The following is a 72089-nucleotide window of genomic DNA, read 5'->3' on the forward strand; positions in this document are numbered from 1 at the left end:
GCTTTTGTGGGGGATGTCCGTTGTAATGGAGACTTTTGGGGCTGCCTTGCGTGCTCTTCATGTTCCCTTTGTAACTTCTTAAGTTTCAATGTTACATCCTGTGGCTCCTGCTATTTGCGTCTTGTTCTTGTCATCTGCGCCTGACGTCTTCTCCCTGTTGTAGCTTCTTCCCAACATGTTGTTGAAGGCATCTTTAAGTTTCTTCAGGCTACTTGTACCACTTGTAGTGTGTGGGGAGGTCTCCAACTCGTCGCCAAAATTAATTTAGTAATGATGACACGCTGTAACTTGTAATCCAAGTAAGTTTATTCACAGTTAGTATCAGTAAGTCCTTAACAACAGGTAGGTCATCATTAAAAGGTATATAAGTCCTGTAAGGCAGCCTGTGGGTGGTAATCAACAGCCCAACCAGGAGCAGCCTGCTAGCTGCTCAGGTCCTCTCATCAAGTGTCACTCCTCATCCAGTCACCCAGGCATTCTACTCAAGGTCCACTCACCAACATTCCATACAGAACACACACACACAGGCTGAGCAGCTAGAGCAGTGAAACATAGGGAATAAAATATCATGTAAGAATACTACACCTTGCCATGGCCCACCGCGCATAAAAGGCCACCTTTATAAGCTTCAAGTCTCTCTTGGTTGTCCAGTCCAGGTTGGTAAAGAGATCACCTCTCCCCATGCTTGTTAAGCTCTCTTCGATGTGCTTGAGCCACAGCACATGTGAGGCATAATCGAGAGCCAAGCAGTCTTTTAAAATGATTTTATTTAACGTTGTCCCCTTACCAGCCCAAATTTTTAGCCAAAGAGATACAGGGATATACACTATCAGGCCACTTATATATGTCATACCAAGCTCCTCATGTATAGGGAAAGAGGGGGTACCCTCTCAACCAGTAACCCAGTTTCCAACATCAGCACTTTGTCACACCTCTCCCTCCCATCCCACCTCTGCTGCCGACCTCTTTCCTTCATCATGTTTATTTGCTCTTTAGGTACTAACACAGATATGGAATCATGTTCCGTTTTTAAGTGATTTGCAAAACCTTGCCATACCCTGCAGAATGCGTATAGTTGCAGAGACAGCCATGCCCTATTTCTGCGTTTACATTTACTTATCTTCTAAAGTATTCATCCATACTTTTGTGAAAAGACTACTGTTTGGAGGCCTCATTTTTATGGTTTAACTCTTGTTTTATTGAAATTTGCAAATAGAACAGTTAGCGCCACCTACATGCAGTGGCCAGTGAGGAGAATCATTATAGGGAGGTTTAGAAAAGAATAGGGTAAAATTTGGTAGTGAGTCGAGAGAAAGGAAGATAAGAGAAAGAGTCTCGGAAAGCTGGTGGTGGCCAAATGTTTGGGGAGCAAAACATGTCACTTCTGCATTCAAGTCTACTTCTGAGAGGGATGTCTATCTGTTGTGGGGGGAGGTCTCAGTGGGGCTGAGTACCCGTAGATATCTCAGGCATGTGAGTTCAGTGAATTCAGTTGACAAGAACTCTATAGTGGAGCCCCATGTTTTGTTCAAGCAGTGTAGCTTATGTGAAATGCTTGCTGTTAGTTTCTCCATGCAGATCACCTCCCACGGTTATGTAACCAGTCCAACCTAGTTGGGACTCCGTCTGTTCCCCATTTAGAGAGCAACACCTGCTTGCCAGCACCCAGTGCCAATGTAATGGACCTTCCCTGGCATGACCCAAGAGGGTAGGTTAAGGCATTGGGGAGTCCCAGGAGTATGTAGCTAGGGAATCTAGGTATATCATTGTTAAAGGTGGCATTTATGTCGGGTAGTATTGAGTCCCAGAAGGGTTGTATCTTCGGGCAGTGCCATAACACGTGTGAAAGAGTGCCCACCCGGCCACATTGTTGCCAGCAATGAAAGTCCCCCACCGACTTCCAGAGTACCACGCTGTCAAGAGTGTAGTACCAGTAGTGTGTTATCTTGAGAAACATTTCTATCCCAGCGGTGCTGCAAGAGGAGGCCCTGGCTCTGTGTATTATTCCATGTCATTCTTTGGGGGAGAATTCACACTCGCACTCTGTCTCCCATCTATGCTGCACAGGGGACTTAACTCTCTGTGTGGGTGTAAGAAAAAAGAGTATGTCAGAAAGCAAGTGCTTGTCTGCTTGTCAGGTTATGTACCATTTTTCAAATTTTGTTACTGGGCAGCTTGCATGTGGGTGGATATGTGGCTGAATGACCCACTGCCCCAAGGCCAGGGATTGCCGGTATGCTGCTCTAGGCAAACCATAGTTAGAAGGAAGTTGGGAAAGTCCATTATCCCCTCTACGTCGAAGAGGTTGCCCACCCTTTTATAATTGGCTTCCTGCCATTTGATGTAACTGTGTCCTGCCTGCATGAGAGGAAATTCTGTGTGGCCTATAAAGGGGGGAAGGGGGACATAGGAGTGGACAGAACGCTCGGCTCTTTTACCCTATCCCAGACATTCATTGTAGCTGGCAGAGCCGGAGAAATGTAGACCCCAGCCTGGTGATGTCGTTTCTGGAGCCAGAGTAGTTTCCACATAATTATGCCAGCAATTGCCCGATTGATGAAGCAACAGTGTTTCTCTGATGTAAGCCTATACCATTCGACCATGTAGAACAGCTGGGCTGCTTGGTAATAACGCTCTAGGTGTGGGACCCCTAGCACTCCATCTTCCAGTTTCAAGTATGTTTGGAGGTTCACCTTCCGGGCCCTCTTTCCACCCCAGATAAAGTCCACCAACAAGTGTTGTAGTATACCCAGTACCTGGGGGGAGGTTGCAGCGCAAGGTCTGCATCACATACAAGATGTAGAGGAGTAATGTCATTTTGATTGCAGCCAGCCTACCTAGGCAGGATAGCGTGAGCCTCCTCTAAGTCTGGAGTTCCCATCGTGTATTGATCAGGACGGCAGCGTAGTTCTCATGAACCATGCATTCACCCATAGGGAATATTTGTAAACCCAGGTAAGGAAAAGCCAGCTGAGGCCCATCCAAAGAGAATCTCTGCCATTAAGCGCACTTGTTTGGTTTTCGGGATAGTACGGCTGAGAGCTTGAAAATTGATTTTTAAGTCAGATACTAGGACAAATTCTTCAATATCTTGTATGAGGGGTTAGGGAGATTAATGGCTGAGTTAGGAAGAGCATGACATCATCGGCGTAGAGGGAGATCTTGTGTTCCCTGTCGCCCATATAAATCCCAGGATTGCGCCATGTTGGATGATAGGTTCCGCAAAGGGCTCCATATATAGAGCTAATAACAAGGGCAACAGAGGTCACTCTTGTCGAGTACCTCTCAGGATTTTAAAGGTGCAAGAATTAATGTCATTTACTCTGATCCTCGCCTCCGGTTCATTGTAGGTGCATCACACCCAATTCAAAAAGCTCGAACCCAGGCCGAACCTGGCCAACACCAGTCACAAGTAGGGCCAGTGGACCCTATCAAAAGCCTTCACAGCATACACTGATAAAAGTAAAGCTGGCATCAGGGAGCGCTGGGTCATATCAAGAAGGTGGCACATTCATATGGCCCCATCACTGTAGCTACGTTCCAGTATAAAGCCAGACTGGTACGGCTCCATTAGCTCTTACATGTAGGGTGCGAAGTGAGCAGCTAGAATGCTAGTTAATATTTTCAGGTCGACATTTAGCAAGGAGATGGGGCAGTATGAGGCGCATCGTAACAGGTCCTTACCCTGTGTAGGTATGACCACAACTGTAGCCATGCACATGGAGAGCGCAATGGATGCTGAGTCACTGTACAAATTGAAGAGACCCATATGCAGTGGAACCAGAGTAGATGCGAACATTTTATAAAAGTCAAAGGAAAAGCCATCTTCCCCAGGCTCTGTATCCGATATGAGTTCCCGAATTGCCTGAATCACTTCATCTGGATGGATGTCTGCATTCCTTTTATCAGCTTCTAGACCCGGTAGTGAGGTTACTGTTGCTTGGGCCACATAGGCTGCTGCTGATTCCTCATCCAGTGGGTCAGCAGTGTAGAGGGCGATATACATTTTTTTACATTTGTGAGATTTGGGGTCATCTGTTTGTATTTGCTCTCCTTGAGAGTCTTCAATCTCTGCGATACGGGGTTTAGCTATATGGGTTCGGATTTGGTGTGCCAAGAGTTTCCCGACCTTGTTCCCCCCTCATATTAACGCTGTTTGATGCATAGAAGCGAGTATTCAGTCCAGCTGAACTCTAATGCTTTCAGTTATTTTCGTGCCGTTGTAAGTTGACAATGTGTTTGGACCGAGGCTCTTCGCTGGTGTACCCCCTCCATTTCCATGATCTGGCCCTCCAGTTGCTCCCATCTGTCTCTTATCTCTTACATACTTTATTTTGACTTTAAAGTCATAAAAGTTCACTTACAGTACAGAAATTGGATTCAATTGTATTGTACTGTAATTGCATTTATATAGTGCTTACTACCCCTGACGAGGCGTCAAAGCACTTTTTCGGCGAGTAGCACGCTACTCCAGGACCCACTGAGGATTATTGTTGAATTAGTATAGTGAAACATGCAAGTGAATTTTAAGTGGTGGATAGGTTAGTCAGTTATTTGGATTCGGAAGGATAGCAGAAGGATAGAAGAGGTAATTAAAAAAAGGTTTGGCTGTATATAGCACTTGTTACCCCTGATAGGGTGTTGAAGCACGCTACTACGGAAACCCATAAATGATTAGTGCCGAATTAATATGGTGAAATATGAAAGTAATTTGAGTGGCGGATATTAGTCAGTTATTTGGAGTGAGAAGGGTAGCGGAGGGATAAAAGGGAAGAAAGGTTTGCATTCATGTAGCACCTGTTACCCCTGATTTTGAAGCGCTTTATTGGCGAGTAGCACGCTACTCTGGAACCCATAAGGATTACTGTTGAATTAGTATGGCAAAACATGAAAGTAATTTGAGTGGTGGATATGTTAGTCAGTTATTTGGATTGAGAAGTGTTGGAGAGGGGTAGAAAAGGGAAAAAGGTTTGCGTTTATATAGCGTTGGTAACCCTGATGGGGTGTTGAAACGCTTCATTGGAGAGTAGCACACTACTCTGGAACCCATAAAGGATTAGTGGTGAATTAGTATAGTGGAATATGGAAACTGAGAAGTGAACATGTTAGTCTGTTATTTTGATTGAAAAGGATAGTTGAGGGACAGAAGAATGAGAATATTATTTTTATTTGTTTGAGGTCATTGCAGTAGGAGGAGGCTTTTGGATGAGTAAAAAGGGTTTTTGAGGGGAAGAGTCAAATGGGAGAGTTTATAAAGGTTTGTTTTGGGGGATCGGTATAGTAAAATAAGTGTTAGATGATGCAAGGAGGGGTAGAGTAGGAGACAGTCTAGAAAGGGTTATTTTGGGATCATAGTAGTGGTAAGAGGTTTGGGATAAATGAGAGAATGGATGTAGAGGATATATTGATTGATGTATAGGGTGAGAGATAGGGTAGTGCATTGGAAAGAGTGGTAGAAAGAAGTTTGAGATGAGTCAGAAGGTTGGACCAGTGGATATATTGAGAGAAGTATAGGCTTAGAAATAGGGTAGTGCATTTGAAATGCTAAATTAGAAGAAAGTGATACATATATAGATCCATGAGTACGTTGTAAGTATATAGATGCATAAAGGAGGTAAGTATATATAGATTAAAGATATTGATAGAGGTACAGGATGAGAAATAGGGTAGTGCATTGGATATGCTTTTTCAGGAGAAAGGTAACAAACACAGATCCAAGTACATGGAAGGTACATGGATGCACAATGGAAGTAAGTACATGTAGACCAAAGAGGATTTTAAAAAAAAATGTATTTATTCATTTATTTATTTACAGCTACATAATTATTCTACATGTTTATACAAAGCAATACACAAAGATAGGTACATATCTATAGTTAAAATAAATGCTTATATACAGAGGAATATGCTGTAAATGTATGTTTGCGTATGGTGCTTATGTGGGGGAAGAGCCAATTCTATCTTGAGTAGTTTTCTGAAGATAAGGTGGTTGTCGGTGGATCTTATGTTGAAGGGTAAAGAGTTTCATAGTTTGGCTGCTTGAACAGAGAAGGATGTGCCACCCATGTTTTTTTTCTTGTATCTTGGGATTTTGAGGTGAGATGCCCCTTTAGAGCGTAGGTTCCTTTGTTGAATGTGTTTGGTGATTTTATTCCTGATGCAGAGTGGTCCCATCCCATGTATTGCTTTGTGGGTGATACAAAGTAGCTTGAACGTGGATCTTCTGGCAACCGGTAACCAATGCAGGGCTTTCAAGACAAGTGAGATGTGGTCTCGCGGTTTGATATGCAAGAGTAGTCTGGCAGCCTAGTTCTGAATCCGTTGTAGTCTTTTCATGGTCTCTAAAGGTGATCCGTGGTAGAGGCTATTGGTGTAATCGAGTTTGGACAGAACAAGGGAGATGGTAGCTTGGACCTTGTGTGGAAATCCCAAATGAGGGAAAATTTGCCGCAGCATTTTTATAGTGACAAAGCTTGATTTTACTAGTTTGTCCACCTGGGCGTTTATCGACAGCTTGGAGTCCTTGATTATTCCGAGGTTTCTTACTTCTTTCGATAATTTAGGTGGTGATCCCAGTCATCAGGCCAGGCGGCAAGCAGATCGTAATGTTTCCAATCGCCACAGGTGAGTATTTCCGTTTTTGAAGCATTCAATTTGAGATGGCTCCAAGTCATCCACTGATCCACGGCTCTGAGACAACTGAAAATTGGGTATTTTTCAATGTCTTTGGGGCATTCCAGTTGAAGGAGTATTTGCGTGTCATCTTATAGCACGTGAGGTGAAATGGATTGATCAGTACTGGTAATGACTTCATGTAGATGTTGAAAAGCATTGTCGAGATGATAGAACCTTGAGGGACCCCTGCTTATGTGGAGTATGGTTTGGACGAGAAAGGTTGGGTATGGATGACATTAGTTCTGTTTCGAAGGTAGGATGTGATCCAGTCTAGAGCAGATCCCTCAATGCCGGCTGCATAGAGTCTTTGTTATAGAGTGTCATGGTCAACCGTGTCAAAGGCAGCCGAGAGGTCCAAGAAGAGTAGCGCAGCAACCCTGCTGCGGTCAACTGTATTCTTCAGGTCATCCCAGATGGCAAGGAGGGCAGATTCAGTGCCTCTTCCCGGACGGAATCCTTTTTTAGAAGTCTGAGAGTATGTCATTCTCTTCATTGAATTGTGACATCTGGGCGATCGCTGCTCTTTCTATCAGTTTGCCCAGGAAAGGTCCATTTATAATGGGTCTGTAGTTGTCAGGGTTCAGCGGGTCCAAGTTTGTTTTCTTCAGTAAAGGGAGGATGTGGGATTTTTTAGTTCTTCTGGAAATAGTCCGGTAGTTAAGGAATCGTTGATGATTCTTCTTACTGGAGTGGCAGCAGAGGTTGTTGAAAGAATTATCTTAAAATTTTGTGGTGGACAGGGGTCAGAATGGCTACCGGCAGGCCTGCTTGAGTTGACCAGGTCCATAAATTCATCATGTGAGATATGTTAGAAGGAACGGAGAGGCTGGGTTAGAGCATTCTTGGATTGTTGTTTTGTACAGGGGTTAGTGCTGGTGCTTTGTTTCTGTTTTAAGTATGAGTCCAATGTGTCTACTTTGTCTGTGTAATGATTTGCCAGTTTGTCTGTAAAATCTTAAGTAACAGAATGAGTTCCTTCTAGGCAATTTGGTTTGCGAAATTCATTGAGTATTTTATAGAATTCTTTATTTGCACATTTAGCAGTTTGAATTCTGTCTGAATAGTACCTTTTCTTAGCTTTTTTGATAGCTGACTTGTATAATCTGTTAATTTTTTTAAGGTGAAGTTTGTCTTGTTTGGCGTTTGTTTTAAGCCAGGTAAATTGTAGCTTTCTAATTTCTTGTTTCATGTCCTTTATTTCTAAGTTTCTCCAAGGTGCTTTTTGTCTTTTGTGCTGTTGTGTGGTTTTGAGTGGTATCAGGATGTCAAAAGCTTCCTGTAGCCACTCATATAGATTTTGAACCGAAGTTATTGTTTCCAGATTTGTACTTGATGTTAGTTGTGTTTCTAAGTGTTCCAAATTGAGTTGGTTCCATGGCCGATAGGTGGATGGACGTAAGCTAGTTTTAGGTGAGTCCCTTAGAGTTGTTTTATGTTGGAAAGCAAGCGAGTGATGGTCTGACCATGTGACTGGAGTTATAGTTTGAAAGGTAACTAGTTCAGTATTAGCAACAATGACATCTAGGATATGTCCAGCGATGTGTGTGGGTTTGTGGACAATCTGATGCAGGTTCAGTGCCTCTAGGCCAGTGATTATTGTTTTTGGATGGGTCATATTGGGTTTGTCAAACCAAATGTTGAGGTCACCCAGAACGCATAAGTTGGAGTGTATTCTTATCAAGTAAGAAACTGTATCTAGAAGTGCATCTGAAAATGTCGCCTTGCTAGGTGGAGGTCTGTAAAGGAGCAGCAAGTTACAGGATAAAGACGGTGCAGTAGTGCATCTTGTTAGAAGAGCCTCACAATTCTTTATGGAGATGTCATCAACTTTAGTGATATGTAATGTTTGCCTGAACACAACAGCTAGACCACCTCCTTTTTTGCCTTTACAATTTGGGGTGATCGTTTGATAGCTTAGAGAAATGGCTTCATGCAGGACTGGAGCCATATCATCTCCCAACCATGATTCAGTTATGGATAGTATGTCTGGTTTTGCATCTGTGAGAAGGTCGTAGATGTGATGTTTGTTTTTAGAGGGGGATCTTAGTCCAAACCTATTTAAGACATTAAACATACGGGAAAAAATGTTGATACATCGGCCTTATAACACATAATAATATGGATAGCAGCAATACTAGATTGTTGTCATTACTTGAGGTACATACATGTCATAAAAGTGGGTAATTTTAATTGGATTTGATCAATAACATAATTTAGGCAGGCAATAATTATCCACATCAATTCCTTTGTACCAATGCCGATCAATAGTGAACTATATAAAAACAGGCCTGAAAAATGCAATAAAAGCAATGAGACCATATCCAAATTCCATCACATATGAAAATGTATGAAAATCATCAAATAAAATACAACAATAAAAAACCCATTATAATAGCAACTCACATTTGTCCCTCCTGTCCCTGTTCATCCTGGTCCCTATTGCGATAAATTGACACCTGATCACTGCTTTCAGAGTGTCCTACAGCAGGGAGGCAGGGGTGAGTCCATCATCGTTGGAGTCTAAAAGGTTTGTATGGCCTTTTGTACCTCTTTAATATTCGAGCCATATGTGAGCAGTTTGTGGTTTAGTCTCCACATCCTCTGACGGTTGGGCTTTCCAGTCAACTACAGGGTGAGAGTGATAGGGGAATGGTTCGAGAGTGCCGCCGTCCCAATTTCGGTGGCTAGTGTCACTAATGTGACACACAAGGACATCAGGAAGAGATATAGATGGGCATAGGTCTGATACGCTGCTGAGAAGAGAGTGTATTCCTGAGCAATGGGGTTGCGTTGTCATCAGAAGTCTACCAATCCTACCTCAGTCAGCCACTGTTTTGAGGAGTCCATGAGTGCCCCAGAGTGTCCCATTCTCTGTATGGATCCATCTAATTGAGAATCGTTCACTATGTTGAGGTTCCCCCCCACTATAAGGTTCTTATCTGGGGACTCCAGAATGGTGTTCAGGGGCTCCCTGAGAAATTACTCCTAGTGGTCGTTTGGTCCATATAGGGATGCAAGTGTATAAGTGTGCCCTCCTACCACCACTCGTAGCACCAGAATTCTCCAAGGTATCCCTGCCTGGGTGCTTAGTATCTTTCTGGGGAAGTGTTAGCGAATAAGATAGCCACCCCACCCTCTTCCCTGGCATGGAGGAGAAAAGTTGGTGATCAAACCATCTTAACCGGAGGCGTTTCCAGTCAGTACGCATTATGTGAGTTTCCAGTAGGAAGCATATGTCACAGAGGGAGAGTCCGTAAGGCAGGTGACGGTGCACTTCCATTGTCGAGGACTGATGGTGTAGGAGAGAGATCTGTCCGTGGTGGCCGATCTCATGAGCCATCCTGGTGTCTGCATATGGCTGGCAAGCAGAAACGGCACGGCCTTTCTAACTTGGCTTTACAGTCATTCCTTCGAGGGTTCTCCACTGTCGTTGCATCTAATGAGGGCCTCTCATTCCTTTTGTCTTTCCATTTTAGAGGGCTGTGAGCTTGTGTCCTTTCCAGTGCAGCATCTCCTTCTCGGCTTTGGTTGCCGCAACGTCAGTCTTCACCGGTTGGCCGGTCCAGATTTCCTCTGGCATCCAGTTCAAGTCCCAGCACAGCCTGTGCTTCCTTCATGGATCGCACTGCATGTGTCTCTTCATTCCAGATGAAGATAAACCGGAAGGGATAGCCCCATCAGTAGCGGACGCCTCGCTCTCGGAGATAGGCGGTGACTGGTTTCATAGTTCTGCACCTCTGGAGTGTGAGGTGGAGAGGTCTTGATATATGCCCCCTTGCAGGCATTCAAATTAGATAAATGCCATGTCCTGGGTAGCAGCCATGATGATTTCTTTTTGCCTGTAGGACTGAAGGTAAGTGAGTATATCTTGTGGCTGTCCTGAGCCTGCTGCAGGAAGTCCTGCGCAATGGTGGGTGATTTCCCCGTCACCCAGTGTTCGGGCGACATGTCGGCAGAGTCCTCCAGCTGACCGGCACCCACCCGAAGTGAAACTCCCTTGATGCAGAGCATTAGGATCTGTTTTCAAGGTTTTCTTGGCGCATTTTGATCCCACAGGTACAGCAGTTCCAGTGAATGGTCATTGAGCTCCTCCTACACATTGGACTCTGGCCCTCTCTAGGAAGTCCACGCGTTCACCCAGTTCATTGATATTGACTCTGACCTGCTTCATGTTGGCAGTGACCTCCTCTTGCAGGCCCTCAAAGTCTTCCCATAGTGTGCCAAATAGGTGCTCTAGAAATTGGCGAGTGACCAACTCCTCCATCTCCTGTCTGGGTGGGTCCATATCTCTATCCTGCATGTTTGTAAGTGGTAAATCAGGGGTATTCCCATCTGCTTTTTTGGCCCCCGGCTTCTGCGGGAAGTCTTTAATGTGCGCCTCCTTTTTTGCGAGATGGGATGCCATTTCAGGGAAGGATAAGGCTGCCGGGTCCCTGGAGGTGATCTCAAGGCCTCTAGCCGGCTGAGTGATATGTACAGATCGGTGTGCATTTCCCACTTACAATAGGCCGCTTGGTCTTTGCCCACTTGGACCCACAGAGTCTGTGTGGTGTGCCCAGGAGTAGAGTTCTTTCTTATTTTGTGTCCTGGTGTGGACTCTGGTCCCTTGCTTGCTCCTCGGTTTATCAGGCCTCCAATCCCTGGACATGAGATTGCAGGAGTTGATGAAGGCTGTATGCACAGTATTGGCTCTCCTGTCAGCCTTCTTGCAGTGTCAAGTGCCTTCTCATTTCCCTCCCCAGGGACCTGTACACCTCCTCTCTACGGGCCCAAAGGAAGTGTGTGAGGGATCTCAAAGGGTCTGGCTCCAAGTCCAGGCCTAGACCCTTGGCAAAGGACCCTGTCTCTGGCCGACAGTCGAGGCCTAGCTTCCAACCACGCTTCCGCTGCCGGTCCGGGTTCACCTTGGCTCAGGCCGCTTTGCTATTACCATGGGTCGCTGCAGTGGCATCACCGTGTACCGCAGCTCTCCAGGTCTGTCCGCTGTACCCTCTCTGGGAACTCAGGTAGGGTAGCTCTCTGTTCACATCCATGATCAGGAGGCGGCTGCTGACGAGGCCCTCTCAGGTCGCATGAGATATCCTCCGTCGGGAGGGAGCATTCAGGGCACCGTGCGCTCCCCAGAATCTATGCCACAACCTCACCTCCTCCCCCATAAGCCCCAAACAGCCTAGGATGGTCACAGGAATGGCTTGTTCTAGGCCTCAGTCGGTTGTTCTTCGCAGGAAGGGTGCTACTCTGCTGCCATCTTGACCACGTCCACGAAGACTTATTTGAAAAAATTATGTGTTCAGCATCTCTGATAACACTTCAATAGTGGGGGTAGGAAATAAATATTAGCTTCTCAATGGCCTGCATCATTAAATGAATGAGTTAGGCATGAAATTACAGCATATCAGATTGATATTTGGTTCTGCATCTTTCTTGTGTCATAATTCACGAAAGTGTTAAATTGTTGAGAGAAAATGAAGCTGCCTTTGTAAAACAACACATACCCACTGCACTTTTCATGGTATCTTTACATTGTTGCAGTCTTCAAACTTTGGAGGATAATTAATAACGGTTGTACTGAGGCTCATGTGGTGCTGTACAATTTTGTAACTCAATCAATACTTTCTATCACTGTACACCATTGGAGCACCTCTGCAAAACCTTAGTAAATAACATCCTTCAATTTGAGGGAATTTAATAAGAAGACAAATATCTTGCTAAATCTTTAGAGTAATGGAGAATGATTTTTAAATGCATTGCTTCAGGAAGAGATTTTCTTCTCATAGGATGCAGCCCTTTCTGGTATTGCTATAGTAGGTTATGGGAGCAATGGACTTATAATTGCTGTAAATCCCAGACAATCTGAGGCCAGATTACTATGAGAAATTTACATTATCAAAGACTATGCAGTTTGGAGTAGTTTCTCCAATAAAGGTTGTGGTTGTTGTTGCAGAGATGAGTTACCTCTCTACTTAATAATCAACAACACATGCAAATGTTGGGGGAAAGTGAATCATTAGTTGTTTTTTTTGGTAATCCACCACTAGCAATAATGGCACTATTCTTGTTATGTCCAGTAATTTTGGTAATTTAAACCTGAGCTCAACCCCTGTTAGCCGACATAGAGCAGCCAGGCTTAACTTAGGCAAACGTGTAAAGCATTTAGAAGTACCAAAACAGTTAAAAAGTCCAAAACAACACAATAGAAACCCTTCTCCAATTTATAAAAATAAACAATAATTCAAAGAACAAATGTACAGCAAAATGAGGCCAAAATAATAAAATAAAATCCAACAAAGGGAGCTGGAAATATAACTTTTAAGAGTTTTAAATAAAAATGGCATCAAAAATCACAAAGCACCAACCACGAGTAACTGTTCATGCTAGACCGCGACAAAGGTAAGATTTAAGGCCGACAGTGACGAAGCATGGGTCGCAAACAAGGACCTGGTTGTTCCCGGGCAAAGAGATGCATTCTAACTTAGAAAAAATGGTTGCTGATGAGTCATTGACAGGGCAAGTTGCAAACTGGATGCAAGTCATGACTCAATGATAGTGGGTTGCTGAAGAGCAGGGTCCTGGTGCGGTCATTTGCAAAGGCAGGAAAGCTCAGAGTGGGCAAAGTCCGGCATCAGAAAAGTCTTGCAGTTGATCGGCTTTGACATGGCATAATGCTTGGTGAAGCCCTCTGCATTCAGATTTAGAAACATTTCTGGAGGGTATATCTCCGTAATAATAATAATAATAATTCCTATTTGTAAAGCATGAACATATTACCCCCTTAAGGGTTTCAGAGCGCTGGGGGCCGTCAGGGAGATTAAGTGAGTTATTGCCCAGAGTCAGATGATGCTGAGCTGAGCTGCCCCTGGTGTCAGGATTAAACCGTGGCCCTGCTCCAGAGTCAGCTGCTCTGGCCGCTGTACCACATCTATTTCTAGTGGGGCAGTCTGGTGAGTCTGGTGAGTTGAATCCAACAAGTGATTTGACATGCCAGCTAGTACAGTTTAGAGAGGACGACTACACTCTAACATCAGCCAAGGTTTCCAAGACCTCAGAAATAGCACTTGGGTTTCAGGACTCACTCCAGCAGAAGCCAAAAGCACAGTCCAGGAGAGGGCGATTTGGAACTGGCCACTGGAATACTTCAGGTAAGTGGGCTTCTTGCAGCTATTGCATCCCTGAAGCTTAACAGGAGTACAGCTAACTGGTCCTTGGATTCCACCTCTTTTTCCTGGGTACAAGGGAGAAGCAGGTCTGGATGTTAGGTTTCTCGTGACAGGTCAAAACAGCAGGTGCCATCCTTCTCCTGTCATCCACAGGTCCAGAGGTGTTCTGAATATGGTACTGAGAGGAACATTTATTCCCAGGGCCAGCCTGTGGGTGGGGGCAAATCTGTGCCACTCTGTAAACAATGCTGTGAAGGTTTCCCGGGGTGACCACTCACACTTTTGCAGTAAATCCTCCGTGTTTTACCATAAATTATCCCAGAGAGCCATTTTTTACCAAAAACCAAGTTTTCAGACTATTTTCTCCCTTGTCCAGAGCTCCTCTGCCCACCCTAGAGGTGTGGCTAGGGAAATAGGCATACCCTTCCCTGTGATTACCTAAAACCGTTTTTGGGGGGCGGCTCCTCTTCCACTGTCAGTGGTACCTGGCTGTCTAGTAGTACAATAGAAGGAGTGGCCCAGATGTGAGTTACATCTGCTTGTGATGGGATGGGCATCCTTTGAATTTAATTAAGTTCCTGGGTCACAGTCCAGATGGCCATCAGTTCAGTAGAAGGTCAATCTCTCTCCTTTTGTCTAAGCTCTGGCAGCCACTTCACACTTAACCAAGGAACCATTCACCTCTTGGGTGGCAGTGAACGATGGCAGAAAGGCACATTCAAGTGGAAAAATTACAACTTTCTAAAAGTGTTATTTTCAAAATAGTAGTATGAAATCTGATTTAATCATAAGTTGGATTTTAAGTTACTATTAAAATGATCCCTTGAATAATTTTTTATAGCTACTCCCAAAATGAAATTTGGCATTATATGGTCACATAATGTTCTCCAGTCTATCCAGCATTGCCCCAGTAAAAAAAAGACTTATGGTTTTATTTCACTGCCAGGACATGTGAAACATATAAAATAGTTGTCTATGATTTAAATACTGTGACTTATAACATTTTAGACCTGGCAAATGGTTTATTTTGCAAGGTTGCCTTGATAGCTTTAAAACTGCACACTCATTGGGCAGGGAAGGCCTGGAGATATGCATTGTATTGTCACTTTAGTGGTGGCACCATATGTGCTGCATGCAGTTCCCTAGTTACATTTGTCGTAAAGGTCCTGTGTGCACTTTTGAACCATATACTAGGGACTTAAAGGGAAGGTAAATATGCCAATCAGGTGTATAGGCAAATTTGACCTGTTTGAGTTGTCCAAGTACATGCATTGGGGCCTTTTTAGCAGTGCCCAAGTGTGCAGAGTCAAAAAATAATCAGTTAAAAGAAACAGGGGTTACCATACAAAGAGGCATTTTCTTACAAGGGATTCTCATATTCAGTGCGCTCATAGACAGTCAGGCTCCAACCACAGTAGAAGGGACAACCAGTTTTGAGGCTTTCAGATAAGGGAGAGGGCAACAATCTGAAATCAGGTCTCCCTTTTGGCAACTGAGTTGAGTGTTAAAACAGGGGATCTTGGTTAATTGTATAATAAGGCAAAGAGGGAGTGCTGCAAAAGGAGATGGGGGACTCTATGGAAAGAGTAAGGATTGGATGGTAGATTTTCTCCAATTCATGGCTTGTGCAGAGAGCAAATCTGGTAACTCAACGATCACTTGTTCAGAACATTCCTGGACCTAGGAAGAATCCATCCAATGAAGACGGCCCTGTTGTAAGAAGAATCCTGAGTCTTGCATTAAGCAGCACACATAGAAGTGACAAAATGGCATTTGAAGATTGTTTATTTGCAGGAAGGGGAACCTTCCTGCATATAAACAATCTTCCCCTGCACGCAGACACTCTTGCAAGGGTGCCTGCATTGGTGCTACACTGCTAAGTGTAGCTCCAGCGCAGGGGGAAATGCAAGGCTGCACCATATCTTTGTAAATATGATGCTTCCCTGCGTTTCTGAAGTGTCGGAGTCAGACGTTAAGCCATGATGACTAACGCATCACTCCGCCATTTCCTTGAACATATGCCCCTGAGTGACCATTGACACAAAGTAGAAATATATATGTTTTCGACCCTCCAATATATGCCTGAAGCATGTAGACAATTCTCATTATAGGCATATTGTGCTACTTACTTGCATGTATCACACACTGTACTGAAGCCATTGCAAAGGTTGGCAAGCATTGCAGTATTTTATTTAGTAGCCCACTCCTGTTTGTTAAGCCACTTTTTATTCTGTGGTGTTATGATTTCCAATACACTATCACATGCAAAATGGTAACTGTCTGCAGCCAATTGTCATCTGGGAGTGTCTGGTTTCTGCTAAGATAAAATAGTATGCCTTGGACGGAAGTAACATTTTTATTATGTTCACAATACAATAATTGAATCCTCTCATGATTATAGGAATTTGCAATTCGACAAATAAATCAAAGTGCAGGCTCTAAACAGTTGCTCATAACATTTTTATTTGTTTTTAATACTTGACTGATGCAGGCAATGCTCTCGACGCTGCGCTGAACCGATGCCACCACATAAATAAAAGGGATATTGAATTAAGAATGACCATGCGGATGTGCAGGGCAACAGCGGAGAAAGATGGATACTTTCACCAGGGATAGCTTGTATTCATATTTCAATCCAAAGCCTCAAAATATTGAAGATGGAAATATAAATGATAGCGATGCAGAAAGGCAGCAAAATTAAACAGCCGTTTCAATGAGTATTCATCATTTCTATTAAATACTGATGAATTCCACACTGCATGAAATTATTTATAAAGCCAATGTACTGCACTATCTGCAAAGATTAGGAAATAAGGGTTGGGGATGAGGCTTCAATTTAACTTGCTGGTTCATTGTCCCATGAGACTAACTCAGTGCTGCTTTTGTGATTTCAAAGGTGAGATATACTGTTTAAAATTTCCACGAGAACAATTACAAATCCCAACCATTATAGGGCCTATTTTATGTGAAGTCTGGTGCAGCACTATTGTAATTTCGCAGCACTTTAATTTAGGGTATGCGGTTTTTACAGGAGAAAGGTACTCTTTTCTAAAGCATTAATGTTTGATAGACTCAGAGGCCCAAACGTACAAAGGTTTGCGCCGGGTTTGCGTCACATTTTTGGTATTTATAAGGCAACACCAATGTCAATTTGCGTTACTTTGTTAAAAAAAAAAAGTCGCTCAATACAGTTCATTCTTCTGCCTTGCATTACTTTGCATCAGGGAGGTGTTTTATGGCTGGTGCATGAGAGTGCCCATGCATTGACCCAGGGATATTGACGGAAATCCATATTTACAAAGGGTTGTAGAACTAAGAGGCATATTTACGAGCCCCATGGCATAGCTCTTGCTCTACGCAACATGGTGCAATATAGACGCTTCACAAAAAAGAGGTGTATGAAGCCATGCACAGCAGTTTGCGTGGCCCTGAGTGACTTCATAAATCTTGAGTAAATCAACACAGCACAGATTGCTGTGTTGCCTTACTCTAAGCCAAGGAGGCATTCATTGGCGCTGCATGGGTGTTCCCACGCAACTCCCATGGTTTTTGATGCAATCCCAGATTTACCAGAGCTGGTGAACCTGGGAATGCACCAAAAACATACCTCTCCCCAGGTGGGGCGTAACAAGAAGAAATATCTTCTCTTTGTTACTTCCTCTTTCTACGTGTGCTGCATTCTGCAATTAGAAACTTTTCACAGAAAGAGGAATTTGCCTATCAGGATTGTTTTTGTGCAGGAAGATTTCCTCATGTTGCGTGGGTGCCTGCAGTGCTTCTAGAAAGCCAAAGCAGTGCCAGCACAGGGAGAAGGACATGAATGCGTTGCATTCTTTTAAATATGGCACATTCCTGCCCATTTCCTGTCACACAGTAAAGAGCAGGAAGGTGACATTTGCTGCGCTGCAATGCACGACTTGGCCATAAACATGGCCCTAAGTTTACATACAAAACACACTGTGGATAACATTAAAATTGCCCGGCGCTTCACGTATCTCAGATACTGGTCCCCACCAGTATTTTTTATATTAGTTATCAAAAACCATCACTGAGATAAGACATCAATAAAAATCAAATCTTCTTAGTTCATTTCTTTTTGTTGTTGTTTATTTTTCTTAAGCAGTCAAAACATAGCCGCAGTCTGTACAAAGCCAACACATGTTTTGCGCTCCACTGCGCTTCTTCAGGGCTGTTTACAAACATAGAACATTACAATTAGAATCTAAACAAAATACAACTTGAAATTCAGCATAGTAAATCTATTTAACAACACACTAATGTGAAATACATACATATCTATACAAATACAAATTATATTTGCCTCCATGTTTTCTATACCTTCTCCTTTAGGGGCTTCAGAAACCATACAACACCTGGTATTCCCAGGCAGTCTCCCATCCCAGTACTAACCAGGCCCAATCCTGCCTAGCCTCAGAAATCAATTGAATACATTTCTTCCTTCTTCACAAGCAGTTAGCCCAACACCTTTTTTCTTTTATCGTACCTATACATCTATTTATCTTTTATAGTCTCTTGATTTTTCTAGTCTTTTTTCATCTTCTAAAGTTAGCACTTGTACTTCCACAAAAAGAATTCTAAATTGGTGAAAAAATATTTCCATTATTTAAACTCTAGTAAGGACTTCCAACTAGTTTTCTTTAGATATTTATTTATTTTATTATTTAATTCCATATTTCTCACCTTATAACAATTTTAATCTCCAAGTTCTAAGTTCATTATTGTCAGTATTTCTTAATTTATTAAGTTCCACTTGATAAGGTCTGAGAAGAGTAAATAGAACACTTATACATTTCCTTTCTTAAGCCTCAACCTTACATTTCTATTAGTACTCTTTTGGCAGTTAATTCACTAGCCACTCTACCATCTCCTTGATACACTCTATATTAGAGGCAGAGATTATGTCCTTACACTTATACATTCCTTAAAACCAGCAGTTCATTCCCCAAGAAAGTTACAGTTAATCAAGTTAGAGAATATATCATTAGGATCCTCTATCCTTAAATAGTATCAGTCTCCCCATAGTGGATACATTATATCCCCACCCTGCAATCTTACCTCCATTCAGGCTGGAAGCCTTCCCGTCCTTCTCCTTCTGAATCCTAGCGCGTACTGAGCACTTTGCTTTCCTGTCCTTAAATACCCTCTAGATTGTTTATTTATCTGCACCTCTTAGAGCGCAAAAAAAAAAAATTATAATAATTTTAAACCCTTGCATGTCTGGGATTTGAACTCCCGGCGCATGGATAAATATGTACTTTCCTTAAGCTATTGAGCTACGACCTTCTCACGTTTCTGCGAGTATGCAGGATGTCTATGTTCTATAATTTTGAAATTCCTACAAGTTAATTACTCATTCTTGTGCCTAATCTTCAAACAGAAAAAGGTGAAAAGAATTGCTTTTTAAATATACAAATTACGACACCTGGCATTGCCGGGATTTGAACTCCCGGCACTTGGCTAGATAAACACTTTCCTTAAGATATTAAGCTACTTCCTTCTCACAAGGCTAGTAGTATATTTTATGAGAACTTAGCGATTACTAAAATATTGCCCAATCATAAGACTTAACGTTTATCTTTAGATGTTTTAGAGCAAACCTTTGTTTTTTTGTTATATAAACATTTAGGTTATTTTTTCAATTGTTTAGTTATGTAACTTTATTCAAATTTTTACTAACGAAAATATTATTATGAAATAATTTGTTACAATATCTAGAATCAAACCCCCATAGTATACATACATTTCACTTCCTTAGTGGCTAGTGCTAATTCTCTCAACATAATTATGTCTTGACTTAAACAGTATAGGTGCTCTTTTACTTTCAATCTTCTTAGAGGGGAGAGCATTCTATCTCCTAAGTTTGTATCAATGTTCTGGTGCAATCAGGAGAAATATCTTTATTTCTCTTTGTAATTGACTATTTGCAAGTGTGAGGCATTCTGCAGAACACATACAAAGAGAAAAAGGCCTCAAAGGATATTTTTTCTGCAGGAAGCTGCATTTCCTGCACAAAAAACTATCCGTACCACAATGCAGACATCCTTGCACTCTAGCACAAGGGTACCTGCATTGTTTCTATCAGTCTATAAAATTGCTAGTGCAGCGAGAGACTATAACTGCTCCACTTCTTTGGAAATATGGCACAGCTCTGCTCTCTCCCTGTCACACAACGTAGCACAGCAACTTCACTTGCTGTGCTGCTTGCGCAATTTTTTTATCCGGGTCCAGAGTTTACCTCTCTGTATGTTAACTAATTATAGCTAAGTAACCCTATGACCTGCTGGCACACATTCCGAATTAAATCAGGTAACTTCCGCCAATTGGGAAAATTGTTTCATTATAACAGAGTGCATTTTATTGCAGAAGTGCAACCACGCCTCTTTAGTTAAAGTTGCCACCTCAATACACAAGAAAATCCAACATGGTTCCCTAACAAGCTTTGGTCCCCCACACTTGAGGCAAATAGTGTTATTTCCAACCTCAATGCTTCAGCATGTCCACTTTAGAGCATGTTCAAATGTTGTAAGGGGCATCCCAGAACCTTCGACAATTAACATTATTTTTTCAACAGGCGATTTTCTCCGCAAATAACTCTGATACCGATGAACAAAAAGTGCACAAAATGGTAATGATTTTAATGGCACAATGGTCTTCCAGTCATTTCTTCCCGTTTTCGGAGTTTCATTAATTTTCATCTGGACATTTTGGAGAAATAAGCCACAATTGAGCACTGTACTGCATGCCTTATATATCACGTAATTGTTCGCGATCACCAAATATTAATTGCAATGTACACATAGGAGCTGAAGTTTGCAGAAGCTAAGTAGATGCACGTGCAATTTTAAATAAAAAAATGAGGGGGGTAATTGACATAAAAATGCACATCAAAATAGAAAGACACAGATTTACCTCTACCACAGTGGTCATGCACATCTCAAGTTCTAATTGGTGGTCGACCTACACATAGTTTGATGATAGCCAACACTTATAAAGACATATTCATATTATCTCCTCTTTTTCCTGTCTTCGTCCCATTCCTTACCAATGGAGTGACTGTGCCCATTTGCTCCCATATATCAGTCCCGTAAAGCTCTCTTATCTTTCTATTATAAGATCTACAAAGATTTATTAAGAACCCTCCCTTTCCTCCATAGTTTCAGTTTTCTTAACAACCCCAAAGTAGGGGCTGAGTAAAGGAAGGGAGGTTGGGAAGGATCCAAGGAATGGGACAAGTAAGGAATAATCGGAGTAATGAAGATTACTGGTAAGTAATCCAAGCATTACCTCCTCTTCTTCCTGACCTTATCCTATTCCTTACAAATGGAGAAATGTCAAAGCCAATTAACTTTTAAAGCAGCCTTGGAAAAAAATACACAAAAAGCAGGAAAATAGAAGGAAAGAATTCATTGTCATGCAACCCAAACAATTTATAGAATACAAAAACAATACAGAGTGTAACTACCATCCATTAACATGCAGAAAAAAGGGCATCAATCATTCAAATGATTCTTCAGAACATGAGAGCCAAAAGGTAGTTCAGACCCCCAGGCAGCAGTTAGCCTATAATGAGTGATAAAGGTGGAAGAGGAAGACCAAGTTGCAGCTTTACATATATCCTTAATCGAGACACCAGACTACTCCGCCTATGAAGCTGCCATCTCCCTGGAAGAGTGAGACTTGAAATCACCCAGCATGTCCTTACTCACTGCCATATATGCTGAGGAAATAACAGACTCACCTTGCCACTGTCTAAGAAGACTGTTTCTCCCCCCTTTTCACAGGCCAAAGACTGTCCGACTGTCGGAACTCAGCTGAACGGTCAATGTAAATCCTAAGGGCTGTCACTGTACCAAGGAGATAAACAAATCAGGAGCACAAGCCTCTTGCAGAAATACAGGCAGAAAGATCTAGTGGTCCAGAGGAAAAACAGAATTGATCTTGGGGTGTAACTTAGGGTTGAGAGATAACACCACCCTATTGTCTAAAATTCTTAAGTACGGAGAATGGTATACCAGATGGCTTTGTTCTCTAAACCCCCTCTCAGAGGTGATGCCCATCAAAGCAAATACTTTAAATGTGAGAAATGTTAGGGATACATCCTCTGAACTCTCATAAGTCTCTCTGTGAAGGTGAGCAAGACCTAAAGATAGATCCCATGAAGGAAAGGACCCTCAGATCTCTAAATCTGAAACCCCTTAAACAATCTGGAAGCCAAAAGTTCTGTGGACGACAAATTTTCCCATGGATACCTAAAAGTCTTAATGGAAAGCCAGTGAACTATAAGGGTATAAGTGTAAAGAACACTCTTAAATCCCCCCTGGATAAACTGAAGAATATCAGCAGTTGGTGCAGAAACAGGAGACAAAGACCTCTCCCTGCACCAACAATCAAACGTTCTTCCATCAATAAGGCATATGAACACCATTGGAGACCTCCTAGATGACTGAAGAGAATGAGATATTAACAGAGATAGTCCATTTTTCATGTGATCCTCCCTCTCAACCTCCAAACCGACAGTTTTACCTTGGCCAGGGTCTGTGCAGGAAGTACTTGCTGGATCAGGGAAGAAAGAGTAAAAAAAAATAGTCACTCTCCCTCAAGAGCTAGAAACTGAACAAGAGAAAACCAGAGTTCCCTGACCCAAACAGTAAGAACAAGAATTACCTCTTCTGGTTTTTTTCCTCAGAAGTTTCAGCAGAAACCCAGGAATTGGGGCTATAGGAGAGAAAGTGTATAGAAGGTCTGAAGCCTCGTGAAGGAAAGTGGAGCTTTGGCAGTCATGGGAGAGGCAAATCGGTCCACCAATGCAACCGTTCATCTGCTGCAGATCTGGCGAAACAACTGGGGATCTATGATGAATTCCTGAGATGAAAGAAACACTTCACTTAAGAGGTTTGCCTCATAGTTGAGCAGCCCCTGAATGTGAACCACTCTGAGATTGAGAAGATTGGTCTCCACCCACGAACAGATTAAGAGAGCCAACCTGTTGAGGGTAGAGTAACCCATGCTGAACTGATGGTTTACGTGTGGCAGTACTACAGGGTTGTCGACGCAATCCAAGAAAGCCTGGTTCATCTAGAGGGGAACAAAATTAAGAAAAGCATTCCAAACCGCCCTTAACTCTTTCCAGTTGGAGCAATGTCTGCTTTCTTTCAAAGTTGAAATACCCTGAGCTGCCTGGCCCTCCAGGACTGACACCCAACCCAGAGTGTCTGCATCAGTTTTGAGGACCAAGGGAGCAGGAAGGAAAAGGGGAGTAACTCTGGCTGGAGTTGGCAGAGTCAACCACCAGTGGAGATGCTGTCACACTGAGGTGGACACCTGAATCATTTTGTTGTAATCGTGGAAATGGTGTACCACACAGCCCAGTGAAACTGACACCATGGAATGATGACCAAGGTTGCTGCCTTGACAAAAATGAGATAGAACTAGATATCATGTGCCACCAAGCATGATCCTGAAACAAAGAAAGGACAAGTAACCTGTTCACCATATGACTGAAGCTGTAACCAGTCCCTCACTGATGCTTCCAGTTTGTAGAGCAGGGTTCAAATGAGATTTTTCAATCAGGAGAGTCTGGTCCCTGGAAGAAATGCCATCCCCAAGCGAGTTTTGAAGACAGCTTCAATATAGTTCATCTTCTGAGATGGGACAAGAAGTGACTTCAGGTGAATGAGAAAGGAGCTAGATAAGTTCCAGAGACTCCATAGTCCTAGCCATGTCCGTCAGGGCCTTCTGCTGAGAGGAAGCTTGGATTAACACGTCAGCCAAATAAGGGAGAGCAAGAACACCCTAAGAGTGCAAGAGACCAATCATTGGAACAAGTATCTTTGTAAAAATCAGAGGAGTGTACTTGAGGCCAAAAGGAAACACTCAGATGAGCCAGTGATGCATGCCAATGGAAAATCTGAGGAACCACTGCGAGACTGGAGCCACTGGCATATGAAGATATGCATCTTGGAGATCGATTTTTGCAAACAATTCCCAGAAGACAGTGGTGGAATCACTTGCGGCAAAATATTAAATTTGAAGTGAATGGTCTGAATGTACCTAAGGAAACAGAGGTCTAAAATCATAGGAAAATCTCCTGTGATTTACCTGACAAGGAAGACTCAAGAATAAGAACCAAAGCCTCTCTCCTGAGAGGGGACCTGGGCAATTACTTATTTTTCTAGAAATGATTCAATAGTCCCCTCCAAGGCCCTTCTCATGATCATCTCCCTGGGCTACTGGGTTTGTAAAAAATGAGGTTCCTGGATCTCTAGAGAGACCTCCAGAGCATAGCCCTTTGAAACCACTTCAAGCACCCAATTGTCACAAATGCAGGCCCTACATACCTCCAGAAACAGAAAGAGATGACATCCCCAGGACAGAGGGAGAGCCTGTCTTAGTCATGAGGGATGCTTAAAACCCCACTTATTACTCAGCTGATGGGATGATCCAAAACACGGAGAGGTTTGCATTGAAAATGAGACTAACTCTGTGGAAATCTGTTCACTGTTTCCTGTACTGAAAATATCTCATACTTCCAGACTCCAAAGCCTTCTCTTTATGATAGAAAGGTTGTACATGTTTTGGTTTTTAAATGATCTCTTGAGAACCTCCTCCAATTCATCACCAAACAGTCTGCTACCAGAGAAAAGCATCCTCAACAAATTGTTCTTCTGAGCCGCCTCTGCTCTCCAGTTTCATAAATGCAAATGTCTTCTAGCAGCTACAGAGCTTGCCAAAGCCATCGCAGATGCCTTTAGATTATCAAAAGTGATACCTGAAAGAAATTTTACCTGGACTCCCATACGACCCAATAACTGTGAAAAATCCAAATCCTTGCCTTCCTGGATTGCCAAATCCAGAGGCTGAAAGTCCTTAACTAATGACTGGTAAGTATATACTGTGTAGATTTCTGACCTTAAAGAAAGGCTGGGATTAGCACTGAGTTTTTCTTAGGGCCTCTTTCACCTGTGAGTCCACTGGGTCAGTTTAGGTCACATCTTTCATAAACAGGGAATGCTTCCCAATGAGATTCAAAAGAAGAGGTGTAACTGTGAGAACCTGACACAACTCTGTCTTCTACAGTGCCAAAGGATACAGTATCTTCTTGAATCTAGGCACCGATCTCCCTCTGGATCTATCTGTTCACACTTTGAGGTTCAGAATGGCAAGAATCACTGGTATCTTAGGGACTGAAGGCCTAGGAGTTGTCTGAACAAGTTACCACTAGTACTGGGCTGATCGTGGTCCTCTGGAAGCTGAAGGTTAGATGAAAGATAAGAAATAACAGGCTCGAAGGCTTCCCTCATAATGAATGTTGCCCTGGAAGAAGTGTCTGAGGGCAAAACTACCTCCTCTGCAGCATAATCCGGTGGGGCCCAAGAAGAAACAGACAAAGGAGAGGAAACTGAACACAAAGAGTCAGGTGAAGAACCAGGACAAATAGGAGCAGAACTCCTTCCCCTATGTTTGTTGTAGACCTCTAACAATTGTTAAACCATCTCCTAAAGGTGCACCTCAGACATAGAAGGAGAATGGTGCCTATGCATCCGAAATAATATGCAACTTATTCCACAGGAAGCCATTCGCCATAAAACGCAGCTCCCAGGAAACAACAAGAGCTCAAGTCCCCTGGGAGCTCCATGACTGCCCCATGGAATTGCAAGAAAGTCTTAGCCGAGACACTGCTCTCGTCAAACACAGCCCCAGCAGAACAACAAAAGAAACAAGTGTCCCCTGGGATCTCCCTCAGTGTCTGTGTTGACATCGAGAGCCACTGATTTGAATGTCTGTCTAAACGTGGCCCTGGGATACCACCAACTAGCATCTGTCGGGCATAAAAGTAAGAAACAGAGGTACCTCAGCAACCACAGCCATTAACAAAAAAAACACACAGAGCAGGCAGCGGAGAATGCCAACAGCAGTCCCCAAAAGAAAATGTAAACTTGCTATGACACTGCAACCGCACATATTGTAGTGCAACAGGCCCTTGCAATTTAAATAGGAAGACAGAACCATATGTTTCATGAGGGCTCCACAGCAATATTCTGAACAACCCTGTCAGAGACAGGTACACAAAAAAGAAAACAGGAAGTGTGGAGGAAGGGGAGGGTATTTGTACATCTTTGTAGCTCTTTTTATAGAAAGAGAAGACAGTTTTAATGGGATGATACAAGGGAGTGAATAGGCAAACTCACTCCATTGGCATGGAATGAGACAAGCAAGGAAGAATTGGAGTAATGATGATCACCTGTAATTAATCTGATCATTGAATGTTATTGTGTTCCTTGCTGATGTACTGTGAGCTGCATACTCGCCATTCTTGTCCCAAAAAGTATGATCAGGTAAGAGATTTACACTTTATAATAGCCAGTAAAATCTATATTGCAAGATACAAAGAAAAATATACATAAAACAATAATCTAAACTGCAATAATTTCTAAATCATACTCTAAAACCTGTTTAAAAATCAAGTGAACAACATGATCACTACAAAAACCGGCTAAGTACATTGTAAAAAAACACTTCTTTAGTTAGCACATTGAGATAGCTTTATAATAGTATAGAGCACTTGACTGATACAGAACCCTAAAAATCGGATAAATTACTGCTACTCAAACTAGCCTTTAAAGAAACTCCTTACTAGAGATTTAAAAATGTGATTATATATACAGCTTTTGGGCTAAAAGCACCTTACAGACATAAACTTAGATATTGATGCACACATCTCACTCCATATTGCTTAAAACATTTTTTACGTTTTTGCATACCTTCCAGAACGGGACATAAGCAAATCATGTGAATCACTTTTTCAGTGTTGTGAATACAATATCCGAAAGTAGATACCCTTATGGGTCTGTCACATTCTGTGTTCAAAATTAACCTAGCTTTATCTGCTTGTTGAACTTATTTTTACATATGAAAGAGCAAATACGTCACCAGCAGCTGATACCTTTTTTAATACACCTACCAGATAGCTCCAGGTCATAAGAAAGGCGTTCAACAATTATTTTTTCATTCGAATGCAAAATGGACCTCATTTAGAGCTGAATGGTGCGATACACAGTCAAAACCTGCCAGTTATCACATCTACCATATTACAAGTGCCATAGGTTAAATTGACTTGTATTACGGCAATTTTGACAACCGCCACATTTGGGATGGAATAGCCTAATGGCATTGTGCTACTTATTTCTTTATTTGCCGTTTTATATTGCATAGACATGGACCTATGAGTGTCACAGCACCATACATAAGATCAGATCCACATACCTAAGCACTTTGGTTTCATTACTTTATATTTTGCTGAGGACAGCTGACAGATGTCTAGTTATGTTCAAGCATGATGCAGTTCTTGGAAGCATTTTGTGGAGTGGTTAGCAGAGGATGGAGGTGTTCAGGGATAGAATATCACTCTTCTCATTATCACAAGTATTGCCCCCTCCTCCTGTATGATCGGTTGTAATGAATAAAGTCAACATTTAAAATGGTGACTACAGAGTTGAAATTGTTGAGGTATTAATGTTGTTTCCTTCATTATTATCGTCGACAATTCTAGATATGTTGCATTATAAAAGCCTTTTTTATTAGATGCATTCTTTAATTGATCGAACTGTATCATAATAACCTTTTTGTATCCCTTAATCATTCCAACCCCTGAAACCTTAAAACCCTGATTTTCCCATTAGTGTTACCCTTCCCCGAATCATATCAGATCCTCACTGCTCCTTAACGCTACCCTTCCCTGAACTCCAAACACCACTAACTACCCCTTGAAGATACCAATCAGTGGACCTGAGCAACCTCCTACTACCCTTTAATGCTGCCCTTCCCTGATTCCTAACAACTACTTACTAGCCCCCCGTCCCTTCCAGAGCTCACTTTAAATGTTCCTCTCTCATTTTGGCAGGAGGCTGCTCCCTTGCCTCTGTTCCAAGCACACTTAAGTTTGCCTTATAAAGGACAACTGTTTGGGATGTTTTTTCTTTTTTTGTAGCCACAACTTCTTTTTTTAAAGAGGGAACGTTTTTCCCACAATATTTGATTGCAAACTGTATGGCTGCTGATATTCAATGAAAACTATATGACTTGCAAGCTGCAAGTAGTGGTTAACATCAAACACAGTGATTAGCATTTGCTAGACTCAAAATAATGAGACATTTTGAATTTAACATCTTTCTTTACAATGGTCAATCAATCAATCAAGTAGTACTTGCATAGCACGTCTTATCATCTGAGAAGGTATCCAGGCACATGCTGCAGGTCTCAGTCGAAGAGCCAGGTCTTGAGCTCCTTCCTGAAATGGGTCAGCGAGGGTGGGGAGGTGGAGGGTGTTCCAGGCTTTGGCAGCGAGATGGCAGAAGGAGCGTCGTCCGGCGCGGCAGCAGCATATGGGAGGGTCCTGTGCGAGGGCAAGAAGAGTAGAGTGGAGGTTCCTTGGGGGTCGGTGCATGTGCAAGCAGTGGTTCATGTAGGTGGGACCTTGGTCGTGGATGTCTTTGTACATGTGGGTCAGAAGCTTGAAATGTCAGCTCTTCTGGACGGGGAGCCAGGGAGGTCTGAGTCAAGTGGTGGTGCCTGAATCACCAGTTCTATGAAAAAAACATTAAATAACTGAGCGCAGAGGATAGTGCAGCTAATGCACACCCTTTATGTGTAGGGGGAGATACTGTTTCTTTCATGAGTCATGAATAATAAATATAGTCCTGAAATATCATTGGAAGACTGGCTATACAAGACAAAAAGATTTCTCTGAAATCAAGCCGATCCGAGGTGTGTGTTGAATGAACCTTAAGTTATAGGCCTGAGTCACAAAATGTATGGAAAAAAATAAACTTTGCTACTTTTGGGATAGTCCCAAAACTTGATACTATTTCTAACTGTCCTGGAATTCCCAAAGAATGTTAGGAGCTCTCGTGGAAAGTATGGCCGTCACACATGTTTGAAATTCAGGCATACAGATTTTTGCAGTGGAAATTTGAAAGAAAGATAAATAACCATCTGCGTATTCATCTTTTTGTTTCTCCAGAGGGGATGTATGTTTCCTTTGAGGGCAACCCCCTTCCAAGGTACCCTATTAATTGTAGCTTTTTTCTTCCCTATATGCACTATGGAAATGCATGTGTGCTACTCTAGGCAGGAATGTACCTATGTAAGTTGCCTGGGTTAAAAATAAACTACAAGAGGAACAGGATTATTACAAATTGTTTATGTTTCGTGATTTGTGCTCCCATTGCAGGAAGATCACTTCTCTTAAATCCGAAAATATGCTATTTATGAAGTTGCAAATGCAGAAATACCACCATGCTATGGACTGGCCATGATTACAAATCCTATTTGCAAGATTAAAATTCTACCAATCATGAATCACTGAATCAGTATAGGCATTTTGCATTTCACATGCTTTTACTTTTCGCAACAAAGTGGAATTTATTGGTACAAGTAGCTTGGTGAAGCAGGCCAAATGTTTACTGGAGTTTCACTCCATGCAAAAAAAAACCTTGGACAATGTGAAGGGCAAAACAATGACACAAATCGTGTCCCAAATCTTGTTCTGGAGAACAGGTGCTGCTCTATCACTTTTCATGAATTACCCACTGTTAAACACCACGTGAAGTCAAACCTGCGGGCTTATTAGAATTGCTTTGAAATTGATAATACTGTTTATCAGCAGATGTGCCTCGGTGTGTTTGTAGTAGATACTCATATGTATTCTATTGCCATAGGGTATAGCATTCTTTTAATTTATAGTAAGACACATTTTCATATTTCATATGCTAATTATCAGCTATAATTTGTAGCCTGTTCACTTATCCTTTGACTTTGACAAACATCCTTTGTACGGAGATGGTTTCACTTTACAGTTAATAAGAGGGAAGAGAACTTACTGTGATGGAATTAGGTCCTGAAAATGTAATTTAACAATCTGCGAGAGAGTTTCATGTGCTCGCAAAAAAAGACTTCAATGTACTGATTTGTTTAAAAAAAAAAATATATATATACAATTAACATGTTGGTGCTTAGACCTGTTTCCAAGAACTGCTACTGACTTTATTGAGAATAGCAATTATTTCGAATACAAGGCTCAGAAATCTGTATATGATTTATTATGCTGCTTTGAGGTGATTTGATAAAAGAAAAGCCCAAATGTAAGCCAGTTTGATAGTGCATGCCTGAGTTATTTTTGTAGTAATTTAAAAAATGTAGGTAGGTCATGTAGAGACCTACACAAATTAGGAAAGTACAAAAAAGGTCTGCATTCTTTTCAATCGTAGAGGTTCCCCCATATGAAGGTGGTGGAATCTCTACAGCAGAGGCTCAGCTGGCACAGCTGGCAGAATTAGCTCACTGGCAGACCAGCTAGTGCAGAATTGCCACGACTGTGGTGTTGAAAGGCCCGTCCTACGTAGGAAAGGACTTTGGCATTGATTTTTCTTGTTTGCATCTACCATTCAAGGAGCAGCAGTCCAAAAGTAGAAAAAAAGTAATACTGCTCACTATCACGCATATTCAGTTCCTTAAAATAAAAATAAAGAAATACCAGTTGGACCACTAGGGCACAGCTGTATGATCGGTACTGCACATTTGTCAAAAATTCTTCTGTCATGTTGATGGAGAAGCATTTAGTGCTATAATAAATTGGGCTATTTAGTTGAAGAGGGTGGAAGCCCAACTCAAGCAACAACCACAATCCTTGTCAGAGTGAACCAAACAAGTAACTAAATTAACCTGTGCCTAACCATCTGGTAGCTTGGCACAAAGCTGTCAGTCTTAACTTAGAGGCAACATGCAAATTATTTTTCTAGCATACAATCAGTGATAACGTGAAAACACAACTGAAGAAAATTCCCAAACCAATTTAGAGAAACAGACTACATTTTAAATAAATAAAATGATACCAGAATGCCAAAAATCCAATCAGTAGAACCGAAAGTCACAAGTTCAGGCTAACCGCAATGGAGCATGGGTCAGATACAGGGACCAGGTTAGTCCTGCTAAAAAAGTTACCTTCTGAAAGACCAATGCGAAGAATTATTTTTGAGGTGGAGGTGGCCGCGAGGAGAATGGAGGGTTTTGCAGATGGTCGAGACTTTAGCGTGAACAGCAGGCCTGGCGTCTTGGACTATTGTTATTGAAGTGAGAAGATCTGGTTGAGTGTCACAGATGGTTGTTGCTGGAGCATCATGTTGGTGGTCACCATGGGCTGTTGTTGCTGTAGAGTTAAGTGAATGTCAGGGCAGTACTCTGGTAGCAGCAGGGACAGTCCTCAAGGAAACACAGCAGGCTTCAAGCAGTAGGTCAGTCCTATTTGGAACAAGGCATTCCTCCTTTTATATCGTCCACAGATCCAGGAGTTTACTGAAGAGTGGTTCATTTATACCTGGTTCCAGCCTTTGAAGTGGGGGGATTCCCTATACTACCTCCACATCTGGTTCTGGTAATTTCTTTCCTTATCATGTCAGGGCTCCAAGAAGTTTGTGGTGACAAAGGGCTGGTGTCAAGAGTTTGTGTGTGCTGTAGGTAAGCCCTTTAAAGTGTAAGTAAAGCAGGAAACAGTTCTGCCCCCACACCATCCTGCCTACACCCAGTCCCCTTTGTCTCACTGTCTGGCAGGAATGCACAAAGCCCAATAACAGAGCCATTAAAAGTCATACGACCAAGGAAACTGGCAGCAGGCACCAAATGGTTAGGAGAAGAAAATGGCAACTGCCTCAAAGTGGCATTTTCAGAATTGTGACTTTTATCTGATTTTACCATTAAAGACGGTTTTAAATTACAATTCATTTGAGTGTGAACAACAGCTTTCTATCTGCTCCCAAGCAAAAATTGTTACGTATTAAATGTAATAATGTGATCACATGCTTGTTAATGGGAGAGATTGTCCTCACTACAGAGAAAAACGATTTTAGGAGTTTTTCCCTGATAGGACATGTAAAACATAAATCCACATGTCCTTCTTTTTATGAGCCTTTAAGGCCTTCTTTAGGGGTGACCTATATATGTATATAATTAAAAGGATGGTTTAGGTCTTGCCAGGTCACAATGGCAGATTACAACTGCACTACAGGCTGCTATACAAAGCCTGACACATCTTTTAAAAGGCTAGTGTAGTGTGAGGCACACTGTGTGCTGCATGCACACTAATAGCATTCTACAGGCCCTGGGTGCCTGTTGTACCATTTACTAAGAACCTATATGTAATGTAAATGTACCAATCAAGTATATGCCAGTTGTATCATGTTTTAGGGAGAACGCACAAGCACCTTTAACACTGGTTAAAGGAGGAAAAGTGCACATAGTACTAATGCCAACACAAATGGGTTAAGCCCAAAAGGCAAAAATCTCAGTGAGACCCCCAAAAAGGGCCAAGTCCAACATGACTACCGTCCAGACAGCAGCTAGGGTAGACTAATCAAAATCTTGATGGGCTTACCCGCTTAGGTTATAGAATTTGGACAATAGCCCTTTTCTGCAGAGCCACTTGTCAGTTCAATGCCCTTTGAAGCCTAACTGCATCCCCCTTGCATCATAATCTGGGATCACTACACTAACCCATTTCAAACCCTTCTCCTCTCTGTGGACTCCATCTATAAAGCTTTTGACCTGTAACTTGCTCAAGGATGCATCTCAGTAAGCAGACAGTACCACCGTAGCCAACATTGTGATGTGGCTCATTCCACCACCCTTAGGTCAGACTTCTGTCCCCAGCCCAAGGAAAACTCTATTCATAAAGGCAACAACCAGCAGAGGCCACTGACAGCTGTCTGTTTCAAGAGCCTGGACCCAGGCCATCCACCGCCAGGTGTAGACTCCTGGGGCAGGTTGCAGTTCCAGTCTTGTGGTTGGCAAGGTGTTCTCTACTTGCTCTTGAAGTTTCTCAGTCTTCTGAGGTTTCTCTACGGGAGGGGGGCAAAAGACCCAGGTTGTAGCACCCTAGTTCAACCCTCTTTCCCACCAGTCTAGGGGTGGTAGCCTGAGACTAACTACTCAGTCCAGGTTTTCTACCATAAGGCTGAACACCTGCCTGGCAAGCCAAGTCTTGCAGGGGTGAACCACCTCCACCTGCAAGAGTTACACACTCTGTGTGTGATGTGCAGGGGTCTGCCTGGTGCAGGTCTTCAGACCTCTGTCTCCGTGACAGTGCAGGGAGATCCTCCAGATCTGAAGTGGCCTCATCAGCTTCAATCTTAGGGTGCTGTGTTCTCAGAGCAGGCAACCCTTGATCCACTGGTCCTTCCGCTGTGGGCTGTCTCCACCTTCTGCCCCTCCGTATGGACCCCCGGACTTGTCTTTTGAGGGTAGTACCCCTAGAAACCAGAGCTTTCAGGGCATCCTAGGTAGCCCCAGCACCCATTTCCCAGAATGCAATCAATGATCATCTGGGAATTGACTATCAACTTTCTCTGGGTCACTTTCGCACCCATCTCAGGGACACCAGAGCCATAAGGCAGAAGAAGTCCTGCCTATGGGCCTGAGTCAACCTTCACACATGTCCGGTGTACTACTCTGGGAAAACCAGTTTTTCTATCCCCATGATCTGACTTGATATCCCTTAGGGCAGTGACAGGTATCCCATTAACTGTTACCAAATAGAAGTGACAACTCACACCCTCAGGCATCACATGTTTACCCTTAGAATCCACTCAGCTAAGGGAATACTAGGGTCTGCTCCATCCTTTGCTCACAGGGACTATCCACACCTAATGTCACACTGGCCATCGCTGTGCAGTTCCCACCAGTGGATGTTGTCTCGTTACAGTCTAGGTCCCCTTGTTTGTGCTGCACCTGGAAGCAATCAATGCACAGGGTTGAAAATGGGGTGCCGTGGGCCATTGCACACTAGCTACTCCCCTATTCTTAGAAGGGGCATGGGAACTATTTAGGAAACTGTCTGTGTCATTGTTGACCTCCCTCTCCCTCTGCTGGTAGGAACCTGCACCACCCTCCTTGATGTCACTCACATGTACCTTCTTATGGACTCTGTTGCTGAGCCAGAGGTCTGCTTCTTTGGCAATCTCCCTGGGGTCAGCGAGCTTGCTAATAATTAGGTGTTGGCCAACTCAGGAAAGCAGTTACCAAGCGTGTGCTCTCTCAAAATCAGATTGTTCATAACTACTCCCCTTGCTGCCGCACAACTACCCAGTCAGTGCCTTACTTTAGAAAGCCATATAATCTTTCAAGACTGGTCAGACAGTTTGTGACTGTCCATAAATCGTAAACATTATCTCTCTGGGGTGAGGCTAAACTTGGTGATAAAGGCTGCATTTACAAGGGTGAAGGACATCTGGTCAACCACCTCTAAAGCCAACATGGTATCCCTCCCAATAGCCTACATGTGCCTCCTCAAACTAGCCCCAAAGAATCCTCTTGGGCACTACACATTCTATCTCAGGGCTAACTCATAGGCTGCCAACCACCTATCAATATTATCTCCCACCTCAAAGAAAGACACCAGGTCTTTGGGTATGTGGAACCTCCTGTTTTGATTAGACACTGTACTGTTGCTGCTACTGGTCTCTGGGAGCTGCTGCATCTTTAGGTCAAATTCATTTAGATTCACTCTAGGAGCCCGCAAAAGTTTATTTTCCCCAGAGCTAACTTTTTCTCAGCTGGCTTCATGCTCCCCTCCCTGTACAACTTTTTCAGCTCAGCCATACTGCAGCTTCTAGAATGTCTAGATCCAACTTCATTTTTACAGGCAAGAGTCACAGATGCACACATTTAAGGCAGAAATAGAAGTTGGAAGAAGTGAAAAATGTAGCAGAGAAAAATTGCAGAGTCCAAATGTCAACAAAAACTGGTGCAGCAACAGAAGGCAAAAATCTGGGGGAGACCTTGCAAAAAGGGCCTGGTCCAACAAGTGAAATGTCCCCATTAACTCAGCAAGGAACTCTTAATTCTTCATTTTTCCCTCTGTGTCTCAGCAGTTTTGTGCTCATTCTACCACACTTAAAATTAGGCCATATACCTTGCAGGTGTGTTGTACTGTAATGATAATTTTGAATTCCATCATGGAGTTCAAAAGGAGCCAGTGGAGAGAATGTTGAAGGGTAGATTCACATTTTGCCATCTCCATCAGTTTGTCACATTCTACCCCCTCCTTCCCAGTCCTGGAGTCTACAAAGGTTGTCATCTGTTTTTGGGAATCAGAACAGTATGGACACCTCTCAGTAGCCTCAGCCTCCCTCCTCCAGTGTTCTTTTCATCTTAATCCAATATTAAGTTTAAAGGTTACCTGTGAGCAGCAATGATGAAAGTAACTTTTTGACAATTGTGTTTAAAGTGGCTTAGGCTATCCCAAGATTTATGGAACAGTCAAAGGGAAGAATCCTGGCACCTGTACCACCCATAATAGGTATATGTATCTTAAGTCTATTCAGATAGAACATGTTCTCACTCATCCTGCAATGTATTTGGACTAGACACTTTTGATGTTTGCATGCTTACCCCAATCGTTCAGCAGTCCATGTTGTTCTTTGAATTCACCGATTTACATTTTGGACTTATTTGTGCACCCTCACAAATATTTTGAATTATTCTCAATATTTCACAAACATGCATGTATGAGAAAAGATATACACACACACCGACTGTGAAACAGACACTTAATTTTTTATAATTAACACTGTGACGTACTTTGTGACATCAACTAATTAGGAAAAGGTGTAGTTTACAAAATGAGTCAATTCACAGGAAAATTCTTGAGTATGATTCTGTAGTAAGATAGTTCCTTGCTATTTCCACATGTATCCTGCTTAAGACTAAGGGTGTCATTTATCTACTGGCATATCAAAGACTGGCACAAATTAGGATTGGCCAATCCCACCGTTTCCCCACCTCATGTAGAGGTGGGAACCATTTGGTTTCTTATGGTGGAGCCTCAACTAACTCCACCATCAAAAACCTTTAGTCACCAGCCCACCTTTCACAGGAAATCTTGCTTCACTTTGTTGGAATGCCCACCATATTTTTCATGTACATGACTGCCAGGCAAAACCATTGCGGCCCCAATCTTAAACTATGCAAAACTGTTCCTGATATACTGGGTGAAAATCCCTAACATGTCAGGCACATTTGTTTGCAGAAAGACATCCTTCTCACTTTGGGTGTTTGAGTCTATAAAACAAAAAAAATGGCAAGGTGGCTGACATGCATGATGGCCCACCTAGCAATGGATTTTTGCATAAAGAGAGCTCTCATATCGGCAGAAATACATTCAGCAAAAAGCTTAAAATACTTAATGATACTTAAAATATGATGAGCAGTTCCCCGCAGAGGCCCATGGGTGCAGAATCTAATGTTCAGGAGTGTCTAAACGACTATCTAAGCTTGATGCTAGTGTTTGACCAATGGAGGTCAAAACAAATATAATAAACCGAATGGCACACTTTCAGTTATTAGTTATAAAATGCCTGAGCCTCAAAATGTTTGAGAGAATGTTAATGCTCTATATCGATTACTTTATGAAAATATTTATAGCTGTGAGCTTAAGTTGTTAAACTGATGAATGTGCTCATTTGTTTGCAATACTTCCCTGAAGCTTCCATAAAATGTAATGAAATAATTAAATATGTGTAATGTAGCAACGAAATAATGTCTTTCTGTCTATTTATGCCAGTGCAGGCAAGCCCACCTAGGATGCGTGCGCATTCCAGACCACTTCCGGGAAATGTAGATGTTACGGTATTGTAAAATCTGTCAGGTAGCTCATTTACCTTTAGTCCATTCAGATCAGAGGTTGATGGTGGGCATCTTAAAATGATTGCACATACAACTGAACATTAATTGTAATTGCTACGGTATGTGATGTTATACATTCAAGAAAACACAACTGCAAAAGTTTGAAATTGCTTTAAACACTTCCAGACCTCCAACTGGATTTTCTCATTTGTCACTTTACGTAGTAGCCAAAGGCACAAGTTTTTTTGTTTTGTTTCTATTTTATCGTTAATAATGATACATTCTATAGATAGATAGATAGATAGATTTTATTGTTTCAATTATTAAAAGCCGTCACAATGTCACAAACAGGGTAGAATAATGAGACATTATAAAAACAGCAGATAAAAAGTATGACAAATGACTCAAACAAGAATAAAAAGCGATTTTGATAAAGTTCCGTAAAACAGAGTAGAATAATGAAACATTATAAAAACCACAAGTGAAACATATGACTTCAAGAAAGTGCTATAACGGTGTTTTTCAACCTTTTTTGGGCAAAGGCACACTTGTTTCATGAAAAAAATCACGAGGCACACCACCATTAGAAAATGTTAAAAAATTTAACTCTGTGCCTATATTGACTATATATAAAGTAATTCTCTTGAATAGGAATCAAATAAACACAAAGAAAGAATTTTATAATTACTTTATTATGAAATAGTAAGTAAACAGAAATATGAAAAATTATAAAATACTTTATTGATCAGTGCGCAACCTGGGCCTGTTTGGCTGAACACAAAGCTGATATTCTGGCTGGAATCGAAGAAAGACACACACGTAGCTCTTCGTCAACAGCTCTCAGTCTCTCTCTGTATTTAGTTTTTATAGCAATCATGCTTGAAAAGCTCATCTCACACAGATATGTAGTGGAAAATGGGAGCAATGTCAAAATAGCTTTATTTGCCAGAAGGGGGAACTCCTTGGCAGTATCCAACCAAAAACTGTCCAAAGGTAGATCAGCAAATCTTAGCTTGAAACCACGATTTTGTCTCAGTTCAGTTAGTTCCTCCTGCTCCTGTAAAGTCATGTCCTTTCCACCAACTGATGCTGAGCTATAAGGGTCCCTAACCCAGTCAAGGCATTCAGTGGAGACTGAAGAGAAATAAAATGACAACTTCTCCTCAAGAGTTTTTAACCTCTTCTGTGCCCATGACGAGATAGTCTCGTCATGGAGCACGGTCGCGCTGTGCCCATGACGAGACTATCTCGTCATGAACCCCACCCGCGTGGGAACCGCCGGCACAGGAGGGGGAAAGGGCGTGGCACCGAAGGGGTTAAATGTTTAACTATTATCTCACACAGTGCAGCAGTGTGAACACCTTGCCATTGCTTGGTGAGTGTGAACATTTCAAGATTGCCACTTTCCACGTGTTGATGCCAGAGTTGCACCTTTGAACGGAATCCATTTATTTTATCTGTACTTGTAAGCAGGTTTTCATTTCGGCCTTGCATTCGTGTGTTCAGTTCATTCAGATGATGAAATATATCTGCCAGGTATGCCAGCCTTGCACACCACTCATCACTTGCAAGCAGCTTTGCGTAATCTGACCTCTCATTTGTCAGAAACACTTTAAGTTCCTCCCGCAGCTCATACACACGAACCAAGACCTTGCCACGCGATAACCACCGGACCTCCGTATGAAACAGCAAGGTTTTATGCTTCGCTCCCATCTCCTCACACAAAGCTGCAAATATGCGACTTTTCAGGGGTCGTGACTTTACAAAGTTTACCATGCGCACAAAATCATCCAACACATGAACTAGGTCTGCTGGTAAAGTCTTGGCTACGAGGGCCTCACGGTGTAAAAAACAATGCGTAACAATCACATCTGGATTTCTTTCCTTCACTCTGCTTACAAAGCCTTTGGTGCGTCCGACCATGGCTGCAGCTCCATCGGTGCAGACACTTGTGCAGTTTTCCCACTTAAGTCCTCCTTGTTCAAGGTATTCTGATGTGACCCGAAAAATTTCTTCTCCTGTTGTTTTTTCTGGCAATGCCTTGCAAAAAAAGAAGTTTTCTCTAATTGCATCACCATCAACAAAACGCATATTGGCCAAGAGTTGAGCATGTCCACTGATATCAGTAGACTCGTCAAGTTGCAATGCAAATTTCTCACTGATACGGATCTTTTCCAAAACCACACTTTCGATGTCTGCAGACATGTCATTAATACGTCTGGAAATTGTGTTGTCTGAGAGAGGGACTTTGGCTATTTCCTTAGCTGCTTCAGGTCCGAGCATCTCCTCTACAATAGCTTTGCAGGCGGGAAGTATTATTGTCTCTGCCACAGTGTGCGACTTTTTTGACTTGGCTATAAGTTCAGCAACTTGATAGCTAGCTTTAAGAGCTCTTTCATTTACCTTTGTGGTTTTTCTCATGAAAGTTGCCTGTTTCTCTGTGTTTTCACGCAGGCGAACAAAATAGTCCGCATTCTTGTTTTGAAGCGAAGGGTGTTTCGTTTGGAGATGGCGTTTAAGTTTGCTTGGGACCATAGCACTGTTAGCTAGCTTTTCACCACACACCACGCACAGTGGAGTTGGTTTGTTTGCATCTCCGGTGAAAGTAAATCCAAATGAAATATAGCTTTCGCTATATTGCCTTGTGCCAGAGAATTTGCTTGAGCTAACCATCTTTGCTTTCTTTTGATCCCCACTCATACTTGGGCTCTCATCTGGCTCCAAATTTTGTTCAGAGTCCAGTTCTTTCCTTTTCAAAAACGTGTCCATCACTGCAGAATCTCACTGTCACTCAGTACTTACTGTGCTTGTCTCCTCCAGATAGCCGCTGTCCGTCACACTCAGCACTCTTCTGCGCATGTCTCCATCCAGATCCATCAGTCAGCGCTCTTCTGCTCTTCTGCTCATGTTTCCTCCAAATCCAGATCCATTGGCGCTCTTCTGCTCATCGGCGATCTACTGCGATGTCTCCTCCTGTCCTCCTCCTGTTAGTGTAACAGTGACACCGGAGCTATTTATAGTCCTTAACATCAGTGGTGGGATTCAAAAATTTTAGTGACCAGTTCCGACATTCAAGCATGGTTTAATATTTTTTTCTTTAATGGCAAACAAAAACGTTGCGGACCATTCTCTGCTCAGCGGGGATCGATCCGCTGATCCCCGCTGAGCCGGCGGATGACAGCTCCGTCTCTGCACTGTGTGCGGAGAGGGAGATGTCAGAGCCCCGCTGCTCTCTATGGGGAATCGGATGAGAGCGGACCGCCTGTCCGCTCTCATCTGATCCCATCCGATCTGATCCCCACCCAGGATGGATGGAAAATAGGCACAGGTGATGGAATAAGCATGGCACAGATGGTATACTAACTATACTATAGGCATGGCACAGATGGTACTATAGGCATGAGGAGGAGGAGGACTGACAGGAGGACTCACTTACCGGGCTGCTGCTGCACAGGGCTGGACTCACCCGTCTCTCTTCCGAGACCCGACCGTGACCGACTGGTTCCAGATGACCTCCTAACCTCACGCTGCACCTGCGGCCTGGTCTGGATCAGGATGCGGTCTCTCTGCAGTGCCGACTCCCGCCGAGTCCTGGTCTCCGTCCGTCTCCTCCTGCTCCGGTCCTCCTGGTGACTCGAGTCGCGACGTCTTCTTCTCTCCGCTGCTGCGCACACTGTGCTTGGGCGGGAAGGAAGTCGGAAGATGATATCCTACTGTGATAGGTCCAGGCTGGAGTCTGGACCAATAACAGCCCGGACATCGGAAAAGTGGAGGGTGTCTCCCTGAGGAGCGCCAATCAGCGCCACTGCTGGCCGAGGGTGGGGTCAAACCCCCCCCCCCCATACCCAGGACACAGTCCGGCGCCCGCCGCCCTAGTGGGTGAAAATTTGACTTTTTTTTAAAAAATCTTTCGAATTTTTCCCACGGCACACCAGGCAACATCTCGCGGCTCACTAGTGTGCCGCGGAACAGTGGTTGAAAAACACTGTGCTATAAGACAGAGTAGAATAATGAAACATTATAAAATCGACAAGTAAAAACTCTAACAAGTGACTCGAAAAAAGACCAGTTTCTGTTAAGTGCCAGTGCTTTGATTATGAATAAATTAAAACCAATTCTAAAAGACAAAAGAAGGTTCTTAAGATCTCCCACAATTAAAAAACATTAATGCTTAGGAATTTGATGGTGAGAGGGCCAAAAGCTTTTGAGTTTCTTGTTTCTTTAAGAAATTAACGGACCTGGTTGTTAATTGTGGGTTCAGACCGCTCAGGAAAACAAAAACAATACTGCTGCAATCCCTTAGACCGAGATTGCAAAACAGCGGTTTTAGCAAGAAGTCTCTCAAATATTTTTCAACTCAGCAGTCACATATCATGTGTGCTAGAGTTTCATTCGGGACGTTCCAGAGCCGACATTGCTGATCAAAGGACCCAGTTAGTCTTCCAAACTTGTCGGCCTTTAAAGGGATGAGCCCACATCTCAGTCTCATTAACTCTCTCTTGATTGATATTTTAATGTGGGAGGCTAGATAAGTGGCTCTTCCTGGTTCTTAATATAGGGGGTCGCATAAATTAGTGTGAGCCTTCAGGGACAGTTCATGGAGATCTGTGACCCTTGATTGGATCCTTGCCGATTTTAGCAATAATTTTGCTAAAAGCTTTGCGAACAAGTTAGGAAGTGGAATAATCGGCATCTCCAAAGCTTTCATTGTATCCCTCAAGTAGCGTTCCCATGGTAACGATTTATGAAGGATGCTTCGAAGGATCATTTCCTTTAGTGTCCCTGGGTCTGGCGTCCTCAACTTTGGGTAGTATCCTAGGAATCTTGCTTTTGATGTTCATACCTGTGTGCAGAGTCAGAATTCCAGGCGAAGCTGTGAGGACGGAGCCGCGTTAGGAAGGTTAAAAAGTCGCTGTAACACATCAATTGGACTTTGTACAGCCAGATAGAAATGTTGTCATTAAAAACCAAGGTTCCATACGCAAGAGTGGGTATAAACTTGACCTTATTACCTCACATAAGCCCATGAGATCTGACCCATTTAATGACCAAGCTTACCTCTTAAAGCTCATTATCATTGACAAGGTGGGCACTTTTAGGTGCTCTAAGTGTGTAGCGTGTGAGCCACTGGAATTAAAATAGATGCTCAAGTATTTTAAGCTGGTTACTTGTTTGAGCACTGCATTATTTATACTGAAATTGAATTCAGCGGGCTATTTATTTCTCAGTCCACAGGTCATTTTGTTCGTTTTGCTATAGTTGATTTCAAGCTTATTTTCTACACAGTAATCTGCAAGGGCCGCCAATGAAAGCTGCAGTTCCATCGCTGTATGGTCGAAAAAGTGTAATCTGCATACTGGAGACAATGTATGTGATGCCCAGCAAAGTCAGAACAAACACGGGATGTACCCCTATATATATTAGGTACAGGGTATACTAATAAGCTAAAAAAACACAAGGAGTCCCTATGTAATAATAAGTAGAAGAGAATATCTCTTTGTATACGCCAAAGAATTGAATGCTGAAAAATATAGTAGTGATCCTATATTGCTATGTGCCTTCAACCAACAAGACCTAATAGAGCTAAGACCATGCTAGAGCTTAAAAATACATATTTTATCGCAGTAACACAGTACAGCATATGTTTACACATAAAAAAACTCATTCACTTTGATCATAAGTATATTTAAAAAAAAATGTATTCCAAAATACGAAAATATTGCATAATCAGTCATGAATCAATGGTAATCTTCCTCCCTATAACAAGAAAAAAACCATTAGGACTGAATTACACTCTGACTTTTTGATTGAATATTGTAAGAAAGGTATAATACCTAGGGGCCTACAAGTTAAGAATGAGCCAGGTATATTCATTAGAAATCCCAAGTTTATTGAAAATTGGACATTTATCGCCAATCGATGTAGTAGGGATTGGATGTTGTTAATGATTGAAACGGCTAATGAAATATTAATTATAGAGAGAAGTGAGATTGAGGAAATGGAAGTTAAATTAAAAGAAAGCACCTCATTAGAAGATGCCAAAAAAAAGCTAGAGGAAATTCAGAATGATATATTAAGCTAAAGGGAATATTTTTTAAATAAAAAGTCCAACAAATTTAGAAAAGACGTAACCAAATACAATTTGGAGTTGGTATACCCATACCTACAGAAAGATTTTTTCGATAGACCAAGGGAGGATATGCATAATCGCTCCAATTGGCAACAACCAAGAAGTAACCTTCCTATATACCTCGTACACTAGCTCTGAATCTGATAATGAAGCTCTACAAGATACTAGAAAAGGATCAGAAGTAGTCACAGGGACCAGCAGAGACTCTCTCTCTTTTTTAGATCAACGCCAATCCAACTCTCAGCAGATCAGGGGCAGGGGTCGAGGACGAGGGAATTTCTACTCTCAGAATCCACCCCAAAAACGACCATATATGAAAACCAGAAGCCAGACCTTATGGGACTAGAAGAGAAGGCTCCAATCATTAACCTCTTGAGTGCGCCTCTGACCAAAGATGAGAGATCAGTTTTAAAGAAAGGATTAGGATATGCAATTTGAACTCCTCCTGATAAATTTAATCTTGAAAGAGACTTGCAAAGTTTTTTTAGAAAAATCCAGCTAAAAGATTTTTTAAATAATAGAGAATGCCCCAGTACCTCATCAATTAACAAATCAGGTTTAAAACCTAAGTCAAAATGGACTCCCTCTCTGAATCTTGTTAATAAAAATATTGATCTGTTTGAAAAAGTAGTTGAGAAAAATATAGATGATCTCTTGAATAAGAAACTCTATTGGCACAATAACCTAAGCCCTGCTGAAAAAACAGCACTTGACAATCTAGAAACACGTAAAGACTTAACCATCAAACCTGCCGACAAGGGAGGTAGCATCATTGTGATGGATACAGAAGACTACAACACAAGGATGCTTTCCCTTTTAAGCAATACCTCCCACTATAAAAAATCTAATAAGGAAGAGTGGAATATGCTCACCGATAAAGTTATGAGACTTCTTGACTATGCCAAAGAAGATGGTGTCCTTTGTCAAAATGAGTATAATTTTCTTAAAAACACTCATCCAAAAACACCAGCAATATATGGTCTACCAAAGATCCAGAAAGATATTTCAAATCCCCCAGTGAGACCTATTGTTTCAAGTATTGATTCCCTTACGGAACCTTTAAGTATATATGTGGATAAATTCCTTCAACCTCTGGTCACACGCCAAACAGCATATATCAAAGATATCACTGCCATTATAAATAAAATTGAAAACCTAGCATATAATGTAGAAAATCAATCGCTGGTAACCCTTGACATAGAGGCCCTCTACACTAACATACCTCAGGATGACCCCATCAAGATGTTAGAGGGTCTCTTGTCTAATGGTTCGGGTGATTTATGCGCACATTCTTCATTTTTGGTGGAATGTGCTGAAATTATTTTGAAGAATAATTTTTTTTTATATAGAAATGACTATTATAGACAGATCAAAGGGACCAGCATGGGAGCCACGTGTGCTCCTAGTCTGGCCTGCCTTTATGTGACAGCCTTTGAAGACAAACATATTTTTAACACTGTAGCTCCATTTTATGAGAATATCACACGCTGGTCCCGTTACATCGATGATGTTTTCTTCATGTGGGAAGGAACAATAGAGCTCCTCACAGAATTTATAGAATGGCTAAACCTTGGAGATACAAATTTGAAATTTACTTCAAATATCAATAAGGATAGCTGTGATTTTTTAGACATTAAGATCAAACATAATGCTGGTACACTGACTGTGGAGCTCTATACTAAACCCACGGATCGTAACACCATGCTTCACTATCATAGTAATCATCCGATTTGCCAGAAAAATAATATACCTTTTGGCCAATACCTTAGGATTAGACGAAACTGCACAGACATGAAAGATTTTAATCGACATGACGATGCTTTGACAAGGAAGCTTCAAGATAGAAGATACCCTAGGAAACTCATCAGGCAAGCTTACAAAAGAGCGAAATATTACAATAGAGAATCCTTTTTTGCTCCTAAACCACAAAAAACATGAGAACGCAATCCCCCCCTTATTTCTGTCACCAATTTTAGCAGTGTGAGCAATAAGGTCAAAAACATCATTAACAGAAATTGACAATTACTGACAGATAAAAACAATGTGGGTCTACCTAAAACCATTTTCAGTTTTAGAAGAAATCGCACAATTCGTAATCGATTAGTGCACACTTACAGGGAAGAGGAGGGATGCAAACAACGCAGCATTAACAATGCACCCCTTCCAGTCGGCAATTTTGCATGCAGTACTTGCAATAATTGTGCTAACATCATGAAGGGTAATGTAATCCATTACAATGGTTTGACACATAATGTGAAGAGTTTTATAAACTGTAGAACTAAGAATTTGATTTATCTGATCATATGCCCCTGCAACAAAGGGTATATCGGAGAAACATCAAGAGAGATAAGAACTAGAATAACTGAGCATAAATCAGCGATTAGGATAGGAAAAAGAACAGCTCCCCTGGTGGAACATTGGATTGTCCACAAACATAAAATAGAGGACCTAAAATGGTGTGGGATGGAGGTTATCCACCCCAGTACCCGAGGAGGCGACCTTGTCATGAAGAGGAAAAAGTGCAAACAATTTTATATGTCACGGTTCAACACATATAAAAACGGTCTCAATAATAAAGAGGAATGGGAGAGATTGATATAAGGAATCGATATATGGAACATACCGAAATGTATTACACTATATTTTACAGCCTTTCCAATAATAGTTAATGCCCTTCGCTGTTTGTCTTATGTCGATAAAGTCAATCTTCTGATTCAGTTAAACGATATACAGTTCTAAGCGGCATATTCGAAGAGAAGCTTTAGATACTCCAAGATGGCTGCCCCAGATAGAACTAATTAATAGGTTTTTTCTTAATCTCTTTATATTTATTATGCACATTTAAAAACCCGGTTGTGGACCCGGCGTTTTATTCTTACGCACATTTAAAATAAATTTCTTTTCAGCAAATTATGAGGATAGCCTTGTTCTTATGAACATACAATGTTTTTTTTAAATATACGGGTATGTATTTCCGGATCTTCAAAGATGACCGCCATATTTACATAGCCCGAGTAATTATCTCAATAATCTAATTTGGCCGTTGCGTACTGATATCGTAAAAATTCTCTTTAATAAAAGACTATTGATACAAATATCAAATTAGTCCTCACAAGCAATATTAGTTAATTGATTTTGAGACATCCGGTCCAAAGTTTCGTATTTTGTATAAAAAGACCGGTACCCGGAAGCTTCCCCATGACCACATCCTGAGTATCCGTCAGAGCAGGGAGGCCGATTTTTAAGAAACAGGTATGTTTTTGTGCACCAGTGAGCCGGTATATGCATTGAACCGTAGCTTTCGTTAATCGTTAACTGCTGCTAAGACGAGATTAGTAGAGAATATATGCAAACTATTTGTTCTACATGGGATCCTGTTTGATTACAGCTGACTCGTACACTGATTCCAGTCTCTGTCGGTGTTTAATTTTTATCTTTTTTAAAATGAACAGTCGTAATCTCTCATTTGGATATTCCCGACTAGACACGTGTGGGAATCGATACAGAACTCTTTTAGTAAATCAAAAATTAACCGTGATGTTGTGGCAATCCCAAATACACGCGGTAATTTCAATAAAAATAGATTAATATTCGTTTAATAATTTTTTCGAAATATAAATATACCCTGCTAGAGTTATGGCCTATTACTAACACAAATGGAATGTTGGTTTATATTGCTCTTCCAGTAAATGTGGGATGAATATAAAATACCTTGTTTACCATCATTCTAGCCCGCGAATCTGGTGACGTTATCCATGCACATAGAAGTCAGGATCCAGCAAACCTAATAATGGGGCAGAGATGATAAATTCTTACGGAAATTTTTACGTTTATGGTCCTGGTATAATTTAGGTAAGCTTCACTTGTACATACATTATATATCCAAAGTGATTGTTTATGGTCATAAAGACTGATCCATAGACCGTTATATATTTGTATTTTTCTCTTATAGATTTTCCCATACAAAGAGATCTCTAATATATTCTACTCTATATCAGTGTTTTTCAACCTTTTTTGGGCAAAGGCACACTTGTTTCATGAAAAAAATCACGAGGCACACCACCATTAGAAAATTTTAAAAAATTTAACTCTGTGCCTATATTGACTATATATAAAGTAATTCTCTTGAATAGGAATCAAATAAACACAAAGAAAGAATTTTATGATTACTTTATTATGAAATAGTAAGTAAACAGAAATATGAAAAATTATAAAATACTTTATTGATCAGTGCGCAACCTGGGCCTGTTTGACTGAACACAAAGCTGATATTCTGGCTGGAATCGAAGAAAGACACACACGTAGCTCTTCGTCAACAGCTCTCAGTCTCTCTCTGTATTTAGTTTTTATAGCAATCATGCTGGAAAAGCTCATCTCACACAGATATGTAGTGGAAATTGGGAGCAATGTCAAAATAGCTTTGTTTGCCAGAAGGGGGAACTCCTTGGCAGTATCCAACCAAAAACTGTCCAAAGGTAGATCAGCAAATCTTAGCTTGAAACCACGATTTTGCCTCAGTTCAGTTAGTTCCTCCTGCTCCTGTAAAGTCATGTCCTTTCCACCAACTGATGCTGAGCTATAAGGGTCCCTAACCCAGTCAAGGCATTCAGTGGAGACTGAAGAGAAATAAAATGACAACTTCTCCTCGAGAGTTTTTAACCTCTTCTGTGCCCATGACGAGATAGTCTCGTCATGGAGCACGGTCGCGCTGTGCCCATGACAAGACTATCTCATCATGAAACCCACCCGCGTGGGAAACGCCCGGCACAGGAGGGGGAAAGGGCGTGGCACCGAAGGGGTTAAATGTTTAACTATTATCTCACACAGTGCAGCAGTGTGAACACCTTGCCATTGCTTGGTGAGTGTGAACATTTCAAGATTGCCACTTTCCACGTGTTGATGCCAGAGTTGCACCTTTGAACGGAATCCATTTATTTTATCTGTACTTGTAAGCAGGTTTTCATTTCGGCCTTGCATTCGTGTGTTCAGTTCATTCAGATGATGAAATATATCTGCCAGGTATGCCAGCCTTGCACACCACTCATCACTTGCAAGCAGCTTTGCGTAATCTGACCTCTCATTTGTCAGAAACACTTTAAGTTCCTCCCGCAGCTCATACACACGAACCAAGACCTTGCCACGCGACAACCACCTGACCTCCGTATGAAACAGCAACGTTTTATGCTTCACTCCCATCTCCTCACACAAAGCTGCAAATATGCGACTTTTCAGGGGTCGTGACTTTACAAAGTTTACCATGCGCACAAAATCCTCCAACACATGAACTAGGTCTGCTGGTAAAGTCTTGGCTACGAGGGCCTCACGGTGTAAAAAACAATGCGTAACAATCACATCTGGATTTCTTTCCTTCACTCTGCTTACAAAGCCTTTGGTGCGCCCGACCATGGCTGCAGCTCCATCGGTGCAGACACTTGTGCAGTTTTCCCACTTAAGTCCTCCTTGTTCAAGGTATTCTGATGTGACCCGAAAAATTTCTTCTCCTGTTGTTTTTTCTGGCAATGCCTTGCAAAAAAAGAAGTTTTCTCTAATTGCATCACCATCAACAAAACGCACATTGGCCAAGAGTTGAGCATGTCCACTGATATCAGTAGACTCGTCAAGTTGCAATGCAAATTTCTCACTGATACGGATCTTTTCCAAAACCACACTTTCGATGTCTGCAGACATGTCATTAATACGTCTGGAAATTGTGTTGTCTGAGAGAGGGACTTTGGCTATTTCCTTAGCTGCTTCAGGTCCGAGCATCTCCTCTACAATAGCTTTGCAGGCGGGAAGTATTAATGTCTCTGCCACAGTGTGCGACTTTTTTGACTTGGCTATAAGTTCAGCAACTTGATAGCTAGCTTTAAGAGCTCTTTCATTTACCTTTGTGGTTTTTCTCATGAAAGTTGCCTGTTTCTCCGTGTTTTCACGCAGGCGAACAAAATAGTCCGCATTCTTGTTTTGAAGCGAAGGGTGTTTCGTTTGGAGATGGCATTTAAGTTTGCTTGGGACCATAGCACTGTTAGCTAGCTTTTCACCACACACCACACACAGTGGAGTTGGTTTGTTTGCATCTCCGGTGAAAGTAAATCCAAATGAAATATAGCTTTCGCTATATTGCCTTGTGCCAGAGAATTTGCTTGAGCTAACCATCTTTGCTTTCTTTTGATCCCCACTCATACTTGGGCTCTCATCTGGCTCCAAATTTTGTTCAGAGTCCAGTTCTTTCCTTTTCAAAAACGTGTCCATCACTGCAGTATCTCACTGTCACTCAGTACTTACTGTGCTTGTCTCCTCCAGATAGCCGCTGTCCGTCACACTCAGCACTCTTCTGCGCATGTCTCCATCCAGATCCATCAGTCAGCGCTCTTCTGCTCTTCTGCTCATGTTTCCTCCAAATCCAGATCCATTGGCGCTCTTCTGCTCATCGGCGATCTACTGCGATGTCTCCTCCTGTCCTCCTCCTGTTAGTGTAACAGTGACACCGGAGCTATTTATAGTCCTTAACATCAGTGGTGGGATTCAAAAATTTTAGTAACCAGTTCCGACATTCAAGCATGGTTTAATATTTTTTTCTTTAATGGCAAACAAAAACGTTGCGGACCGTTCTCTGCTCAGCGGGGATCGATCCGCTGATCCCCGCTGAGCCGGCGGATGACAGCTCCGTCTCCGCACTGTGTGCTGAGAGGGAGATGTCAGAGCCCCGCTGCTCTCTATGGGGAATCGGATGAGAGCGGACCGCCTGTCCGCTCTCATCCGATCCCATCCGATCTGATCCCCACCCAGGACGGATGGAAAATAGGCACAGGTGATGGAATAAGCATGGCACAGATGGTCTACTAACTATACTATAGGCATGGCACAGATGGTACTATAGGCATGAGGAGGAGGAGGACTGACAGGAGGACTCACTTACCGGGCTGCTGCTGCACAGGGCTGGACTCACTCGTCTCTCTTCCGAGACCCGACCGTGACCGACTGGTTCCAGATGACCTCCTCACCTCAGGCTGCACCTGCGGCCTGGTCTGGATCTGGATGTGGTCTCTCTGCAGTGCCGACTCCCGCCGAGTCCTGGTCTCCGTCCGTCTCCTCCTGCTCCAGTCTCCCTGGTGACTCGAGTCACGACGTCTTCTTCTCTCCGCTGCTGCGCACACTGGGCTCGGGCGGGAAGGAAGTCGGAAGATGATGTCCTACTGTGATAGGTCCAGGCTGGAGTCTGGACATATCACAGCCCGGACATCAGAAAAGTGGAGGGTGTCCCCCTGAGGAGCGCCAATCGGCGCCCCTGCTGGCCGAGGGTGGGGTCAAAAACCCCCCCCCCCCCCCATACCCAGGACACAGTCCGGCGCCCGCCGCCCTAGTGAAAAACACTGCTCTATATAATACGGTGGCTCTAACAGATAAAAGAAAAGGACCTACACTTGTATAGGTATATTCTTTTCCATCTTTGTTGGCCTTGTATAATCAGCAATTAAAATAGGGTATAGAGAATACATTTTATGCCTTTTTTCAATTCAGTGGCCCCTTTATTGTGATCCGGGCTGAGATGAGAGATACCTCCACTCCTTCTGATTATGTAAATGATTAAACATAATCTTTCGCTCCCTCCAGGTACTATTAATTTATTTGGGTGATCTAAGTTCAAATGACATTGCAACATTATACCTGTGTGCAAAGCTGTTTTATTAATAATAATAATCTCTTAATAAAAACTAATAAACTCGAACTAATGAACATTGCGTTGAGGATTGTTATATGACCTTGAGGCCTTCATAGCATTTCTCTGTGTCACGATTAAAAAATGGTAGTGGCATTAGATTTTATATAAACAACATAGTAACAATGAGTTCTATGACTGAATTGATGCTTTTTTAATGTTTGTGCCGTATAGCAATAACCTGACCCTATTAATATTGTTGTGGATTATGCCTTACAATAGTACACAGTACCTGCCAGTTTGCCTAAACTAAGTTTTATTTCTTGTGTCTAGATTGAAAGTTTTATTGTCCTGAAGAAGGTGAAAATATTGAATAAACACCGAAACGGTGCGTCGACTTTTCACTGTTTTTAAGAATTTTTATTTTTAAATGTTTTTAGTTTTCTGATACGCTCAGATTGTAACCCATATAGGGAGGAAGATTACCATTGATTCATGACTGATTATGCAATATTTTCGCCTTTTGGAATAAAATTGTTTTTTTAATATACTTATGATCAAAGTGAATGAGTTTTATTATGTGTAAACATATGCTGTACTGTGTTACTGCGATAAAATATGTATTTTTAAGCTCTAGCATGGTCTTAGCTCTATTAGGTCTTGTTGGTTGAAGGCACATAGCAATATAGGATCACTACTAGATTTTTCAGCATTCAATTCTTTGGCGTATACAGAGAGATATTCTCTTCTACTTATTATTACATAGGGACTCCTTGTGATGCCCAGCAAACTTCAGCGGACTGCATTTGCTGCCTCTAATGCTTTATTAATGTCAGACAGGTAGAGATTCAACAGCTTTGTTTCATTCCAGTGGAAGTCTCAATTTTATGGGTAGTGATTCTATTTGGTGTTACTTTTACTTTTACCCATGTGTCTGTACATTGGCTTATGATTGCACTCAACAGTCCTTCAGGTATGCCCCACATCAACAACCTTTTACATAGATAGTCTCCCTCTGTCCACTCTATTGAAGGCAGTTTTAAACTCAATACAGGCCATGTATAAACGTGGAGAGTTAATGGAGTTTGCAGTTTTAATAAGTGCAGAAAGTATCATCAAATTATCTTCAGTTCTAGTTCCGCTCCTGAAACAAGTTTGGGTGATTGGAATAAGGGTCTTGGAGCGGGACGATTCTTCCAGTTCAATATTTAACATTTTTGTAAAACATTTGCCATCCACATCCAGTAAGGCAATAAGTCAGAAGTTGCCTGGGTTATTACGTGGGCCCTTTTTATAGATTGGGGTCAGTATGCCGCCTCTAAAACTGTCCGGGACTGTATTTTCCAATAGGCAATTTTTGAAAAGTGGAGCTAGAAGGTCGGCACAAACTGCTGCAGCGTCTTTGAAGATCCTGGTGGGGATGCTGTTTGGGCCAGGGGCTCCCGCAGCTCTGAAAGAGGCTAAGGTGGGCTTAATTAAATCCGTAGTAAATATGGCACCTGACCACAATGATGCATTTTGAGTTGAACTAGTGTCCTCCAAAAACTCTTCAAGGGTAGTCTCAAGGCTATGTACCAATTTATCAGAGTTGTCTAGATTATGGATATAATGATTCCACTGCTTGACTGATATAGCTGGAAACATCTTCACATTATTTTGGTTTGACTTTCTCTTAACCCCTTCGCCGCGGCAGGAATTCCGCCGCGGCCCTGGGGGGGGTTTGGGGGCAGCGCGGTGGTGCTGTGCTTGTGACGGAACCGCTCCGTCACGAGCCACAGTTGAGCTGTGCTCGTGACAGAGTGGTTCCGTCACATCTCCGCCCACTGCGCTAATCGCCCGCACAGGCGGGGAATTAGCGCCGCGTGGGCGGAGCGGCGCAGCATGACAGAACCACAGGGAAGGGGTTAACAAGTGACCAAAATGTTACTGTTTTGTTTTGTTTTTCTTGCCTCATACAGTTCCACCCACGCTTGTTCTTCTTTGGCCATGGCAATTTCCCATGCTTTTTGTCTGTATATCTTCCGGGCCTTCCTGACCTCCATTAGCACACTCCCCGTGGCAAAACCTCCGGAGTTTGTTTAGATCACATTTCACAAAAGCCTCAGTACAGGATTATGGGCTACATTTGCGTAGCAAGCTCTACCTGTTGTTTGGGGATTGTGTAGCAATTTTGCTGATAAACTAGTCATTAGAATTTGCCACCTCAACAAATAAATTAATTTTGTTGATGTTTTACTTTACAGTTCTTTTCTCAATTCTGCCAAATCTCCTGCGGTCGGATTCACAGACCATTTTATTCTTTGTATCCTGCAGCTTCCAGCTTCTGTACCATCTACTTGTAATTGCAGACATTTCAAAATATCTCTATGGATGGAGCATAGGAGAAAAGCATAGTTGTTAATTAGGGAATGTCAAACTTGAAAGTTGCTTATCCGGGTGAAATACTGAGAAGAGACCCAGATATAGTCAATTAGTGAGGTGGTAAAACTAGTTGTGTGAGTATGACTGGCTAGTTGAGCCTGAATTCCCCTTCCATGTAAGGTTCGTAGATCCAAGACTTTTAAGACAGAGGCAAATTTCTGACCAGATTTATCTTTGTTAGGGAGACCTGGCACAATTTCCAAAATATTCCATAGTTTGTCTTTCTGCCCAGGGGATGTGTGGGATGTCCCTAGCAAAAACATAATAAAATCTCCTGCCAGCTATCAGAATTCTTTGGATGTTGTTGGCGTAGAACCTTAATAAGTTTTAAAATCTCCAGCATGATTCATTTCTTTTTGTCTTGCTTCAGATTTCAATATTTGCTTTCTATGATTAACGATGGGCTCTTTTTTTGGTCAGTGGATGATGTTGCTTCAAACCTGAGCAGAATGCAAGCTTCCGGAACAAGTGCCATGATTGACCCCACCATCTCAAGAAATATATGGACCAGGATTGAGACACCTCCCAAGGCGTGTCCACCTGATATAGAGGGAGAGACAAATGCACAGTATTCATTGTGTTCAGGCCAGGACTTGAGCACTAATTGCCAGTTTTCTTAAAGGCAAACTATGTCTTTAGAGCATATTTCCTTAAGAGTGGAGTTGTCCTTTAAAAGCTAGCTAAGGCCACGTACATTCCATGAGCACAGATGCAATACTGACTTAATTATTTGTTTTGTGGAAGTCTGTAGGCTCCTATACCCTGGACTATTTCGTAAACTTCAGTGGCTGTTCTTTGTGTGGCAGCACACTCTCATTTGCCGGGTGGTCCGTTGAGATTGTGATACATTCTACTTCCAGCCAGGAGAAAGCCGAGCCCTTCGAGATGCACAATACTGAAGCTGAGTGCTGGCGAGGCATGTTGCTTGCAAGGGGCCATGGATAATTTAGTTTTACGGGCCTGATTAGGTTTATGCCCTTTTCTGCAGGGTTTCTAGCTGAACATCTATCAGCCGAGAGATACCTTTATTACTGAAGAGAACTTTTGTTGTGTCCTGTGGACTCTCTTTATCTCCCGGGGTAAACATAATATCGATCAAGTCTCACGAGTCCAGAGTCTCCAATTCTGGTGGACCTGACAGCAGCTTAAGCAGATTGCTTCTGTTTAAAATACCTTCAGAATTTCGTGAGACATTCTCCGGTTGGAATATTAGGTTTGCTTCCACACTTTCCTGCTCATGTTGGTCACTTTTTTGGGGAGAATCTAGTGGCTGGCTACTATGCTGGAAGTTCACTGTTTCATAATTTGCGTGTGGTGTGGCTATAGAGGTACGCGGAAAAGGGGATCTCTCTGGATGGGGAATCCAGAGTGGAATTTTTGGGCAGTTCAGGTCTCCTCAATGTAGTGGGAGGTCTATTTTTTAGGGGTGATGAAGGTTTCATGCTTTTGGTAAGCGGGGCAAGCCAATGCTTGGCTGCATAGTGCCCTGTTATCTACTTGGAAGAGATGGCCATTATTGGCAGTATATGGCTGTTGAATCATTTCTTTATCATCTCCCCAAGACGAGATAGCTTCCATCTGTGCCTCAGTAATTTTTGTTTGTTTGCAGCTATATAAGGAGGATGATGCAGCCCCCACAGTCATTTGGGCCTCTGATTTAGGTTCTTTGCCCATGGGCTTGGTGGCCATCTAGGGAATCCTACCAAACCCACACATTTATGAAAACTAGACACCCGGGGGAGGCAAGGGAGGTATAGCTTGCGTAGGTCCCCCAATGTTCTCCTACTCAGAATCTCCTGCAAACCTTACATTTTGCTGAAAAAATCACATTTGTCTCACATTTCTGTGTGGGAAAGTTGTGGAATCACTGAGATGACACAAATTTCCTACCACCCAGCAGTCTCCCACTAAAAATGGTACCTCACTCGTGTGGGTGGGCCAAGTGCCTGCGACTGGCAAGGGACCAAAAAGCGTATTGTGGAGACATCAAAATTACCTATCACAAAACGACCTGGTTTTGCAAGAGGGGTCACCTGGGGTTTTGCCCACATGCTCGTCGGGAATCTAGGGAAACCTACAAAACCCACACATTTCTGAAAGCTAGATACCCAGGGGAGTCCAGTGACGTTTGGCTTGCAGGCCCCCTGTTTTCCTACCCAGAATCCCCAACAAACCTCAAATTTAGCTGAAACAATTTGATTTTCCACACATTTCTGTGTGGGATTACCTTGCGACACAAATGTCCTACCACACAGCGTTCCCCTCAGTCTCCCGAGAAAAATGATACTTCCAGGAACCCCGTATAATAATCTGCTGTTGTTTCTGTCTACTCAATCCGTAACTAAATGTTTCACCCCTCAATCCTGACTTAAGAGCATCCCATACCATGGCCATAGAGGTAGAACCTCTATTAATATCCAGAAATTGTGTAACCCAGATTTTAATGTGGTCAAAATAAGAGCTATCCAATAGGAGCTTCCTATGAAAAGTAAAAGCTCTTCCCAACTTCTTTTGGCTAATAGTGGAAACATCCAACAACAGTGGTCCATGGTCCACCGAGATCCTGGGCCACATCTGTATTCTTGCCCCCACCATGAGTAGTTAGACATAAAGACATAATCAAGCCTAACTAGTTTATGGTGAGGATAAGAATAAAAAGTATATCCAGGGTCCGGATAGTTTAGGGTCTGCCACATGTCTACCAATCCATGATCTCCAATAAGCTGTCGTAGTGCTTTAAAAACCTTAGGTTTTCGGCCACCATATTTATTATAGTTTAACTCCCTCCCCTGATATTCAAAATGGATGTTAAAATCCCAACGGAGAATCGGCGGGGTAGCTCACAAAGCCAACTCGACATTTAACCCTTCTAATATTACTGCCTTGTCAAAATTAGAACCATATACTGTGCATTTTATTACCTTAGTGCCCCCTACCTAACATTCCACAATAGCCCACCTGCCAAAATTGTCTGCCAATATCCTCCCCGTCCCTGGAATTCCCTGTTGGGTCAAAATAGCCACACCCCTGTTTGTAGTGGTCTGTCGGGATGCAACAATTATTGTATATCTGAGTTCATTTAATACCATATGTTTGCCCCATGGGATATGTTTGTCCTGTAAACACAGAATGTCAGATTTCAGTAGACGTAACTCAGCCGCTACCCGTTGCCTTTTACCAGTGCTGTTCAAGCCACAAACATTAAACGAGCATATGCGTAACTCACAAGCTGTCATCTTACCCCATACCCTGCTACACTGTATGACCAAATGCATGTCATTCCTTTATATACAGCTATGATAGCTATGAGACCCATGTTTCCTTTGTTATGGATTGATTTTTTACCACCCCATCCTCACACCCCACACCTAGACCATCCCCATATACTCCACACACCCCAAGCCCTGCGCCCCTACCCCCCCTTCACCCCCCCTCCCCGCTTTTCCCAATACTCAGGCAATAGGACCAATGGTCCTTGCGATGGAGAGCTTCTTTGCCAGCCCATAAACATATGAGCCAACTAATATGGTAATACCCCTACTGACACTTATTCTTAAATTGATAGGAGATATTCCTTAGCCTGTCACTCTAGTGTAACAAAACATGCTTGCCCCTTATATATTATTCTCAACGTAGCCAGATTCAACAGAAAGGCTTGTGCTCCCTTGCCTTGAAATTGAGAATTTAATTGGCGTAGTTGGCAATTTTTTTCCACAGTATGATGGCAAAAATCAGGCCTGACAAAAAATTGGGTGCCCTTCCCTGCCCTCTTCCTATCAGGCCACACTAGATCATATATAGCCTGATGCACAAGGAAATTATTCAAACATATCAAAATTGCCCTTGGCCTGGGGTCAGGCTGCCCCGCTTTGGCTGGTTATTGTTTAAAGGGGGAACCGATGTGCCATTTGAACTTCACTGGCCCAGTTCCACATCGAAAGTTCGGGAAAGGCCTCCCCAAACAGTTCCACCATGAATTTGAGCACATCCTGGCCTTCAATTCCCTCAGGAATTCCTAATATTCTCAAATTGTTGTGTTGTAGTCAGTTCTCTAAATCGACAAGCTTTAATTGAGTATCATCCTTGTGTGTAAAATTTGCTCCTGTAACCACCTTTTGGGCCACCATTTCATCCTGGAGAGTAGATATACGTGCTTCTGCTTCATTAATTGTATCCGTAAATTCATTACAAGCTTTGGCAATCCTAACAGTGTTCTGTAATTTCCGACAAGCAGTATGCATTTTTTGATTCTCTGTTGTGATCTCGACTCTGTGATCTAAAATGCTTTGATAATTTGATGCCAGCAAAATTTCTTCATCCTGCTTTTCTAATGGATCTCCTACTGTGTGGCTGGTAGATTTCCCCCCCTTCAGGTGACAACTCTAGTGAGGAAGAATAGTCCCAAAGCAAGCTATTTACTTCTTCTGATTGCTGCATCTTTTCCTTAATTGCAATTCTTTTGCGCACCGTCAGCAGATCAGAATTCTCATACTCCAGATTTATACTGCTTTGGTCACTTCCAGCACTCAATATTGACCCTTCATAAGTCTGAGATTTAGGGCCTAACATGCCTTCATCATCCGAAGTGTCCGAGGGGTTTGACATAGAAAATAATTTCTCCCCTGAATCATTTTCTTTACCTACTCCCCTATAAGCTCCTCCAAGGTCAGCCACATCCGAAACTTCATCAGCAGTAGGTCCCATAGAGGCAGCACATTCCGCGCCTTTTGATTTCATGACCCCCTCATGTACACTTAACAACACCGGATTATCCTCTGCTGTTGCCCCTGGCTAACTAGCATCAACCCCACTCTCAACAATCTTCTGTATAGATCCAAGTTTGCTCTTAATAGAATGTTCCTCAGATATCGACTGCCCCTGGGTGCCCCCCAGGGGTATTTTACCTGCCTCAGCGTGGTCCAAATTTCCTGCGATTTCCCAGCACCCACCTTGGAAACTTATGGGGCTGTAAACTTCTTTTTGTTCCCTGCCAAAAATATCGAGGGGGCCATACGATGCATACTGCACCAAATAGCACCGCCTCTATTCGCTGCAACAGCAGCATCTACAGTTGCTCGAGTCTTCCCTCCTTTGGCAGACTTGGGAGGCATATTGAAGTGTCTGAACCAGGCAGGGAACTGCTCTCACCACAACCGGCCCCAGCTGCTGCTGTGAGACAAACCACATACTGCAATGCTGCCGGTTCCGGCTCCTGCTCCAAAGCCGCCGGAGAAAACAGCTTACTACCAAAATGCGTCAATCCCTCAGGAGCCACAAGTAGGTCTCTGCCACTTTTCTTTTGCCATGTTACACCCAGTATATAATTGGGCAGGAGATTAAAAGTATTGATGCAAAAGAGGAGCACAAAGAGGCAAGAGGGGTGCAGAAAGAGGCAAGAGCAGTGCAGAAAGAACCAAGAGATGTGCAGAATGAGGCAAGAGAGGTGCAGAATGAGGCAAGAGATGTGCAGAAAAAAGAAGAGTGCAGAAAGAAGCACGAGAAGTGCAGATAGAGGCAAGTAAGGTGCAGAAGGAGGCAAGAGAACTGCAGAAAGAGGCAATAGAGTTGAAGATGAAGGCAAAAGGGGTGCAGAAAGAGGGAACAGGTGTGCAGACAGAAGTAGGAGAGGTGCAAAAAGAGGGAAAAGGGGTACAGAAAGAGGCAAGAGGGATGCAGACATTTGCAACAGAAGTGCAAAAAGAAGCAAGAGCAGTGCAGAAAGAACCAACAGAGGTGCAGAAATAGGCAGGAGTGGTACAGAAAGTGGCAAGAAAAGTACAGAAAGAAGCAAAAGAGGTGCAGAAAGAGGCAAGAGAACTGCAGAAAGCACCAACAGAGGTGCAAAAAGAGGCAAGAGGGGTGCAGAATAAGGTAGGAGAGGTGCACAAAGAGACAAGAGGGGTACAGAAAGAGACAGGAGGGGTGCAGAAAGAAGGAAGAGAAGTGCTGAAATAAGCAACAGAGGTGCTGAAAGAATTGCAAAGGGTGTGAAAAGATTCAAGAGAAATGCAGAAAGAAGCAACAGAGATACAGAAAGAGGCACGAGAGGTGCAGAAACAGGTAGGAAAGGTGCAGAAAGAGGGAAGAAGGGTACAGAAAGAGGCAAGAGGGATACAGAAATGTGCAAAAAAGGAGCAGAAAGAAGCAAGAGCAGTGCAGAAAGAACCAACAGAGGTGCAGAAAGAGGCAAGAGGGGTACAAAAAGAGGCAAGAGAAGTGCAGAAAGAAGCAAAAGAGGTGCCGAAATAGACAAGAGAAATGCAGAAAAAGGCAAGAGATGAAGTACTCCAATTTTTGAGACTCCAGAGGTGCTAGGGGTAGCACCCTATGACTTCGAGTACTTCCTGATGTGGTATTATAAAATTCTGCATATCTTGATAATATCACAAAGAACTTGGCAACAGAAGCTGAAATATGAAAAGATATCTTTATTAAACTCAAATGAGTGAGACTACGTCGCACAGAAGCCTTAGCAACTGAATGAGGCAGTCTGCAGAACAGAAACCAGTTTCCTTTTTTATACAGAATCTGGGCAACACCGCCCTTCTCTTGCAGTTGGTCTTTCACATATTTTACTTCAAAGAACAAGCAGAGTCATGATTGCAATCTCACATTTCAGTTCAGCCAGCCCGCAATTATTTACCCAGCAAGGCTCAGATCCCACATCTGACCCCAATAAACATGAGCATCTCCTGTTTTGAGAAACAGGCCATAAAGCAGGAACAAACAGGTGCGAAAGTGATTAGCCGGAGGCTTGTGTGCCATGAAAGGACTTTATGGTGTGTCAAGCCCTGATGCTAATCACAGGTGGCCGGAGGAAGGGGAGCTCGTGAGACCGGACTGACCTGGGGCAGCGGAGACCAGCTGCCCAGGTCATGGAGAAGTCAAGCAGAAAGTACATGTATTCTAAAGGCCCGTACTTGCTTATAATGTGTTTGTCTATGTGAGGGCAATGACAAGATGGCCACCGCTCCAAGATGGAACCCACGGAGTCAATGTATAATAACGTATACATAGTGCATTTGGCAATGGGACGTTATGCAAAGCGCTTGTAAATACCGCATTGACCAATCGCGGTTTGCTAAGACATGAATAAACAGGGGTAGGGCCCTGTCTTCTACGTGGTCCCAAATACCAAAGTACGACAGACCCTCCTTTTGCCCTTACATAGGCAATCACTATACTCATACTGATCTTAGTCCAGGTCTACAGACATGAAGTCATGGAGATGTTGCTGTAGCATCATCCTATTACTTAGCGACTCTCACGGGACACATGTAGTAGCACAAAGGCCACATATGGCAGGACAAAATAAGGAATACCTCTATCTAGGTGGCATAAGATCACACCCCCAACAATTAGTGATGTTTACTACTAACTAGTGTCGATGCAGAAGCTGTATAGAAGAATTGCTTACGAATTCTGATCTTTTAACCTGCTCATGTTCAGGAAAAGGGTGAAAAAGAGTGCAAAGAAACAGTAGTGGGAAAAGACATAGGTTGAGAAGCGGGTGCAGAAGTCAATTGGGTAGAGAAAAACAATCCCACCCATAAATGACAACGTCATGTTTAAAAAACACTAGAAAACATAGAGACAACGGGAGAAAGTAGTAACCACTATTATAAATGAAACAATAATTTTTATGTTCAGGTGAAACAGTGGTGACCCTCATCAACGCTCTGAGGTGAAAAGGGGGCACCTTTCCACAGAAAATGGATTTTATTCTGCTTATACTAGACAATGCCAGCAAAACAAACAGTCTTCTAACACCTAGTCTATACAATCACACGGAAACCTCTCGTGAAACCACTATGCCCAGAGTCCGTTCAAAAAGCCTCTCTGGCAGGCTTCTATTGTCCATAAAATCTTCTTCTGTTGTTTTCTTTTGCATGGGCCTCTTCATTCAAGCCTTTCATGAGAAAAGAAAGTACTGCTCAGTTGGAGTGCCCTCCTGGCAAACACTCACAGCTCACGGTCTCAATGTTTCAAGGCAGTGCACCTGTGTCTTTCCTCTGCTGCAGACACTACAAATAATATGCTCTTCATTGGTCATGGGCACAGATCATCTTGTGCAGACCCGGGACCATTCTCAGGATCCAACACTCATCATTCGGTGTCAGAGGACGCTCAGGCTGCTCTTTCATGGGCACTGGAATGTAGTGCCTTCTGTCAATCTTGGATCCGCCGGTGCACTGCACTTCCATTGAAGCAAAGGAAAAGAGGGGGTATGTGTGGCCAAAAACTCAGGCCAAGGGGCTCAAGGGACTGCACACTGTCAGAGGTTACCAGCACATGACAGGCGCTCTTGTGTACTGAAATTCTGGTTCTGTGGCAAAACCAGCTCCTCCATCTTTTCTGATGTTGAACGCCTTATGACGAAGCAAGCGTGATGCTTTAACCAGTTCATTGTATAACAAGGGGACTGTAAACAGGTGGCCTGCGGTCCTTCAAAGGAGTGGCCACACACCATGGGACAATTTTGGTCCAGAATACACTGTCTTTCTTAGGAAGCAATACAAATAGAAAAGGCAGTAGGCAAAACAGTGCCTCTAAGCTTTTCAATTGGGTTTCCGTGTGAGAGCCTTCATCATCTAAGGGTAGATAACTACACGAGAATTCTATCTAAAATGGATGTCTTCACATATGGTGGCATTGTCTAATAGGGCAAACACACATTTTTTTTTCTGAATGATTACATATAAGTGTTTCTAAATTCCTTATCTAGGACATTTCAATAGAGAAATCACATGGTACAGATTATCATAGGCATGTAGAAACCTTTCATATCAGGTGCACTAGGCAATACACAGGCTAATAGTCAGATATGAAAACAAAAGACAAGAACTAGAGGGTCCTGATATTTGCATGATTAGAACACATCTGATCCCACCAAAAATTAAAGCAGCAGGAACAAAAAGGGTAAAAACCACATTAAATTAGACATTGAAAATTCGTCATGTTCAAAAGGGTAAACGCAAGATATCCCCTATTGGTATTGAAAACTTGTCTTACTATAATATTGAGTCAGTTAGCCAGGCTATCGCTACCCTGACAGTCAGGCTGGAAAACATTGCAGCAGGCCTAAGGAAAATTCTTGGAAACCAGTCTGGTCATGCAAAAGGGAATTGTACATAATATGGGGGTTCCTGGTGCATCACTGCAGTCTGAAAGTATGTACCTGAACAATACACCTACAATAATAAATGGGCTGACTGGTGAAAGGAATACGGAAAAGGGAATTGGAACTAGGACACAACTAAAATCCCCAATCACTAAGCATAATGCGACATTGGGCAGGGAAGAAACAAAAGCAATAAAAAATAAAAATCTATAGGAAGGACAAGAATTTAGTAGTCAGGCATGTGACATCACCAAGAGTACAGGTGATACACAAAAGGCCAAAGTCACATACGTTTTAACTCTACCGCTGGCGACTACACCATATACGGTAATCGTAGGTAATGTTGCAGGGAAAAATGAAAACCTAGTTTCCTTTTAAGAAGCAAAGGCCATATGCTACTTAGGAGACAGGACACCATTACCTCATGTAATATAGAAATTAGGCCACCTTGAGTCACAGATCTAAAATTTCATCCTTAGGTCCAATCAAGGATACATAAATGTAGGGCTGCCTGTTCCTTTAAGGGAAAGGCAGTAACGTGACAGGTGACAGGTGACAGGTGACACACTTTGATCCTATAGATCTCTTTTAGTTTTCTGTAATACCATTATAGCCAATTTAGACATGCACTGGTGAAGTGTTGTCTCTCATTTTCACAGCATGAAATATCATTAGCTGTGGAATTTAGTAACCAGAACAAGTTCAACCAACTGTTGCGTAACGATGGGCATCGTCATGACCATCCCCTTCACAACACAGGTAAACTTGTAATAGTATAAAAAGCAGCAACAAAAACAACGAAAACATGCAAAAAAATAATAAAAACGCACAAAACATCAAGCCATCAGATATACTTGCTGTATATCAAGCACAAAAAAAAGCATAGACAAAACAATAGCATATGTAAAAAACGGTGACACACAACACCATGTCATGTATTTAATGCACTGTAAAACTGCAGCCCAAAACCCAATATTTGGGCCCGTTTAATTTGTCAGGTTTAAAATACTTACCCTCCTTTTTGACAGTAGATCACCAGGGAATGGAAATCTGCTGTCAAATATAACTTTTCTGTTTCTCATCTAACATACAGGACCAGCAAGAACAATTCATGATAGAACCAAATACACAAAAATAAATTGCATTACTTAACTGTTACCCTCTTGTCAGTCCTTTCAACATCCAGCCACTTAAGTTTTACATTTCTAGAAATAAAAAATCGTTACACTGACACTCCATAGTAATTTGGCACCTACAATTTCCACTGTGAAAAAGAAGTCTTAATTGGCAATGCATTCTCACGTAGGCATGTAGCCTTAAAGAAATTTTAGAAAAAGGCTGCATCTTGTTTTCTGTCTAAGACTTAATGCAACACTTCGTTTTCTGTTAAATAAGAGCAACTATAGCAGGCATCATTCTATTTTCTTTTTTAGAGCACCAATGTATCAGCAAAGCATTTAACATGATGTTTGGACTTTCAAAGAAAACCCCTTTGCTATATTTTCCCTTTGGAATTAAGTTCTTTAGTTTTAGTGATGCTATGGAGAAACCAGAAACCCCACCTTTAGAGGCCCGTGTAGCAAGGTCATTCTGCATTCCACAGAGGCAAGGCCCTAATTTAAAAGGTCATAAAAGTCAACGTGGCAGCCTACTCATTGTTTACACTAAAGATAGCATCTCAGCAGCCTGACCGAGCCAGTCTCTGCAGCTCCCAACCCCCAGCTTCTGACACTCTGAATTCGTCAAAGCCAGAAGGCCTTCCTAATTCCTCCTGACTTGCAATAATTCGCTCTATGTTGAAAAATAATTTCTCCTTTTTAGGCGCTAAAAAATTATCCCTATTCCCAGATTGTTAAACTACATGTACTGTGAATAATTCACAAAACTTAATAACACACATACCAGTTTTTAGAATAAATGCTTGTTGCAATCCTATGCAATGGTATACATTTCATCAACCTTAAATGAATGAACGTCTCAGTAGGCCCAGCTAAAGTTAGACTGAACTCCAGCAAGTGAGACCACTTTCTGCCCCAGTCCACTGGCACTGTGAATTGTATTCGCAATGAGTTTTGATATTTTCTTCATCATTTAGTCATTTGCCTTTATTCAAGCTCTGTTTGTCGCTATCATATTAGCATATGAAACTCAGTGCCTCCCGCCAGGTAATTACAATATTTTCACCCCTACTGCTAGAACCTGCAATCTCATCTTTCCCCTCCTACTTACTCAAACCGGTACCACATTCCTCTTTATTCCCTTCGTCAATACAACCTTCCTCACGCTATTCTTCATGTCTTTATTACTCCCCTTCATCATCTCTCTTCCCTCCACGGCATTGTACTTTCCCAATTGTTCTTCTCCTTCCTACGTATTACCTAGTTCCTATAACCGTAATTCTACATTTCTCCACCCCTCTATCATTACTGACTTCATCACGTACCTGCTCACAAACATCCTCTATTTCCTTCATCAAAAAACAATTCTCCATTTCTCTTTCTCTATGTGGGTGCTGACTCCATTAAGGCCGTTTTTTATTAACATCAAATAGTTGCGGGTTGCGACACCATATTTTATTTAATTTCTCCAAGTTTTTTTAAAAAGGTCTTGTTTTTCATAGCGTGTTCAGTAGTATCGTGACAGACACAGCTAAAGTTAGAACCTTCAACCCTGATATTAAAACAAGCCTTTGTACTGGCACATTGACTCATTGAATCATAAGAAGGCACAACCTGTAAATATATATCAAAACCTAAACGTATGCATTTACTGAAGCCTGGGACACTTCAAACAGTACTCTGGATGAAAGAAAATGCAATTGAAGCAGTCTTTTTACCCAAATTCGACTTTGATATTCTAAGCATTAAAAAATGAATATCCTACAATTTTCTTTCATAATATGCATTACCAGAATGTCTATTACATAACCCATGAGTCAGGCATTGGAAATAATAACTTATACTTTATAAAAATGAGCTTGTTTGCGCTTGCGCCAAGGGAAAATTGTACGCGCGAATGCTTGTCATTTTAGTGATGCAACACAACTTAAATAAAATTTTAATGCTAGGAGGTCATAGTATGAGTATTAAGCTTTATAAATATCAAAAAACGATTTTGAAAAGCACTTATTTTTTAAAATAATTTTTCCCATGATTAATAATTTTCTTTTAAAAAAATCCCAATTATTCGTTTTTGTGATAATTCCATGTATAAAAAACAAGCTGCATCCCTTGCCTATCATTTTGGACACATTTAACTCACAAGCCTAAGCGCATAAGCCCAATTTGAAACGCGTCACATTTTTGCGCCACTTTCATTTAAAAAGACGGTTCTGCCAAATTTCACCCGTGTTCAACTGGGAAGGCGCTGGCTGCATGAACATTTCTATCAAATATACTGCAGCTAAAAAGTTTGCCTGTGAACACCTAATATAATGCATCTAAGGAAAATGCTGTAAATGTATTTACTTTTGCAAAAATAGATAATTTCGTTTTTGAGGCCTGATTTATATCTTTCAAATGTGTTTCTAATTTTATCCTTTAAGCATTTAACGGCAGTTTTGTATATGTGCACAATTGCTCATTCTATAAATTAAAGAGCAACACATAGCTATTGTAGCACATCACATTGTTTATTTCTGGATTTTTGTTTTAAGTTTCTACTTGATATTAATTAACCAGCAAACTACTTAACAGACTGGAAACATCAGAAGACCCACAAACACATATTGAGCTCATTTCAGACATAAACAGAGAGGGGTTAAACAGGCAATACAGCGCGCTTTAGCCATTTTTCATAAATAGCGCAGTCGCTATTTACTTATAGAAGTTGCACTAATGATAAAAAAACCACAGACATTTAAACACACAGTTGACTTACAAATCAATACGCATGACAGAAAGAAAGAACAGCTCACAGACTATACTTGAAACAAACCATTTGCAAATACTGTTGTAGGTCATATTTACAAGCAACGCTTTTCAATAGTGTTCCAAAAGGCTGCATGAACAGCCCCACAGACAGATGCATGTCCAAGAAGTAGTGAATGCGCTCAATTCACTAGCTTTGCCTAGCAGAACACCACACAAAATCGTTGTGCATATCTTCATTCGTGAAACTGCGCAGAACGAAGGATCCTTGTTTTGTATTATGTCATATTTTAATTCCCTGGGGATACAAAATCACCAAGGAAGAAATATGTTTTTAAATCTAACCTATTTAGATATTTCCCACACTATGGTACCTTTCAAAACAAAAAGCAACACATTTTTCCATGTGAGCTTACAAACAGGCATGCCAAAAATGCTGCGGAAAACGCAAGTATTATAATCAAAACCAAATGGAGAAATATCTCCTCATTACCTGCCTCCGCAAATTGCAATTCGCATATCCAAACCTATACAAACCAAAAGCTACATTTCCCAATTTGCTAAGATCAGGCATCTTATAGCTCACTAATCTAGCTTCAAACTTCAAGGGTTTATCTCTACCAATAAACTCGCAAATATGCGAGACCCTCGGTTTTGGTAATTGCAATGACCAAATCAGAAACCAAGAAACCAACCCCTCGGCTTTGGTAAATGCGATAACCAAATTAAAGACCCAAAGAACCAAAGGACTGGGAGCGACCCACTTATACTTAATTCTTATTCTTAATAATCAAAAGGTTATCCAAATTCTAATTGTCAAGTTCTACATAACCAAACGTCTTTTATAATACTCACGCCAAAAAGGGTTCTAATCGGGAGTGACATCTTTTGGAGAGTCAAAGTCAGAAAGATCAGAGATATACTGGGCTGCAGAGACAAAGAATCCCCCAGAACCTCGGTGCTCAGAGTAGTACCTGCTTAGTGGATTTCTGTCCTGTTCTTCCCAGTATATTTCTGTCCTCCGACAAGATCGCTCCTCCAGATAGTCACTTGTATTGATGCCGCGCTGTCGGGCGCCAAACTGAAGTACTCCAATTTTTGAGACTCCAGAGGTGCTAGGGGTAGCACCCTATGACTTCGAGTACTTCCTGATGTGGTATTATAAAATTCTGCATATCTTGATAATATCACAAAGAACTTGGCAACAGAAGCTGAAATATGAAAAGACATCTTTATTAAACTCAAATGAGTGAGACTACGTCGCACAGAAGCCTTAGCAACTGAATGAGGCAGTCTGCAGAACAGAAACCAGTTTCCTTTTTTATACAGAATCTGGGCAACACCGCCCTTCTCTTGCAGTTGGTCTTTCACATATTTTACTTCAAAGAACAAGCAGAGTCATGATTGCAATCTCACATTTCAGTTCAGCCAGCCCGCAATTATTTACCCAGCAAGGCTCAGATCCCACATCTGACCCCAATAAACATGAGCATCTCCTGTTTTGAGAAACAGGCCATAAAGCAGGAACAAACAGGTGCGAAAGTGATTAGCCGGAGGCTTGTGTGCCATGAAAGGACTTTATGGTGTGTCAAGCCCTGATGCTAATCACAGGTGGCCGGAGGAAGGGGAGCTCGTGAGACCGGACTGACCTGGGGCAGCGGAGACCAGCTGCCCAGGTCATGGAGAAGTCAAGCAGAAATTACATGTATTCTAAAGGCCCGTACTTGCTTATAATGTGTTTGTCTATGTGAGGGCAATGACAAGATGGCCACCGCTCCAAGATGGAACCCACGGAGTCAATGTATAATAACGTATACATAGTGCATTTGGCAATGGGACGTTATGCAAAGCGCTTGTAAATACCGCATTGACCAATCGCGGTTTGCTAAGACATGAATAAACAGGGGTAGGGCCCTGTCTTCTACGTGGTCCCAAATACCAAAGTACGACAGAGAGGTACAGAAAGAGAAAAGAGGGGTGCAGAAAGAGGGAAGAGCGGTACAGAAACAAGCAAGTGAGGTGCAAAAAGAGGCAACAGAGGTGCAGAAAGATGCAAGAGAAGTGCAGAACCAGCAAGACAAGTGCAGAAAGAGGCAAGAGAATTGCTGAAAGAAGCAACATAGATGCAGAATGAGGCAAAAGAGGTGCAGAAACAAGCAGGAAATGTGCAGAAAGAGGGAACAGAGGTGCAGAAAGAGGCAAGAGGGATACATATATCTGCAAAAGAGGTGCAGAAAGAAGCAAGAGCAGTGCAGAAAGAACCAGCAGAGGTGCAGAAAGAAGCAAGAGAGGTACTGAAAGAGGCAAGAGAACTGCAGTAACAGGCAAGAGAGGTGCAGAAAGAGAAAGGAGAGGTGCACAAAGAGGCAAGAGGGGTACAGGAAGAGGCAAGAGGGGTGCAGGAAGAAGCAGGAGAAATGCAGAAAAACACAACAGAGGTGCAGAAACAGGCAAGAGAGGTGCAGAAACAGGCAGAAAAGGTGCAGAAAGAGGGAACAGGGGTTGAGAAAAAGGTAAGAGGGATATATACATTTGCAAAAGAGGTGCAGAAAGAAGCAAGAGCAGTGCAGAAAGAACCAACAGAGGTGCAGAAAGAGGCAAGAGGGGTGCAGAAAGAGGTAGGAAAGGTGCACAAAGAGGCAAGAGGGGTACAGAAAGAAGCAAGAGAAGTGCAGAAAGAAGCAACGGAGGTGCAGAAAAAGGCAAGAGAGGTTGAGAAACAGACAGGAAAGGTGCAGAAAGAGGATCAGGGGTGCAGAAAGAGGCAAGAGGGATACAGAAGTTTGCAAAAAAGGGGCAGAAAGAAGCAAGAGCAGTGCAGAACGAACCAACAGAGGTGCAATAAGAGGCAAGAGGGGTACAAAAAGAGGCAAGATAAGTGCAGAAAGAAGCAAAAGAGGTGCTGAAAGAGGCAATAGAAATGCAGAATAAGGCAAGAGAGGTACAGAAAGAGAAAAGAGGGGTGCAGAAAGAGGGAAGAGCAGTACAGAAACAAGCAAGTGAGGTGCAAAAAGAGGCAACAGAGGTGCAGAAAGATGCAAGAGAGGTGCAGAACCAGCAAGAGAAGTGCAGAATGAGGCAAGAGAATTGCTGAAAGAAGCAACATAGATGCAGAATGAGGCAAAAGAGGTACAGAAACAAGCAGGAAAGGTGCAGAAAGAGGGAACAGAGGTGCAGAAAGAGGCAAGAGGGATACATATATCTGCAAAAGAGGTGCAGAGAGAAGCAAGAGCAGTGCAGAAAGAACCAGCAGAGGTGCAGAAAGAAGCAAGAGGGGTAGAGAAAGAGGCAAGAGAACTGAAGTAACAGGCAAGAGAGGTGCAGAAAGAGAAAGGAGAGGTGCACAAAGAGGCAAGAGGCGTACAGAAAGAGGCAAGAGGGGTGCAGGAAGAAGCAGGAGAAAAGCAGAAAAAAGCAACAGAGGTGCAGAAACAGGAAAGAGAGGTGCAGAAACAGGCAGAAAAGGTGCAGCAAGAGGCAACAGGGGTTGAGAAAAGGCAAGAGGGATATATAAATTTGCAAAAGAGGTGCAGAAAGAAGCAAGAGCAGTGCAGAAAGAACCAACAGAGGTGCAGAAAGAGGCAAGAGGGGTGCAGAAAGAGGTACGGAAGGTGCACAAAAAGGCAAGAGGGGTACAGAAAGAGGCAAGAGAAGTGCAGAAAGAAGCAACAGAGGTGCAGAAAAAGGCAAGAGAGGTTGAGAAACAGACAGGAAAGGTGCAGAAAGAAGATCAGGGGTGCAGAAAGAGGCAAGAGGGATACAGAAGTTTGCAAAAGAGTTGCAGAAAGAAGCAAGAGCAGTGCAGAAAGAACCGTCAGAGGTGCCTAAAGAGGCAAGAGGGGTGCAGAAAGATGTAGGAGAGGTGGTCTGAGGCCACGTCCCCTTTTACCACCACTCTGCAAATGCGGCTCCTGGTGCACTGCTGCTTGGGGGATGAAGTCCACTTGTGTCCTGAGGTCCTCAGGACACAAGACAACCTTATCACCCCCCCAGCAGTGCACCAAGATGCGCGTTTGCGGAGTGGTGTAAAAACGGGCCTGGCCTCGGACCACCTCTCTGCAATCCAGCTGAGTGGTGCTTACTGGAGGCTTACTGGAGGTACCTGGTGGGCTAGTTGGCTCCCAGGGACCCTCAGTATTCAATGGGACTTAATTCCCCAACTCAAAACTTGCCAGGGGCGCGTTTGCAGAGTGGTGCAGGGAGGCGGCAGGGTCTCCAGCGAGATGCCGGCTTTTTATATCTTTTTAGAAGGGGGCTGTGTGGCGCCCCTTCTTTCAGTCTTTTTGGGGCCCTGGGGACCCCATCCCCCAGGGCCTGTCACATGTAAAAAAAACAGGAAGGGGACCGTGCGGCCCCCCTCCTGTAGAACATTTTGGTCCAGGGACACCATCCCCAGGGGCATGGCCACAAATATATTTTTTTTTGGAGGGGGGCTGTGTGGCCCCCCTCCTGAGGCATTTATCTGCCCCGGGGAATTGCCTCTCTTTATTTTTCTATTCCGAAGGGTGCTGCATGGTCCAGTTCTGGCCCTGGGGACCCTATCCTTTGGGCCTGGCCTCTTTGATGGGTACCGTGGGGAAGCTCCAATGACCCCACGATCCATGCCGGCTCCCTGCCTCCTGCGGGAACCGGCATTGCTTTAAGGCAAGGGGAGCTGGTGACATGCAGCTTCCCTTGCCCAAAAGCAAAGCAGGAGTTTGCTATGACAGGACGGGAGCCGCGCTCCTGCCCTGTCAGCAAACAGCAATTGCAGGAGCTGGCCCTGGGGGGTGGCAGTCCCCAGGGCCACAGAGGGCTCCAGGAGGGGGCCACGTGGCCCCCCGTCCAGCATTTTTAAAGCCCCGGGCAGGTGGTGGTCCCTGGGGCCCGGAGATCTGCAACGGACCCCCATATTTAAATAATTAGTGCCCCGGGGAGGTGATGGCCATGGGGCAGTATTGGGGGCAGGAGCCCCCCCCACTTTTTATTTTAATTTAAGCCCCGGGGAGGTGGTGGTCTGCGGGGCTTGGGGGGGCCCATGATGCCCTCGAACCCATTTTGATGTATGCCCCAGGAAGATGGTGATTCCAGGGGTAGCAGCCCCCCACAAATTTTTTTAGATGCCTCAGGAGGTAGCGGTCCCCGGGGCTGCGAGACCCCCGCACATAAGGAATAAGGCCTCTGGGCATTGGCGGTCCCCGGGGCTGCAGGTGCCCCCGTTGTCCCCCTCTAATTAACTGCACATTGCCCCCGGGACCTGGCCTGCCCGGGGGCTTATACAAAACGAAGCACAGGAGCCCGTGGTTTTTTTGTTTGTTTTTGTTGGCTGGATTTGCACACCCGACGCGATTTCGCCCTATTTAAAAAATATAGCTTTTTTAGCCCTGGGGGTCCCTGTGGGACTCCCTGAGCAGGCCTAGGTGGTCACAGTGTTTCTACCCTGCCACCTTTTTTTGTTTTTCAACCTTTTTTCCACTGTTTTCTTGTGACTCGGTTACTGAGAATCAGAATAGAGCTCAGGCTCGGGACAGTTTGCGAACCCTCCTTGTTACTCAGGTATTGATATTTTAATTTTTTAAATTTCTCAGCAACTACTGAATGGATTTACACCTTTTAAAAAAAACGCTTTCTGGACCAAGACCTACCTATTTGCCAAATTTGGTGGAATTCGCTTCAGTAGTTCGGGCTGTAGCTTTGTCTAAAATTTCCTATGTAAATTAACATGGAGAAAACGCGTTTTGGGACCCCCCTTTTTTCTCGGCCCTCGCTTGACGAATCACCCCAAAACTTTCAAAACAGGAGCTGACCGGAGCGTCCCATTAGTTTTGAAAATTTCGCGAAGATTCGTCATCAGTATTTAATATTGACTAATGAACAGAGAATAAGGTCATCAATATATGAGAGTTCTTTTTAATTACCAGTTTTCATTATTCATTCCTCAATATTCATTCTTCATTTTTGATTTTTTTTTCTTGATTTCATATTTAAATAGGCCGCTGAGACATAGACATCGCAATAAAGTAAACTATTAGGTGCATGGGAATGAGTAAGATCTGCCTACTCTGCTTCCTTGCATTGAAATGAACTTTGCCCCTGATTAAGAAAGTGTCCTATTACAGATTTAGATACATATATCTACAGTATGCAGTGGTGCAGCTACAGGCAAAAGCAAGTAGCCTACATAGTCCAACTCGTGTATTTCTCTGTAAACCACATTGAAACCTACAAAAGTTGTCATTATAGTATTAATGAGCGTTATGCAGGCCTTTATCATGCGATAATTGCCCACCTTCCAATATATGTGTCCTGAGACAAAGAGGAAAGCACATGAACGGTGACAATTCCCTTACATTATAACGCCCTGTAGAATGTTTACTTTAGGAAT

The 72089-nt window shown here is 42.6% G+C and overlaps 2 protein-coding genes across 2 annotated transcripts; both read right to left on the reverse strand.

Annotated features, from left to right (window-relative positions):
* Positions 1-13253: 13253 nt before the first annotated feature.
* On the reverse strand, positions 13254-39293 carry LOC146789919 (zinc finger BED domain-containing protein 5-like). Its single transcript, XM_085631224.1, has 3 exons — positions 37988-39293; positions 25069-25251; positions 13254-13417 (listed from the first exon to the last, which is right to left on the reverse strand). Exons 1-3 carry the CDS (start codon positions 39291-39293, stop codon positions 13254-13256), a joined length of 1653 nt encoding a protein of 550 aa, XP_085487350.1.
* A 753-nt stretch (positions 39294-40046) lies between these two features.
* On the reverse strand, positions 40047-48906 carry LOC146789920 (zinc finger BED domain-containing protein 5-like). Its single transcript, XM_085631225.1, has 2 exons — positions 47601-48906; positions 40047-40234 (listed from the first exon to the last, which is right to left on the reverse strand). The coding sequence occupies exons 1-2, from the start codon at positions 48904-48906 to the stop codon at positions 40047-40049; spliced, it is 1494 nt and encodes a 497-aa protein (XP_085487351.1).
* Between the last annotated feature and the right edge of the window lie 23183 nt (positions 48907-72089).

This window comes from Triturus cristatus, chromosome 10 (genome assembly GCF_964204655.1).
Source record: "Triturus cristatus chromosome 10, aTriCri1.1, whole genome shotgun sequence".
Lineage (NCBI taxonomy): Eukaryota > Metazoa > Chordata > Amphibia > Caudata > Salamandridae > Triturus > Triturus cristatus.

Excerpts from the sequence above, each read along its gene's own strand:
- LOC146789920 (XM_085631225.1), bottom strand. The coding sequence starts at position 48,906 with ATGGACACGTTTTTGAAAAGGAAAGAACTGGACTCTGAACAAAATTTG. Across the intron at positions 40,235-47,600 it reads AAATGAAAACCTGCTTACAA|GATATCATCTTCCGACTTCC; the intron begins GTACAGATAAAA and ends CTATCACAGTAG.
- LOC146789919 (XM_085631224.1), bottom strand. The coding sequence starts at position 39,293 with ATGGACACGTTTTTGAAAAGGAAAGAACTGGACTCTGAACAAAATTTG. Across the intron at positions 25,252-37,987 it reads AAATGAAAACCTGCTTACAA|TTTCCTCTCCTTTGTCTGTT; the intron begins GTACAGATAAAA and ends CTTTGTGTTCAG. Across the intron at positions 13,418-25,068 it reads CGATCAGCCCAGTACTAGTG|GAATTATTATTATTATTATT; the intron begins GTAACTTGTTCA and ends CTTTACAAATAG.